Source organism: Coptis chinensis, chromosome 6, assembly GCF_015680905.1.
Source record: "Coptis chinensis isolate HL-2020 chromosome 6, ASM1568090v1, whole genome shotgun sequence".
Taxonomy (NCBI): domain Eukaryota; kingdom Viridiplantae; phylum Streptophyta; class Magnoliopsida; order Ranunculales; family Ranunculaceae; genus Coptis; species Coptis chinensis.
In genome coordinates, this window is record NC_141461.1 from 8231475 (window position 1) to 8301488 (window position 70014).

The window sequence follows — 70014 nt, forward strand, 5'->3', positions numbered from 1 at the left end:
CTATAGCCACTTCCATTTTCAACATAGCCAATAAACTTGCATTCCCAAGTTTTATGGCTCAACTTATCCCTGTGAGGCTTAGGAATAAGTACATGCGTTTTGCACCCCCAAAATTTGAAATTTGAAATATCAGGTTTCAAACTTGTCCAACATTCAAACGGTGTAAGTACTTTTGACTTTGTTTTTACTCTATTTAGGATATACACCGTAGTAGAGAGAGCCTCTCCCCAAAAATGTAATGGCAAATCTGCATATGCCATCATTGATCTAGTCATATCCAATAGAGTTCTATTTCGCCTTTCAGCAATTCCTTTTTGTTGTGGACTCTATGGCATTGTATAAACATGCCGCATACCATTATCCTTACAAAATGTGTCAAATGCTTCATACTCACCACCTCTATCACTATTAAAATTTTTATTGGTCGTCCGAGTTGGGTTTCAACTTCTTTCTTAAATTCCTTGAATTCTTGAATTTTTCAAGCGCCTCAGACTTATATTTTAATAAATATATATAACCATACCTTGGATAATCATCCATGAAGGTTACAAAATATTCCATGCCTTTATGGGTTTTGGTTCTTAGAGGGCCACAAATATCAGAGTGTACAACTTCTAACAAGTCCTTAGACTTTCAATGTTTACAGAAAGATTTACGAGTCATCTTTCCTTTAAGACGTGGTTCACATTGATTGAACTCTATTTTATGCATATCAGGTATTAAACCCGACTTGCTCATATGAAGCAACTTATCTTTGTTAATGTGACCTAGTCGTAAATGCCACATATACGAGTCAACATTAACTAAAACATGCATATAATCAGAAGAAGCAATTTTATTGATATTTGTAATGAGATACATATTGTCAATTCTCACACCCTCAAACACAAACTCTTTGTCCTTGCGGACAATTACAGAACTGCACCCAAAACATTACATTGAAACCCTTTTTGTGAAGCATAGAAATAGATATGAGATTTCTACAGATTTTTGGTGCAAATAACACATCCTTCAATATTACATCGACGCCTTCCAGTTGAATTTTGCACGTTCCTTCCCCAAGTACATCACAATATATGTTGTTGCCCATGTATATCTTATGATCTCCAAGATTTCTTGTTGTCATCACAGTGAAGCTTTCCTTGTTTTTAGCAATGTGGCGTGTTGCCCCTGCATCTATCCACCATTGTTCATTGGCGGATTCAGTAAGCAAGGCTTCTGAGATTGTCATTTAAACTTCCTTACCTTTCTTTTTCACCCAACAATCCTTCTTGTAATGCCCTTTCTTCCCGCAATTGAAGCATTTTATCTTTGGGTTCTTTCCACATCTATTTTATTTAGAACCCTTACCCTTCTTCTTCCACTTCTTGGAGTGTTTAGAAGAATCATTACCTTCTTCCTTCCTTTGGTTGTGATTTTGAACTATCAACAACCATTAAGCCTTCAGCACTCTTTGCTCTCCTATTTATTCTTTCTTCCTTTATGGCTAAGAGTGCAGACAAGGTAATCTTTGTTAATTGCTTCCCACTGCAAGAAAGGGAGGTTACTACATTATCCCATGATGGCGGAAGACTATTTAGGATTGTAGTAACTTGAATTCTATCTGTTAAGGGATGTCCAACATTGGACATTTCCTTAGCAAGTAATTCTATTCAAGAACATAGGCCACCACCTTGTCCCCTTCATTCATATGATTCCCATTATAACGGTCTAGCATTAATTGGATGTGAGTATCCAAAATGGGACCATATTTGGCTTCAAGGATTTCTTTTGCAGTTTCGTATTCCTCGTACAAAGGAATCAAACTGTCATTAATGCTAGCAAGTATGGAGGCCTTAGCAAGACTATTGCCCCATTTTTCCTTTGCCTATGCTGGATATTTAGGTTTAGGCAAGTTCATAACATAGTAAGACTTATTTATGGATTAACACGTAACACGTAAGAGATCTTACGTTTCCATATGTGGAAATTCATGCCATTCAACTTATCGATGTTAAAAGCATTAAAGCTTCCCTTATTATTAGACATATTTTAATAATAAAATAAACTTACAAACCTTAAATATTTTTATTGTTAACTGTCCATGGGTCTTGCGCTGAACTCGTTCAAATGCTTATGCGAGTACCGCTTCTTAGGATCACAATCAACTTCAGAACTTCTAGGGATAATACTGTCTTGGTATTTGTCAAAGAATTTCTTCTCCTACGACTACAACAATCAGGTAACACGAATTGGATGTCTTCCCTTGACGCTTCGCTTAGAATAAATTTCCATCAATAAGCGATCTGGGATAGTGAAACCAATGTCCCAGTATGGACGTATAGTCCAATAAGTAGGTTTCACATTTTTCTTGGCCTTTTGGATATTGGCTTCTCTTTTGGTTTTGCACAGTCGAAATAAATTTTTCGGTTGCACTTCTTTATAATTTTTTGGATTGCAATGATCAAATTTAAGAATCTTTGAGGAGGGATTCTTAAAATTGAAATTCACTGTATTCGGCAAATTTGCCAAAAAGCACCCAATAGATTTTTCTTCTTTGTTCGCTAATCTTGTAGAACCTAACTCGAAAAAATTCGACGGGTTCTTTTGATTTTCTAACTGAGTCGCCACAATGAAGAAACTAAGTAAACCTTGTCCAATAGTTCCAAACTTAATAAACAAATGGGGAAAATTGTGTTCGGTGGTTTTAAGAATCGTCACTTAACTGTTTACCCAAAAGTAAACTTTGAATTTATAACAAAGTGTGATGCTACCCATACACAATAAGTGTAAATGGGTATTTGATGCCAAACCAACAAGAATGACAACACTAGTAAAGGCCCCAATCTTTGTTTCTCAAAACTGACGAAATCTCTCCCAAAAAAATACAAAACAAACTCTAAACAAACGCCGCTCCGATACCACTGATAGAATATTAAGGATCGGTGTGAGTAATGTCGTGAGACTATCAATCACACACTGAGAGAGAGAGAGAGAGAATAGTTTCTTCAAGTTAACACCAATGGTGTGTAGAACAATTTATATAGAGATGAAGACACCTCTTCAAAGAGTTGTGTCTTTTCCAAGTGACACCTGGGTCTCTCCGAATGGACACAAGTGTCTCTTCCAACAGACCCTTATGTCTCTTCGAATGGACTTGTGTTTCTTAGAAGAGACACACCCCTTCATACAAACCTACGCATCACACTCTCTCTCTATAGTGTGGGAAATAACCAACTCACATTATTCTAATATGATCACATAGATCACTCAGTGCACCCATGGTCCAACACACGATCCCCTTACCACTTTTCAATAGAGGCTTAAATTCCCTTCCCATATGGGTGCACCTAGATTAGTACAAGCTTGATCGATTAAAATGTAATGTATCTTTTGTTGGTTCTGAATCCCTGATATCCCATATTGGGGGAAGTGGTGGTTTAAGCAATAGTAGTTCTGTATTGGGTGATTAAAATGTGCAATCTATTATAAGGGGCCCAAAAATACTATTTTCATTTTCAACTATATCAGCTTCGTTGCATCTTCTAAACTATTTTTATGAAGATTACCGTTTTATGATTTCTGTTTTGGATGCCTCCCATTCACCCGACCTCATGTATACACTAGTCCAGTTATTTTGCCATCTTTTCTTTTTGTTTCCATTATATATATTTATGCATTTTTTTTGTTTTTAACTAAATAAACGAGCTTTTTTGCTTATGGAGTCTCTCATTAAGGTTTTAAAAACTTTTGTTATTGAAGGAGAAACATGTCATAATAGGTGTCTATATTAAGTTTATTAAACAGAATCACATAATCCTGGTGCTAAAACAAGCAATTTGGGTATACCATGGGGGAGGGGGAGGGGGAGGGGAGGTTCCATTTGAATGGGAGATTCTTTGGATCTTACCAGTCGAGATATCTTCTCTTTTTTTACTATCACAACTTTCCAGCAAATCAAACTGAAGTGGGGCTTAATTGTTTAAGAGATTTTTTGTTCCATAGATTATTCAGTTCTACTGCTCTTTAATGAATTTTTTTTGTTTGGTTCTTTATCTATGTCCTTCTCACTTAATCACCTCTTATCAGGTTCAAATTATCCTGTGTTGTAGCATTTTGAAAATTGGCCAGAAGATGGAGCATAGCACTGGAGTTGGCGTTTCTCTTCTCAGTGCACTGGAGAAGGTATTCGAGCTTCAAACTCACTCAATTACTTGGATATAAACATCTTGGAAGTTTTCAAGTTCTTAATGTGGGCACAAAATATTCTTGGCACATACTTTTGTGACGGCCAAGGTGCATTTGGTTTTATGTGACCAGTAAATGTTTTTTTTTTTTTTGGTTCTTTAATGAGCCATCAGATAGTTGGGAAAATAGGTTTATCTAACTTACGAGTACAATAAGTGAAAATAAAAAGCATACACTCCAAAAGGTCCATACATAACGAACCATTTCGAAGACAATGAAGAAAATTTAACCTAATTCCTAGCATTTCGTTTTTTAATTATTGTTATTATCAACCTTTTTGTTTTGTGCCCAATAAGAAGTTTATGTGGTACCTTCTTTGCTTATTATTGTATACTGTTTTTATTCCAGTTTTTTTAACGTAGTCAGTAACTCAGTACAAAGAAATATGGATGTGAAAAGAAGCAACATCCTATGGGCATCATGTTATAATAGGATATTAAGTGTTTTTTTTTTTTGCTTGCACTTGCATAAATCGATCGTCAATACTCAATAGGCATGGAAACTTATATTGTAACGAGTCTGCTTTTCTGTTGGCTTCCATGTGAAGCAGTAGCATAATAAAAAATTGTGCAACATGGGTCGTGGGTACTTACATCAACCTGGTACACAAGTACTGTTAAAGTGTGCCCATAGCCTATACTTGTAATGACAAACTTATCTTGAAACGTGTGCCCATAAAGTGAAGTGTCCTTGTTACATGGATTTTGTTGAAGGAAAACTTAGAAAATTAAGTTCCAATATTTATTTCCTTTCCTCTTAGTTCGACATTTTTAACGTGTGTGTCATATTAATTCTTTCTTACTTAGTACTCTAGCTTGTTGAGTAAAAAAGAATCAAACTCACACCAGCGTGTCTGCAGTTCAGTAGCAATCAGTTGAGCTAGAGATTAATACTTAATCAAATATCATTTTCAATCTAGATAGATAGTGGTCGACAATATGCATAAAATAGTTATCTATACTTCCGTTCATATCCCTTTGCTTCTGTTTCTAGGGGAATTGACTTATCTGGATGGAGGGAACTACAGAAAGAGATAGGGGAAATGGCAGACTTGGAAAAATTGACTCAACATTTGCATGAAAATCAGCTTTCCTCTAATATGGTTATGGTAGATTGTACAGCAGATTCGAATGTTGCAAGCCATTATTATGATTGGTTGCATAAAGGCATTCATGTCATTACTCCTAGCAAAAAAGCTAATTCTGGGCCACTTGATAAGGTAATTGATGCTTTGATGAGTGGTTGTGGTTTGTTTTGGTTAATTCCAATGTGTGAAAAGGAAAAGCTCTCCATCCTTGGATACTAAAATAGGCTAAATCTTCTGTGCGCAAGGCGTATGGTGCGCTGTGAAATCACAGCCACTCATACCATCTTCTAAATGCAATATTTGTATAGGACGGCAGAAGTACTGAATCTATGGTCGTATGAGGCTTGCGCACCATACAGTCTGCGTACCGAAGAACTGCTCACTAAAATATCACTTGCAGAAAATCCCATAGCATTTTTTTTTTTTCTCCTTACTGTTAACCCCGTTCGTTTCATAAGTCGTATTATATTTTCATGTTCATCTTCTAAATGCAATATTTGAAGTTGAGATCTCTCCAGCGGCAATCACATACTCACTACTTTTATGAAGCAACTGTTGGAGCTGGTCTCCCTATTATCAATACTTTACGAGGACTCCAAGAAACCGGGGACAAAATTTTGCGAATTGAAGGCGTATTTAGGTAAGTTGTTCTGCTGCCTTTATATACTTAAATCTTATGAGTAGCATCTCTCATGATCTGTGTCTCAAGATCTTACTTTTGTTTGTGATTTGTTGTTTCAGTGGGACTTTGAGTTATATTTTCAACTCCTTCAAAGGAGAACGAGCTTTCAGTGAGGTGGTGGCAGAAGCAAAACAGGCTGGTTATACTGAGCCAGATCCAAGAGATGATCTCTCTGGAACAGATGTCGCTAGAAAGGTGTATGAGCATTTGTATCTCTACTGATTTAAGTGTATACTTCATGGATTGATTGTCCTTACAGTATCTCTTGTTATAGGTAATAATCCTTGCGAGGGAATCTGGTCTAAAGCTTGAGCTTGCTGATATCCCAGTGCAAAGCCTCGTACCAGAGCCATTACGAATAGCTAGCAACCAACAAATCCAACACCAAGCTCTACAACTCGTTATGGTAATGATGTTCTATGATATGTTTTGCGGACAAGTTCATCCGCCGAGGAATTCATGCAGCAACTTCCATAATTTGACCAAGACATGGCAAGGGAACGACATGATGCAGAGACTGTAGGCGAAGTAAGTATATCTCGAAGATTATAATAGACTAAACCTGCTAGTTTTCAATCAATGGTTATCTCTTCATATCATAATATTTCTTTTGGATGTTGAAGGTTCTGAGGTATGTTGGAGTGGTAGACGCGGTTAACAACAAGGGAAGTGTGGAATTGAGGAGATACAAGAAAGATCACCCATTTGCACGATTGTCAGGTTATGATAATATCATCTCCTTCACAGCGACAAGATACAAGGACCATTCGTTGATCATAATTGGGCTAGGGGCTGGGGCACAAGTTACAGCCGATGGGGTATTCAGTGATATATTGCGGCTTGCCTCTTATCTAGGTACTCCATCATAACTATGTTGATCAATCTAATCATGATCAAATCGTATCTTCAAATTTTGTACTACCCTATCGTAGACCTAAGACATTATGCAGACATGCAGTTTGGATTTGAGCAATCATGTACATCTCTTCTTCATATCATTATTATATTAATTTTTTTACTAATGAATTGTTATTTTTCAGATTTATTGTGATGCCTAGTGAAAAAAATTTCTTATTTAACAGAGCACGCGCTTAATCGCATGTACTAAGACGACCACTGATTGCTGAAGGGTGGTCTTTTCCTCCTCTAGGCTGATACAACAACAAAAAAACGAAATGGGGACGAGAGGACTTGATCGAGGTCCTCGTATTCTCGCAGTGGGGCCTAGGACACTGCAAAGTCAACTTATTAGGCTACGTCCCCGTCAGATTTTCGCAAATTAAATCATATATATCTAGACTCTAGAGACGCTTTCCAAACTGTTTTTTTAAAGGCTTGTCCATTTGCTTTATTAGTCCTTCTCAAAACCACTGGGTAATTATCACAGGCCCAATTGACTGATGGTCCCTGGGCCAGAATTATTAGAGGCCCAATGACAAATATCAAGATTCATTCAAGACAAGGCAATTACCATAATACCATGAGATAACACTAATTATTTGGGGAAAATTATGAAGCTTATTTATTTTATTTTTTTGATGCTTATTAGCAACTGATTATCAGATTATGCCCATAAAAAGTCGCACAAGCGCGTGATATTTAAGGACCAAATGAAAAATAAAATGTGGAGAAGGGATTCAACCGAAATTTCCTAAACAACTTGTTCACAAGGTACAATAACAATAGTAAATAATCCACGTAAATTCCAAGTCTACTGTAACAATTGCTCATGCTTTTTTTTGTCCGACAATGTTATACTATTTTAATTTTATTATTTTATCAAAGACCATTAATACTGAACAATCGAGAATGCTCCCATGAACCCACGTCAGCCCCCTTTTTTCTTTTAGATGGACACCTCAGCTTTTACAATGATTCTGCATGAAAAAAAAAAAAAAAAAACAAACAAACAAACAAACTCATGCCCAGTTGGAATTGTTCGCGTGATAATCCGAAATAAAAGAAAAAGATAAATAAACCTTTCATCAAAACTCAAAACTCCGTCTTGACCTTTACCAAAAAAACAATAAAAATGTTGAAATTTTAACAAAACAACCCTTTGTCAATTCATTCAATTCTCTCGCCTCTCTCAACAACAAAACAGAAATGGTTACTAGCTCAAACCATTCTCTATTCGGTTATTTAATTTCACTGCCCTATTGCCAATAAGAGGGTGGTTGAAAATGGGGTGGTGGGGAAAGTGTAGGGAGTTTTGGGAGAAAATGGATGAAAGGGGTATTGAGAAGGACTTACATTCGTATTATATATATATGGATATTGTATGTAAGTCGGGGAAACCGTGGAAGACGCTGTAAGTTGTATAAGGAGATGAAGAAGAAGGGGATTGTATTGGATGTGGTGGCTTATAATACGGTTCTTCATGTTATTGGTATATCTGAGGGTGTTGATGTTTCGATTACGCTGTATAAAGAGATGATAGAGTTGGGATGTAAACCGAATATTGTTACTTATAATATCATTGTAAAGTTTTTGTGTCAATCGGGAAGGTTTAGACTTGCTTATGTGATACTTGATCAAATGCCGGAGAAGGGTTGTTTTCCTAATGTGATTACGTATCATGGTTTCTTTGGGTGTCTGGAAAAACCAAAGGAAATGCTTAAACTATTTGATAGGATGATTGAAAGTGGTGTTCGTCCTAGGATGGATACTTATGTGATGCTGTTGAGAAGATTTGGGAGATGGGGTTTCTTCGTCCAGTGTTTATAGTTGGGAAGAAAATGGAAGAACACGGGTGTAGTCCAGATGCTTCTGCTTATAATGTCGTTATTGATGCACTGATTTAGAAGAATATGGTTGATATGGCAAGGAAATACGATGAAGAAATGTTAGTGAAAGGACTCTCAGCTAAGCCACGGAAAGAGTTGGGAACAAAGCCATTGTGTAGAATCTGGTGATGACGATAAATGATATTTGATAAGTTGCAATTTTTCCAAACCAAGTCCGACCGATGCTTCGCTCTCATCAACATCATCTCTACTTGACTCCTTAAACGTCGAAAAATTTGATGAAGGGTGACCAACTAGAAGAAAATCAAGCATTACGATCGCGAGTGAGCATATCTTTAACACCGTGCTCTCATTTAAGAAATTGCAATTTGGATTTGTAGCAGTTCATTGTTAAGTTCGGTCTATAAACTTGCTTTACCCGTAAGCATAGAGGTCTTATATAAGATTGCAAGAGTGACATGTTGGAGTTGAAATCTTGATATGAATGCTTCCCGCATCAAGATTTGAAATAAGATTGTCCAAGTGATATTATGGAGGTCATCATTCTAATATGGGAGGAGTGGAGGGATACTATGGTCGGGAGCTTTGTGCTAAGATGGGGTACTTTGCTGGATTATAATGCGGGCTTTTGAGGAGTTAAATAACATAAGGGAATAGATATAAATAAAGGAATCAAATAAATTGAACAAGATCTTATAACATCATTTACTCGAGTCACATCCTCACAGGCTCACATCACGTTTGAAAATGAAAATTCTACATCACCTCCATGTGCAGTTGTGCACCATCACATTTTCTCTTCTTCACTCATTAAAGGTATATTGTTAGTGAACTTCTAGCTACTAACTTTCATTTTGAAGCATCTACTTAGTAATTGAAGTGCTAGATTTATGTTAGTGTCAAATTGATGTAATCAAGTGACATGAGTTTTTATCCATAAGTGAATCAGATTAATATGTTGGGTTCCGCCTTCAGTATACGAATTCAGTTGAATGCTTGGCAATGCCCAATAGAAAAGTGTTAGAATGTCCAGTGCCTAAGTCTACATGATGGATTGATAGGTCGCATTGAGATCGGGTGTCCAAGCCAATCATTTCCGACAGGTTACCGTCAAGGCGTCAACAACCTACATGGAATATGATAGTGTCAATGTGGATTTGTTTGGTTACTATTCTCTCTCTTTCTATTTGTTGAATGCATTGTATAAATTTCTCCAGTAAACTTAAAATTTTAGATACCCATCTCATGATTTGATAATGTTTTTCTTAATTGTATAAATTGATATTCTTTTAATTAATTGGGCTATTTTTTTTTTATTAAAACACCAAAAACCCTAGGAGTTCTAAATCTCAAAAAATTGAAGTGTTCTCCCACTGACGAAGAAGGAAGCAATTTCATCAACAAAATTTATTTTCACAATTTGCAGTCCATTGATTCGTATGTTTTTTTAGTAATTTATTTTTAAACACACGTTTATTTTTTATTTTTTGGGGTTTTGAAATCTATTCAATTGAACACAAATTTTCCTCTTCTTCCACAGAAAAAGGAAACCCCCAATCACAACAAAGAATAAGGCACCAAGGCTGTTCTAGGCACTGTTCAATCAAGTAAGCAATTCCTTTCTTCGAATTTTATCATGATATGATAGGTCCGTCAATTTTGTTTTCAAGTATGTCCCTTTTATACAATCTTTTAGCCGTTGTTCACCCACCCCAATATTGATCACCCTAAATGAGCAATGGTCACATCCTAAATGAGCAATGGCCACTTGGGAGTTTGAGTTGAGTATATAACTATGGGTATCCCCATCCCATGTTTGGAGAGAACCTTTAAGGAGTTCCATATGATAAAAATCTAAAATCTGGAATATTTTTCTTCTTTGAATTTTGAGCTAGGGTTAGGCATACCCTTACTTGTATTAATATAAGAATCTTTGGTACACTTACCATGCACTAACATCTAGAATATGTGTTTATGCTTTTGTGTGTACACTAGGTTTCATTCCTGTATAGCATCAACATGTAAGGGGCAGTGTTTATTTTGTTTGAAATGTGGGTATGAATATAAACAGACTTATGTTTTCTTGCCTCTTTTGCCCACATGTCTTTACGTGTTCTAAAATACTGGCAAGATAATTATATAAGTTTTGAAATGTTAAGATGGTATATATTTGTGAAGAGCTATTTGAGATTTTTAAGGTTGGGTATTTTAGTTTTTGCTCTGTTCGTTCTACTTATTTGGTATAGAGCTATTTTGGGATTGTCGGGATATGGTATGTGATCAATAATATCGCTTTAGTTTTCCGCGACAATTTGCTTTTACAGGTATATCATTTGTTTTCTCATGGAGTTATTTAGGGGGAAATGGAAATTTAATGGAATGCAGCTAGCGCATAATTGAATGAGAAGAAGTAGTAGAATAGGAAAAGTCATATACTGTTTTATGTCGTCGTGTTAAGTTTTAGGAAAGTGAAGTGTTGGAAAGTATGCAAAGAACGCAAGAACAAAGTCACAAACTCCATTGGAAAAACTGGATGGGTTGTTTTCAGTGTGTGGCAGAGTCTCATAGTTCCTTCTAGTAATAATTGTCATACTTAAGCTTTGAACATTAAAAACAAAATAAATTGTTACAAACGTCATTATGCAGCAAAAGCAGCCCTCTACTGCTAAGGTCGCCATTGTCCTATAGTTTATGCTTTTTCATCTATAGTCTGACTATATTTTGTGTATTAATAGTTAGATATGAAGTTTGTGATCGACTCGTTTATCATATTCATGACACGTAACTAATTAAATACTGAGTTACTCACAATGTGTCGATTTTTTACTTTAGGCTATGCAATAAAAAAAACTAGATGAAGTTCCTCTACTCACAAACGTGCACATATTGCTTCCATGATTGAACAAAAAAAAAATTCCATTGGCAAAAAATATTGTACATTTAATTGAGAGGATAGTGTTAACCTTGAGGATAGTCTTATTATTATTGTTGTTGTTTAAAATGAGTTGAATGCATTCTATTGACCACCGTGTGATTCAAATCAGTCGAACATGGACAACCCTTCACATACAAATGACCGTGTCAACACTTGGGTACGACAATAACAGCGAAAGCAACAAAGAATTCACCCCCAGCACATGACTGAAGAATAACTCTCTTTGCGCAGAGAACATGACCGTGTTCGTCAATAAGCTAAGAGACGGCAAATGGCTGATGAACAACGAGCCCTTGAACGAGAATGAAATCGCAAACGAATATGTGCTTACTATCGGCGCCGAAGAAACATTGTTCTTTGTCGTTAGTTCAAAAACATCATAGTCGCGATTTCTCACATGTTCATAATTGTGGTTTTCAGTTCACTACCCCCAGTTAGTTGGTGGCACTCGCAATAGATTTTTCAATAAGCCCCAGCAAGCATGTATGCACGGATGCCAATTTTGGTAACTGAATTTTAATTTGTGTAAAGTTTGTGTATGGAGTTGGCAGAAAGTGGGATGTATATGGCCAATGCCCAAACAGGAGAACTTTTGTTGGTTTGAACTAGATATTAAAATAAGAGAGAATTTGTTGTAAGGTCCCAAGCGTGGAATTGCAATTTAGAATTTCATGTGTAATCTATTTTTGTTCCCTCCTAATTTTTGAGGTACGAATAGGGGATAATGTGAAGTTTGGTTTGCCTATGGTATTCACTACTACTATGCTTCCTTGGAGTGTTCTTGAGTTTGGGGGTTTGATGAAGAGTGAGTAGCATAATGCAAAAGAAGCTATTCGTTGGGCTACTGATTATCTTCTCACTGCTATTGCTTATCCTGGAACCATTTATGTTAGGGTTTTAACTTTTTTCTCATTTGAGTTTTTGACTATTTAGTACCACGAACTTTCGCTTTTTTTCCTAAATGGTACCCGAATTTTGTTTCTTGCCTATTCGTACCTCGAAGTTTCAATTTAGTACCTCAGTTAATTTTCCATCCAATTCCGTCCAATTTCACTAACGGCGTTAGCACTATTCACACAGCACTATTATGTGAACAATGTTTTTCCAAAAATCAAATTTTGAACAACAAAAAAACACTATTCATGTGAATAGTTTTTTTTTTAGAATCTTAAAAATAAACTCTTTAATGAAAAATAATAAAAAATACTATTCACATGAACAATGTTTACTATTCACGTGGATGTTTTTTTTTTTGTGTAATAATCTTTAATCAATCTTTTAAAAAAAAACTATTCACGTGAATAGTAAAAACATTGTTCACGTGAATAGTGTTTTTTAATTATTTTTCATTCAAGAATTTATTTTTAAGATTCTTACAAAAAAAATATTCACGTGAATAGTGTTTTTTTATTTTTCAAAATTTGATTTTTGAAAAAACATTATTCACGTGAAGAGTGAAAACACTGTTCATATGAATAGTGCTGTGTGAATAGTGCTAACGCCATTAGTGAAATTGGACGGAATTGGATGGAAATTTAACTGAGGTACTAAATTGAAACAAATTGAAACTTCGTGATACGAATAGGCGAGAAACAAAGTTCGGGTACCATTTAGGAAAAAGAGTGAAAGTTTGTGGTACTAAATAGTCATAAACTCTACTATTCTCATTTCCACATTGCTCTACTTTTCAAATCTTGAAGTAAATGTGGTTCTTTTGTGAACAATTTTGTCCTAAAAATGGAAAATTTCTCCCCAGTTTGAAATTTATTTTGTGCTCAATGTTTTTTATTTATTTATTAAGGAACTAAGTTTTCTGTTGGACAATTATGTTGGGTAGGTTGGTGATGTTAATAAGGACCATGCTTGCTGAGAGAGACCAGAAGATATGGATACATGAAGATCAGTATTCAAGATAGACAAAATTAGTCTTGGGTCATATGTAGCTGCTGAAACTGCTACAACACTAGCAACTGCTTCATTTGTCTTTAGGAAAACTAATCCCTCTTACTCCAGGCTTCTAAGCAGAAAAGCTATCGGTGTAAGAAAAAATGTCTTTTCTTTCTCTATGTTTTTTTTTGTTCTGTTTTTGACTTTCTTTAAAACTTTACTCATTATAAGTTGAATTTCAATGTGGGCTTCATAGGTATGTGGATCCTCTGATAAGTACATAGGAGCTTATAGTGATGGTTTAAAATCATATGTCCGCCCATTTTACTGCTCTTATTATGGTTACCAAGTAAGCAGCTATCCATCCATAGTTTATTGAATGTAGTTTCTGAAGGGTTTTGTTCTGATTAGTTTTTCAATTTATTGAAGGATACGATGAGTTGTTATGGGGTGCTGCATGGTTGCACAAAGCAACTAAAAATCAACTTATTTGAAGTATATTCAAGTTAATGGACAAACACTTGGTGTTGATGAGTCTGATAATACATTTGGCTTGGATAACAAACATGTTGGAGCAAGAATTCTCCTCTCTAAGGTCCAAATGCCGATTTTTTTTTTATATATTAATTAAATATTTCATTCAATAATTTAGTTTTAACTTTGAATTATATGTTACTAACTTACTAAAGCATTGCACTTTTCAGGTATTTTTGGTTCAAAAGGTGCAATCTCTTCATGATAACAAAGGGCATACAAACACTTTCATGTGTTCTCTCTTTCCTGGGGCCTCATTTTCCCAAGTCCAATACACTTCAGGCCCTCTTTCTTTCTATAAGAGTTAGTACCTTTACAATGAGAATTATTCATTTCTGAATTTTTTTTGCCTTTTTTTCATTTGAGTCCTTTGTTGATTTTCCGAGTCCTTTTTTTATTTGTCATATATCCAATTTCAATTCAGGGCTTGGATTATTTCTGAGTGTATTTGTACCAATGTCGTATTGTCATATAAGCTATCAATGCACCAAATCATTAGCTAATCAATGCACTAATCACCAAATCGAAGATTGTCGATGTTTTATATATTGATTTCCATGCATGCCACCATTACCATTGTTTTAATTAGGAGAGAAAAGATTCAGGTACACAATTGATTAAATCCCTATTTTCTTCACCTTTAACTTTGGTTGTTAAATTAGACCCCTCAATTGATTATGTTAATTTTTTTTCTTTGATTATTAAACAGTTAAAAGGAGAATCATTGTGTACTATAAAATCTTACATCATCTTCCATCGTCTTGGATTAATTTAGCATTAGCAACACGTTATAGATTGAGTATGATTGTTTTCTTTTGATGTTGAAGAATTGTGGACTTGGCTGGACTAATGTGCCAAATGAACTATTAGGATGACTTGGTTGGTCAAACGTATCTAAGTTTGGCCATTAGAAATTGCACAATGTGATGGTGTTCATATATTTTATTTTTGTTTTAGATTTATTTCCATTGATTGTTAGCATATCTCAAGGTATGAAATTTGTGATTTTAAATTTATAATGTGGCTGTTTATGGAAGCCTTCATATTAAGACCAGCCTAAATGTGATTGTTAAGTTGCGACTTCGGTAGACGAGTTATAACTGGAGAATAATATTAATTGGAGTATATACTAATATGCTATGTTTTTTTCAGGGTGTGATGCTCACAACCAATACTAAAAAGTGGTGGGTTGTAATTTCTAGAAAGAATAGAGCATCAAAGATTAAAATAGTATAAACAAATGCAAACACGGGGAGGGGCAAAGTTTCATTAATAATGCAACTCTTCAATTCCCTCTTTTTCTTCTTTATTTTCTTTGTCTAAAAAGAAGTGATCTTTCTTCTCCAAAAATGGAGGTTGATCCCAAAAGTAAATAAATAATTTACGAAGAATAATGGAGGTTCGCAAGTAGAACGCAACAAACATTCCAACGTAAGATTTTTTTTTCTTTCCTTTTATCTCTTTCTGATTATTCCATTAGTTGGATTTGTAATAGATTTGTTTTTTATGTGTTCGGTGATTGTTTGTAATTGAATCCGCTTTTGAATGATTTCATATTATTGTCCAAAGCAGCTGATTCTTTCATTGTTTAATACAAGTCATTATATAGACACTTTTAATTGCTATGCAGTTAGTTTGTACTTCAGACGTTGGTTTGTAAACCAACCATAGATGGAGAGTAAGTGGCATAGTGAAGGAGGTATATATGGCCGCATTTCGTTTGCGAGAGGGTTCAATGGACCCCTCCAATGGTCTTGACCACTAAGTTGCCTCCAATATTTTGCTATGCTGCATTCTGCTACGTTCCGTTCTTCAGTTAATGTTGAGAGGTAGTCATATTATTTGTACGGTAACTAAACGAGGAAATTAAATGCAATTTCGTAATTAGAGTTTTCTCCTTAAACCAACTCATACTTATATTGTGCGTATATTTCAATATTGAATTTCAAAACTTTGAAAACAGTAAGAGATATCTAACATTGTATAAACATAATGGAAACCAACTACAAAAAGTAATAATGTATAGCTCCTCCTTCGTCCGTGTTAGTTATTCCATCTTAGGAGTAGGGATCATAAGACAGACTAAAAAGTTGCACCTCTAGACAGAGCTAGACACAGAACAGGTTTTTCCTCAATGTAGAGGCCTTATGATTTCCCTGGGTACTCCCAATATTGCAAGTACTGATAGATATTGGGTCTACCAAATGGCCTTTTCTAATAGAGCGGCACTCAATCAATCCACTTCATATCGATTTTCATTGACAGGCTGGGAAGAAAGCTACAAGAGAATCCTACTTACTTATATTGTACACCTAGGGGAGAAGCTTCTTAAAGAATGCTCGCCTCACTGGGTAGCAAAGTAGGGGCTTACTTCCAGACTAATAAGCTAGGATAGCCGCTTGGCTCTCTTATGCTCCCAAGATCGCGAGTACTGATAGATATTGGGTCTACCGAATGGCCTTTTCTAATAGAACACTCAATCAATCCACTTTCATATTGATTTTCATTGATGGGCAGGGTGAAAGCTACAAGAGAATCCTACTTACTTATATTGTACACCTGAAGGAGAAGCTTCTTAAAGAAAGCTCGCCTCACTGGGCAGCAAAGTAGGGACTTACTTTCAGACTAATAAGCAACGATAGCCACTTGGTTCTCTTCTACTGGATTGATACCTATTTTTAAAGGGGGATCGAGCTGCACTACCCTTACTCAACTACCAAACTACCAGTAGTTGCATAATTGCATTAGACTGACAAGAAGGAAAAATAGCTGCCATCTAGCTGCTAGGATAGGGAAGGGTAACTACTCAGACTAGGGGAAGCAGCAACTAAGTTCTGAACCAGCTCTCTAATTTGCACACCAACTTCTAAAAGAAGAGCTAATACCATTTAGTTGCTAGGATAAGGAAGGGAAACTACTAAGACTAGAAGACACTAGGGGAAGCAGTCAACTGAGTTCTGAACCAGCTCCCTAATTTGCACACCAACTTCTAAAAGTATCATTCACTTTGATCTTAGCTTGAGTTACGTTAGACTGACAAGAAAGAAGAAGAGCTACCATCTAGCTGCTAGGATAGGGAAGGGTATAACTACTCAAAATAGTGAGTAAGTTGTAGCTTTGAGGGCATGCTCTATGAAGCACGGACACTAACATGGATACGACATGACACGGACACGCAGACACGGCATAATTCAAAAAAGTAGGACACGGATACGTCATGGACACGTTAAAAAGAATTATATATATATAGGAGGGATACACCCACATTCTTATGCGCACATTATAGCCATATGCCCATATATATATATAATTGAAATTTAACATTCTCCACCAAATTTTAATCAAAATATGAACACTAGTTTTGAACATGTCCAACTCTAAAATATTAAACAACAACATACATGTCCAATAATGCAAGTTAATGCCAAAGAAAGAAATAAGAATTACAGAAGATTTGTAACAAATATATATAAAAAGGACTTGGCAATCATCAAGCGCAGTCGTGCATTGTGCCTCATTTTTCTTATTTCAAGAGTGAAATAAAACCCCTACCCAAGTTGTGTATTCTTTTAAGTATTTTAATCACTTTTTAAAAAATAGGAATAAAATATAGGTTTGTCCCCATGTGTCCCTAGCGTGTCCATGGAGTGTCAGAAATTCTAAAAATTAATTAATAAATCCGACACTCCAAATCGAGTATCGGACACGTGTCGGGGAGTGTCGGTGTCTGATATGTGTCCGACATGGATACGTTGCCCATAGAGGAGTGTTCGTGCTTCATAGGGCATGCTATCAATTCATTAATTTAACTATGACTGCTAATTATCAATCATTAATTTAATTTGATTGTGGCTATTAGATGGTTCAAAGCAGTTTGAAATTTTTTCCCAAGTAAAAGATCATACTCGCTAGCATGGCGTTGGATGAGCTTTTCTTTGAATTATTTTTATTACATTACATGATTAACCGATACATTTTCTTTTAACTTTGCTTTGACTTTACTCTGATAATATTTTAATATGATAGATAATATTTTCTTTGACTTTTCTTTGTTGAGGGTTTATTTATGTATCCCGAGGGGTTGATAAATAATAAAGGATGTTAGTTTTTCCACCAAAGGAAAATATATATGTTAATCATGTCACCATTTTATTAATCTGATAATGATGCTTATAGAAGTCTAATGGTTAGAACCCCAATTCAAGCATGTGCACCATTTTATTAATCTGATAATGATGCTTATAGAAGTCTAATGGTTAGAACCCCAATTCAAGAGATGCTAAAATTGTTGAATACGCTTGCAAGTAAGCGTAGTTGCACTGGTGAAGGTCAAGAGAAGGCTGACAAGAAGATTATAACTCCCGAAGTATTTGTAGTTCCTATACTTACTGGACAAGTACCTAACTCACAAGAGATTATAACACTATATATGAAAATGTCAAAAGTCATAGAAAGTAAGTGTGTTCATATTATGTTAATAGCTTCAAGTCATTTCATTTTACGTGTAATCATAATACTAGACTCATGTAACTCTAACAAATTTATGTTGATTCAGTGTGATCCACAAAGATGCTCTAATTGGTATGTTCACCCAAATAGAAGTCCTTGCTACCACAAAGATGCTCTAATTGATATGTTCACCCGAATAGAAGTCTTTGCTACCATAAAGATACTTTAACTTGTATGTTCACCTCTACTTGATGCTCTTTTTCATAAAGTGAAATAAAGGATCAAATTGATTGCAAAAAAGTGAACAAACTGATAGAATACTTGGATTTGGAGAGCTGCTTTATTTGCATCATGAGAAACTACTACGAAAGTCGAAAGAAGAACATGTAAGTGTCTAATGCACAAATGCAAATCAACCTTGAAGGAAGCTTACTTTATCTTAGATAATGCAGTTATTGTTTCATATTTAGTGAAAGTTGTATCATGAATTCCCATTCCATAACTAGGAGATGCAATATGTGCTTTCTACTTTTGATTTTTCATAATTTGAAAACCTAGGCTTTCTATTGGATTGTGTGTTTGTATGGCTTCTCATGCAGAATGAATCCCTTTTGGCTCTCCAGATATATATTGTCCCATTTCATATTATTCCTTTCCATTATTGACTATTTCAATTTCAGTACATGAGTTTGTGTGTCACTTTTCAATTTCCTAATAATACTTGCTTCAAAACTATTTTGGATTCTTCACAACACGTTCTTCCTCATTTTGGCTTTATGGAAATTAATCAATTATCTATAAAATTTGTCAATACAAGCACAAGAAAAGTTGTTTGACATTGATTTTTCCTCAACTAACTGTACTTTGTATTTTTATGTGATTGTTCTACTATTTTCCCATATTCTAATAGTAAAAACAGTTTGTCAATTAATCTTATTATGTTTGCAATGATTATATGCCTCATTTCGCTACCCATAGATTAGAATTCAAAAGACCAACATAAATTATTATTGTTAATATATGATATCAAAGACTAATGTAATTAGCCATTAAAGCAAGTAATGTAATTGAGAAATAACATTAAAAGACCATCTCGTGGGTTAAACGGGTTATTTCTATTTAGTCTATAGGGTTAAACGAAGTTAAAAGACCATTCTTAATCTTTCCTTGGCAATAGTTTCTTGGAATTCCGTAGACTAACGAATTATTCAACTTTAATAAATGGTGAAAAGAATAAATTTTAGCATTGGGAATGTTTTATTAAATAGTTTTCTTTGTTTCTTTGTTAGATGTGGATGTCTTAACCGCTGAAGTAGATGTAAAAGTGCACATGAACATGAGTTCATGGGATTTACGCTAAAGCTTTGGCTTTTTGAATAATTCTTACACTGACCTTCTCTAGTATGACCAGAATCACAAGGCGTGTCAGCTTTTAGTCTTTCAACCTCTTCTAGCAAGTTTTCATGGTTTCTCTTTCCTCAATGGTGAACCACCCCTAGAATCCTTTGAAAGCAGTATATCTATTTAAGGTAATTATTTCTCATTAGTTGTTCTTTCAAAATGTAATCCCCATTGGCCATTGTTGAGGAACTTTGAAGGCAAATTGCCACCTGTTAATTCTTTATATCATGGTTGACTTGAAAGAGCAACATAATTTGCAAAATGTCGTTAAAGTGAGCTAATAAAATGGTAGTGCGTGCATTCATTTAGTTCTTTTGCATTCTTAGTATCTGGATTTATTGTGATTACTTTATTGAATTATTGCTCTTTTTTATATTAGTCTTTTGTTGGACAATGTCGGTACTTATTGGGCTTAATTTGAATTGTTTGTGAAAATCATGTACTTTTAAAAATTTAGCACTATATTTTTGGAATTTGATACCGAGATCTATTCTTGAAGCTTTGCCAAGTTTTTCTTGCCATTTGTTATCGGCCATATAGCCCGACATAACCACTTTTGCTATCATTGATGTCGGTTGAGTTCTCGATTCACTTGATGTCAAAGCAAAGAAGGTTGGAATGGAAACTAATCATGAGGTACAAAAAGGAACATCCCACAATTTCTTTATAAATGATCTATTGTCTTTTTCTTTTCTGCTTTATATAATGATGTAGCTCTAGATTGAGTTTCATTTTACAGTTTTGGGATGGGCCACTCTCCCCGATTGAAGTTCTCTTTGTTAGTGCTTCTTGGGATGACATTGGCATTCCAAAGAACTCGTGGTTAGGCTAGACATCTTTGGCAGGTACATCTCGAATCTCCATCATGATAAAACATCATTAATATCAACAAAGGCATCACCTTATCATAAATGTTTGCTTATATCTATTTATTGTTCATTGTTTCATGACCGTTCTTTATTCATAGGCTTCTAACGAGTGTGTGTTGCTTCTACAAAGAGCTTTTATAGGGGACTCAACACTCTTGAGCAGAGAAAGAGAACATAGGCTAAAACCTTGGCTTTTAGAATCCGTTTCTTACTAGCCTAGCAGCGGTTAAGGCGAAATTCAAAAGTGAGACATGGCAACCCAACTTTTCAAGTAGCTTACGGGTAACAAGCCCTGTTAACACCGCCGCCCTCCTCTAAGAAAATAGTTGGGGCGTGGGTCTTCTGATGATCCTCCAGGTTCAATGAAGCTAGCACCAACTGATGATTGGAGTTGAAACTGGAGAATGAGGGTCACGTTTTGCATAAGGCCTTGAGAATTTGGGTCAACCCAAATATTACCTCTTAGATATGTAATTTATCTCTTAGCCTAGACGTAGATTGGATTTAGTCTGTAGAATTTGGGATATCCAATCAGGTGACGTACTGCCATTCAAGTATTGGAAGCGGTTTTGATTCGTATCCAAAGCTTGGAACACTTTATTTACCTAAAACTATATGGTGGTTGTAATTAATACTCTACATCATTGGTTGTAATCATAATTGGTGAATAAAACAAATTCATGTAGCAAGTCCGTGTACTTCTCGCATGGTGCTTGGTGTCCAAGTTCTAAAAAAATGTTGGGCTCCTCTAATCTTACTTATAACGCAACCAAATTGATAAGGATGGTCATGTTTGTGACTAAATCATGGTTGAAGCAATGTTTTCATTGTACATTTTATTAGTATAGATAAAAGATGTTTGAAAATTTGGCAAGGAGAGCTCTAGATTTCTATTGGATTGCTTTGCTAAATGGTTTGCAGTTGAAGTTTGAACTTGGAACACTTTTGATACTTCAAATGCTTATAGCCTTATACATACATTACCGTGTTTCTTGGTTGTTTGCAGATTGCTTAAACATACCCAAATCCAAAATTTAGCTAGCACTATCAATATTAAGGTTGGTGCTCTTTGGATTTGGAAAAGCATTTGTACTCATTGTATGAAACTCGCATTTCTAGATTTAATCAATGTGAGTTCACAGTCATTGCAAATTTTGTCCAATATCTTAATGCTTAAGAGCATTTGATTTTCTACAATGTGGAGCCAATTAATTATGGAATTGATGATCCCTACCTTGTTATTGCTTCTGTAAAACAGTTTCAAATCATAGGTATCTCCAAAGGTTATTTTTGTTTCCTTTGATTATTTGAGCTAGATGCTTAGTGAAGTGTATGACCACCATGTCGAGATGCATTTTTGGTGAATATAGCTTCTTAGTTTTGATATGGATGCTATGGTTTCATTATCATTGGATAGCACTTGGTGTTGTAGCAGAAAATCCGAACTTTTGTTTATCAGGATTTAGGAAACCAGTGGATATATTTGACGTGCAAACATACATGTTATAATGCCCTCAGACTTATCTTCCATGCCAAATGTAGATCACGAAGAGAAAAGATAGTAAATTCTTGAAGAGAGAAGCGTTACCATAAGGAAATTCATTAATCAAATTTACTTGGACTCATCTTTGTTCATCTTGATTTGTTTGTGGAGTTGAAAAGGATTCACAGATTCACTTGCATACATGATTACATCTCTATTAGGTCAGGGTTGTATTTTGATCTGCTTGCATCCTGATTTTTAGTTATTTTTATTATATTAGCTTTTGATTTGGAGTCGCTAACGTGGAATAACTTCTCTATCATATGCAGCACATCTTTTGCCCAGAAGGTTAACAAATGGGCTTATGCATTAAAATCAAACAAAAGACTACGTTATTTGGGTTTAAAAAGCAAAAATAATTTTAAAACCAAAAATCAATTATACATGAAATTGTTTATTATTTATTTAAAAGTAAAGAGTTGTAATTCAAAAATCAAATCAATACATATATTATTTATTAACATTAACAATCAATGTACATGTATTATTTTTTCAAATGAACTTTGGGCTTTTGGATCATTAACTATCAATATAACAGGCCCGACCGTAGGTCGGGCTTAAAAGCTAGTGGTAACAATTATCAAACATCCTCAACTTTCTATTAAAAATAAAATATCGAATAACCTGTATCAAATATAAATCTTACAAAAACACACTCAACTATGGCTAGTACATAAGGGAGCAGTCCACAAGGAGAGGTTATATTTGCCAGGAAAAACATAGCCTTGATAATTTCAGAGCTCCTTCCCGTGAACAAGTCTTGTACAAAACTTCAGAGCTGTGACATGGGAAGGAGGGCCTGGAAGAACTCTTTTGTATGATAATTCTTAGTGAAAAGATTGCACTAAATTATAATGACAAGTCCCTTAACAGTATCGCTGTGATTTGAGGGATTGAAAACTGAAAAGAACATGTAAATTAATGTTTTATTGGTATTCCAGAGATTAATTTTCGCCCTAACCATATCACAATTGGAACTTGGAGTGCACTGATAGCCTGATACGTTCTGTAGACTCTGGCTTAAATACGTCCTGGAAACAGATGACACATTTTCCACGACTACGTCCGCACCTTGTATTAACTAATAAGCAAATGAGTTACCAAAAAACAAAACTATTAAGCAAATAGATTGCAGCAGGAAAATTATGCTAATAAATTATTGTAGTTGTAGATATTTAGCTGTAACAAATTATTGACAGGCATTAACAAGAAACAGGATACTCTCGATTGCAGTTACCTAAGCTTTGGGACACAAAAGGAAGGGACCAAACGAACTATTTGACGCGCATTCCTTGCACTAGAAATGCCTCAAACTTCTTTTTCACTCGTCATTTCTTCATCTCTTCATAATGATTAGAATTAACAGTTAAATGTATCAAATGGACATCCAATACAGGAAGCTATATATGTAACTGTTCAAGCACAAGTAGCACAAAAAGAAAAAATAATAATTGTAACAGGTTGTTGGCGTATACTTCGACCAGATACACCATCAGGTGCCCAAACTCACCCGCATTCTTCGCCTACCTTCGGGGTGTGACTGTTGGAATTGGAATAAACTTAAAGTAGCTAGAAGGAATCTCTTATTTGATCAAAGTAAACTGGGGCTATTTATAGCCTTTACACAAACAGAAATGAAATAACTAACCACGTACTACAAGCCTCTAGATCCTCCTGAAGACTAGGACTTATCCTGAAGACTAGGACTTATCTACTGCCTGAAGACTAGGACTTATCTACTGACTGAAAGACTAATCCAAACAATTATATCTAACATTCCCTCCCTTAAGCTAATGCATCTGCACTTAGCTTACTTCAGTCACTCCAAGCATTCCACGAAGCTTCTCAAACTGCTCCAGCTTTATTGGTTTTGTCAGAATATCTGCAATTTGATCCTGAGATTTGCGGAGCTACACCTCAACGACTCCTCGCTCACCAAATCTCTTAAGAAATGGAATTTTACATCAATATGCTTGCTTTTCCCATGAAACACTTGGATTCTTAGACAACTAGATAGTGGAGTCTGTTATCACACATAATCATAGTGCTTGATTTCTCTTTAATTCCAAGCTTCCCACCACCCTTCGAGCCAAACACACCGACATGCACACAATGTTTAACGCTGCTATATACTTACGTAGTTGAGAGAGCGACCATGGTTGTTTCTTTGAGCACCAAGAGATCGCTCAGTTAACATAAACACAAACCGAGATGTACTTCTCCGATCATCTAAGTCTCCGGCATAATCACTGTCTGTAAATGCCACAAGTCTCAAGCTGCTTTCTCCTTTCTTATAAAAATCCCAAGATCGGTTGTACCTTTTAAGTACCTCAAAATTCTTTTTGCCGAAGCCAATGTGACATAGTGGACTGACATGAACACGCTTTTATCAAACTAACACCATACATCAAGTCGTCTAGTTCTGATCAAATACATGAGGCTTCCAACCACCGCCAAATAGAGTTTCATCAACTCTAACTCCTCCCTCATCCTTGGGACCCACCTTGTACTGGTACTATTGATTCTTCAACCGCATTAGCACCTCCATATCGAACCTTGCTAATAATTCTCGTATGTATCTTCTCGACGGATGAAAATTCCTTCATACCTTTGTTTAACTTCTATTCCAAGAAAGTATTTCATCTTCCCCAAGTCGGACATATCAAATTCCAAAGATCATTGAATTTTTAAATTCATCAAACATGCTTCTATCATTCCCAAGAAAGATCAAGTCATCAACATAAAGACTTATAAGTAATATTTTACCTTCTTCGACTTTTTGAATCATTATTGTGCTCATTGGGACACCTTTCAAAACCTTCACAAGACAAAATACGCTTCAATTCTTGAAGCTTCATGCATTTGTTTAAGGCCATATAGTGCCTTCCTCGGTTTATAGACTTTCTCTTCTTCTCCTTTCTTTTGAAAATCCCTCGGGTTCTTTGCACAAACACTTCCTCCTTGAGCTCCCCGTGAAGAAAAGCGCCTTCACATTGAGTTGAAAAACCTCCCAACTTGAGCGAGCAAACACCGCAAATTATCATACTGAATGGTATCAAATCTTGCCAATGGAGCAAACACTTCAGTGTAATCTACTCCATGGCGTTGTGCATACCCTTTTGCCACTAGCCTTGCTTTGAACTTTTCCACATCTCCATCTTCGTTAAGCTTAGTTTTGAACACCCATTTAACTCCAATAGGTTTAACTCCTTTAGGTAACACAGTGAGTTCCCAAGTTTGGTTCCTCTCTATGGCTTCAATTTCTACTGACATTGCTTCCCTCCATTTCTTGCTTTTAATTGCTTCTTTAAATGAAACTGGGTCATTCTCAGTCACCATCATTGCATTTAAGTTTTCATCTTCAAATAATCCCTCCCCTGTTTCATAATCCTCCATCCAACTTGGTGCTCTTCTTCCTCGTATACCCCTCCCTTCAGCTAATTCTTCATGTACATTAGAGTTTTGCTCATTTGGAGGTGACTCTGTTTAAATGGGTTGCTACTCAAACTGTTGCTTGAACTAGCCGCTTTCGAATTGTTTGAACATGTTCCACCATTTGCTTCTTCATTCTGGTCATCCTCTCCATCACTTCCATCTTCATCTTCCCATTCTAATATATCTTGCTTGATTTCTTCTTCCGTTCTGCCCCAATCCCAACTTTCTTCTTCTTCAAACACAACATCCTTGCTGCGAAGATCTTCTTTGAGGCCCGGATCATATAATCTCCACGACTCATCACTAACTCCTAAAAACACATTTTCTGCTCTTATCATCCAACTTACTCCTCCTTTGATCCGGTACATGAACATGTGCTATGCATCCGAAGATTCGAAAATACTCCACTACTGGTTTCTCACCACTCCATGCCTCTTTCCGAGTCCGGTTTTCAATTCTTCTTTGTTGGGCATCGATTTGAATATGCACACACCATCTCACTGCCTCGGCCCAAAAAGCTTTAGGAACTTTCTTCTTAATTAACATAGATCGAGCGGCATTCATAATTGTCCCGTTTCTTTCTCGGCAACTCCGCTCTCGCGAGGAGTAAAGGCTGCCGTCGGTTGTCTCACGATGCCCCGCGGATTTACAAAACTCTCTAAACTCATTTGAGCAGAATTCACCACCCCCTCGTCCCTCAAACAAGTTATGTAAGCACCTATCTCCTTCTCAACACAAGCCTTAAAACTTTTGAATGTAGCAAAGTTTCCGACTTTTCATGTAAGAAATAAACCCAAGTTTTACGAGTGAGATCATCAATAAAGCTTAAGATGTACCTCTTGCCATTATTTGAAGTCGGCTTAATAGGACCACATATATCCGAATGCACGAAATGAAGTCGCTTTGACGCCTCCACAAACTCTTTCTCCGATGCAGGGCATTCTATGTTGCTTGCCGATTAAGCATATAGTGCATACCTTCTTTGGAAACTTCGGAGAGGGTAAACTTCTTCTTATAAAGAAAGCATTCTCAGTCCGTTGTTGTTTAAGTGCCCAAAACGACAATGCCACATATGAGCTTCTTTCTCCGGACTTGACTTGTAAACCCGCGAGAATTTCCCGATGCCATAGAAGGCATGATAAAACATTCTATTTCTACTCATATCGGTTGATAATCAACCCCTCCTAGGATGAAATACTTTTACGTGTTCCATCCCTAATTAAAATGGCTAACCCGCTTCTCTTGAAGTTGTCCTATGCTTAATAAATTGTTTTAAGCTCGGGAATATAATAAACATCGATATTACCTGGTTATGCCATTCAATTGCACCCTTACACTTCCTTTTGCTACCACTCGCCATTTTCGTGTCATTCCCAAGTTTCACTTTGTTAAAATCTTCTACCAAATCTGAGAACCATTCTTTGTTCCCTTGGTCATATGATTATCTGCAGCCCGAGTCAAGGAACCATACTTCTTTCTTTCTTTGTTTGATGAAGCTCTATATAGGACATCAACAAAAGCTCATCTTCTTCCTCCAGCTCAGCATAGTTTGCCTTTTTTTCCCAGTCGGGACACTCGTCTTGAAAGTGCCCCAACTTATGGCATTTGAAACACTCGATCATTGCTTTGTTTAGGGTTGTCTCCCTCTACCTCTACCTCTTCCACGTCCTCCTCTAAACACACCTCGACCCCTTCCTCTGCCAAACCTATCTTCCTGAGCTACTTTCAACACATGTTCCTCCTCTTGGTGTCCCTGCATTCTTTGTTCATGGACAAGCAGACTTCCATGCAATTCATCAATGCTCAAAGTACTTAGATCATTTGACTCCTCTATTGAACAAACAACATAATTGAACTTGGCCGTCAATGATCTAAGTACCTTACTAACCACTGTACTCTGCTCCATTTTCTCATCATTTGCCTTCATCTTGTTCACCACAGTTAAAGTTCGTCCCAAGAAGCTGTCTACCTTTTCTCCTTCTTTCATGGCAAGCAACTCAAACTCCCTTCTCAAAGCTTGAAGTTGCGCTCTTTTCACCTTCGTGGACCCTTGATACTTCTGTTTCATTGAGTACCAAATTGCCTTTGACGTCCCCTTGTCAAGAATTGTTTCCAAGATTTCTCTACCAATTGCATGGAACAAGTAGTTCTTGGCCTTCAGATCCTTGGGCTGGGCCTCCTCCACAGTCTTTCTCTGCGCTTCACTTTGGTGATGTCCCAATTGTGGTGCGTAGATCCCTACTTCCACTAAACTCCACATCTCCTTGCTCCTCGAAGTTCTCCATGGACATTGACCACCAATCATAATGGCCATCGGCATATGGAATGGACGGTTTCAAAACTTCTCTCGTGGTTGACATTTTGATCTCTCTGTGACACTTCTCACATACACACGCCACACTCGCTTTGGCTCACACTTCTCACAATCACTGCGCGCACACTCAACTTGCCCCTTCACGGTAAGTCCGATACCAATTGTTTGGAATTGGAATCTTGAGAGAAACTTAAAGTAGCTAGAAGGAATCTCTTATTTGATCAAAGTAAACTGGGGCTATTTATAGCCTTTACACAAACAGAAATGAAATAACTAACCACGTACTACAAGCTTCTAGATCCTCCTGAAGACTAGGTCTGACCAAAGTAGCGTGGCTTTGAATGGTTGCCTCTACCAGAAAACCCTCTTCCATTTTCAGAAACAACTTGTCTTACTGGCTGTCTGTTCACTAGAGGTGGAGATTTTGGAGGATACATAACATTTGACTCGTCAACATCATATGGAAGCGGTTAGTTGAAGCCTCTGACCAAAGTAGCGTGACTCTGAACGGTTGCCTCTACTAGAAAACTCTCTTCTATTATCATAATCCACTTGTCTTACTGGATGTCTGTTCATCAAAGGTGGAGATTTTGGAGGATTCATAACATTTGATTCGTCAACATCATATGGAAGCGGTTGAAGCCCCTGCAAATCAGGTTCGGAAACAAACCCAAGTGGACATTTTCCCGAAAGTAATAGAAATCCTGGAGCAGATAACGGTTAGGTTAGAACTTAGTAGACCTATGTAAATGTTGCCAAACCCACTAAGAATAGATAATAGTAAACTACACCCACCTTCTAGTAGGCACTGCTGGCACACAATGCTTTGCTACATCTGCTCCGTTTCCTTTTAAAACCAGCACAGACCTGAAAACAAAAGTCATGAGGAATGCCTAAGAGTCTTGAAAGATAAGCACTTCAAATTAGTCATAGTCGATCCTTGCTCTAGGACTTTCTTCTGGGATATGTTCCTTCTACCTACAGAGATCTTCTACAAGTACAAAAATAACATGGTGTATCCCACATTTTAAACGACAAATAGGCAGACATGGCAAAAGATCACAACTTACAGAATCGACTACTCCCATATATTGATAAGACAATCAAACAGGTAGAACATCAGAGACAAAAGAAAACATACAGTGTAGTTAAAGTAGATAATACTTACCCCACGGGCAGGGGTATAGCAGCAGAACAACCGAAATCACCAGGTCCCAAAGGCTTTAAAGTCGTTCCAAATACTATATTACACTCACTTAAAAAGGATACAGTGCAAAATGGTTGAACAAAATCATGGTGGTCAATATGAGGTGGTATGCAGTCTCCCTCATCATAAATGTTGACAATGCAACTATCAGGTACACAAGTTGGAGGAAGAATGTGCCATCCAACTAACCTCCTTATGATCACCTTAAAGAGAGGAGGTATAGGATCAACATGTTCATCTCGAAGAATACCTGGTTCTCTGCCATCTTTCAACTGTCACCAAAAACATATGGATGAGAATTTCTACCATATTCACTACTTTTTGCATTAACTGTACTTTAATATGTTCATTGTGGTTGTCTTAATAGATGACATGCAGTAGATAAAAACTGAACAATAATAGATGAACCAGCTACTTCAGCATTGGGTAGAGATGGGAATAATCAAATGTACCCAATTGCATGAGCTGTGGTTGAAGGTGAGAACACAAAATCTTGAGTTTGGTTTCTGGAATTGCTGCTTCAGGACATTGGGGAGGTACATGGGCTTGGGTGGACTGTGATCTCAGACCAACAGAAGGGTCTCATAGCTGCAGTGGATATGCCATTGCCTTTGGCAGAACACAAGTGTTGTGCAAGGCAAATATATGTGACCTTTAGGAAGACCTTTAGCGGTACTGCTTTGTTTTGGAAAGCTAGTAAGAGTCCTACTGAAGAAGAATTTGAAAGTGTAATGACTGAAATTAAGCCTATTTCGAAAGATGATGAAGATTACTTGCGAAATAAGCAAAACCCAAAGCAACGGTGTAGAGCATATTTCCTTAACATGTCTAGCTGTGATGCAGTAGAAAACAACATGAGTGAATGCTTTAATGGCCAAATCATTGAAGCAAGAAGGAAACCAATCATTCATATGTTGGAGGACATTAGAATTTATTTGATGACCAGGATACAAAAGAAGAACACGGAAATTCAGAGATGGATTGACAAGTTGGCACCAAGAATTAGGAAACTTTTAGAAGAGAACAAAGTGGAGAGTAGAAAGTGGACTAGTATTTACTCTAGGGGTAATATGTTTGAAATAAGAAAGCCAAACTATGATGATTCGTATGTTGTTGACACAGGAAAGGGGACTTGTTCTTGCAGAAGGTGGGACTTAAATGGCATTCCATGCGCTCGTGCAATATCAGCCATCTTTTTGTAGAAAAGAGAATCCTGACAACTATGTGGCATCATGGTATACATCTGATTCGGTGTCCAAGGCTTATGAAGAGTTTATGCTTCCTTTGTGTGGCGAAAGACAATGGACAAAAAACACAATACCCTAAGTCGTTATTACCTCCAAAAAAAATAAGAATGCCTGGAAGACCTGCAACGAATAGGAGGAACGAAGGATCCACATGAAGATTTGGACAAGTCAGGAAAACTATCAAGGAGAGGAAAGCAAATGCGATGCTCCAATTGTAAGGAGTATGGGCATAACAAAGCAAGGTATAAATAACCACCTACCGAACCACCTGTAGAACCAGTAAGTATGTCTATTTTGTTTATTTTATGTATATATAACAATAAATTATATAATTTAATTTGTGCTCATACAATTTTAGGTCACTGAAGTAGATAATGCAATACCAAGCAATGATGTACCAGTCAATGAAGTGTCGAGCAATGATGTACCAGCCAATGAAGTCTCGAGCAATGATGTACCAACTGGCCAATGTACCTGTTCAAGAAATTATATTAAAGAAAACGCACCTATTGGAGTTGGAGTGTATACATCCGAAATAACTGGGAGGACTTTTGTGAAGGTATCATATAAGTTTTGATATACAAGCGTAAAAGAGTTATTTTGTGAAATATTTAGTTGGGTTTAATTTGGAAATTATATTTTTCTTTTGTGCAGCTTGTAGGCGTAAAAAAGGGGCAAATGGTATGAGCGGTATGTATGACCCAAGTATGATGCCAAAAATAGGAAACCACCTAAGACAAGCACTGATTTGTAGACATCTACAAATGTTAGCAGTGCAGCACCGTTAGGCACACAATCATCAAGTGCTTCCAGCCTATGTAAGGATACAAGATCTCTGGTTGCCGCAGTTTCGAAAGATGGAGCAACATTAGGAACACAATCATCTAGTGTTGGCAGCCATTCCAAGAGTACAAGATCACAAACTGCTACAAGGAAGAATCGGTTGTGTGCCATGGCTAACAAGAAGGGATAAACATATCATCGTTGGATTTATTTCTTATGTTTTGGGGTTAATTTGTTTTGTTTTTTACTTGTGTTTTTGGGTATGTTTGCTGGTCTAAGACAATATATGAACCATGTTTGATTAATGCAAAGTGTGTTCTCAGATACTTTCGATCTTGAATTCAAAACTGTATATTAAAAGAATGCTCGTTTACCTATATGTATGCATTCCTAAAGAATGTAAAAGACAAATACAAAGACCGCAGGACTTAATTTTAAGTACCTTTTTTTTTGCTAAAGGTAATTGATTAATAAAGAATAAGGATTACAAAAGTGTCAGATACATGTTAAGAACTGCTTACAGAAGGCTACATCATAAATGTATCATTCCTAAAAACATCAATGCTCTAGTGGACAAAGCGGAAATAAGTGGTGTAGTGATTCTCTAGATTCTTCATGAAGAGTGGTCTACTATCCCACCATTTCCTTGCACCTTGAGCCAAGTTAGCCCCATGTTTAGAACAGCTATCGGCACCAAGGTTGGTCTCTCTCCAAGTGACTGTGACATTGATCCATTCTGCCTGTTCCTTCATAGTTTGCCACCTTTCCCGGACTCTCCAATGTAATTTATTCTCCTGAAAAGCTTGGACTACCGATTTCGAATCACTCTCCACCCATATATACTTCCATCCCATTTCCAGCGCCTTGTGTACAGCTTCCACAATAGCCACTGTTTCCACCATGTAATTAGTATTGACCCCCAGACCTCCTGCCGCTGCACCTAAGAATTCACCCTTATAGTTTCTCATAACTATTCCCCAACCTGATCTCCCAGGATTCCCTCTCGAGCACCCATCAGTATTTACTTTTATTATTCCAGGTGGAGGAAGAGTCCAGAAGCATTCAATGATTTTCGATGCTCTTCTCAGCTTGTGATGAAGATTGAAGACTCTAAGAATCTTTAAGTCATGAACCGAGTTCTCCATATGCCCTGTAGATCTGTGGTGAGCTCGAATGATTACTCGTCTAGCTAAAAAACAAATATGTGATAAGCTTGAGTATTTATTGTCGTAAAGCACTCTGTTCCGGTTCTTCCAAAGACTCACCATCATAGTGATAGAGCAAGCTTTCCACATGTCAAGAATGAGGGAGCTGTAATGCTTACCTTGCTGCTGCACATCCCGAAATGATTCCGAGTTCTTGGAAGTGCTGAAAATGTCTCGAGCATAGTTCCAAACTGTTTTGGCCAGCTTGCATTGAAAGAGTATATGCTCTAGAGTTTCTTGCTGAGTGCGGCAAATGCAACATCTAGAGGCCAGCTGCGTTTTCCGCCTTTGGAGCTGATCGTCTATTCTTGTTGCGCCATGCGCCAGCTTCCATGCAATACCTTGAGTTTTCGGTAGAACCTTTGAGCTCCATATGAATTTACACCATGCTGGTTTGGCTGATTTCTTTCGAATGGCATCATGCGCTTCCGAAACTGTGAATTTCCCATTAGAATTGCCTAACCATACCCTTGTATCCTCTCTTGCACTGTTAGGCTGCTCTAGAGTGCCCAGTTCTATGCCCATTTGCTGCAACAGTTGAGTCATGTTTACCGAAAAGTTCCAAGTATCTCCCAGAATACACTCACTGAGCTTTGACTGAAATTTGACAATCTCTTTGCTCTCTTCCTAAAAGAAATCGCAGAGCGGTTTATTCAACAACCAATTCTCTCTCCACAGATTGATAGAGTTTCCATTGCCCACCGTCCAGCCATGCAGATGCTTCATCTCACTAAGTGCCCATTTGATACCTTTCCAAATAGTGGAGGTTTTGTAGTTTGACCATCCCCCTGTTCGATTGGTATATTTACCTTTCATGTATGACGCCCAATCACTATCCTCTGTTAGAAGACTCCACGCTTGTTTCATAAGCATTGAGAGATTGATATCGTGTAATCTCCTTAACCCCAGTCCCCCTTCCTCTGTAGGCTTGCAAGCTTTCTCCCATGATACCGTGATAGCTTTCCGTTCTGTCGGGTTTCCGCTCCAAATGAAATTTCGGATAATAGCTTCACATTCCTTTATCACTGATCTCGGCCACTTGTAGATAGCCATATTATGCACTGGGACGCTGTTTAGAACGTGTCGTGCAAGAACTACCCGTCCTTGGAAAGATAGTAACTTCCCGGCCCATCTCGAAGCTTTGCTTCTGATCTTATCCACCAAAGGAGCAAGTGCTACTTTCGTTAATCTCCCCTTGACTAGAGGTACCCCAAGGTACTTTTCAGGCAAGGTACCTTCCTTGATTTTCAGAGTCTCCTATATACTCTGCTTCCGTTTGGTTGTCATTGGGCTGAGAATTTTTTGCATTTGTCTTTGTTAATGATTTGTCCCGACGAGTCTTGATATCTGTTAAGAATCTTGACAATCTGTCTGATGCATCTCATGTTAGCATTACTGAACAAGAAAATATCATCTGCAAACATTAGGTGTGATGGACTGCAGTATTTACCATTAACCACCATTTGCCGAATCTTCTTCTCGTGGACAAGCTTGCTGATGTTTCTGCTTAGACAGTCCTCTGCTAATGCGAAAAGCATTGGGGAGAGAGGATCCCCCTGTTTCAGCCCTCTCTCCGCCGAAAAATGCCCTATTGGTCCACCATTGATCATTATAGACATTGAGTTGCTAGAGAATGCTCCTTGTAGCCATTGAATCCAAATGTCACAGAATCCCACCTGCCGCGGGATTTTTACGAAATTCCCAATCCATTGTATCAAAAGCTTGAGAAATGTCAAGCTTGATTGCTAAACTTCCTCCATGCCGAGGTGTTTGCAGCTCATTGATTAACTCGGAGGCTAACCCGATGGCTTGCTGAGAGTTTCTGTTTGGTATGAAACCATATTGCTCCTTGCTAATGATCCTTTCAGCAATTGGGCTTAATCTTACGGCGAGAATCTTGGTGATGATCTTGAATACAAAATTGGAGAGACAAATAGGCCTGAATTTGCTAATCTGATTGGCGTTCTTTTCCTTAGGGATCAACACAATGAAGTTCGTGTTAACACCCATAGGCAGCCGAGATTTGATGAAGAAATATCTTATAGCTCTGACCAAATCAGCTTCCACAATGTCCCAACATTGTTGAAAGAAAAAGCACAATAAAACCATCGGGGCACGGGGAGTCATCCGGCTTTAAGATGAAAAACTGCTGCCCTCACTTCTTGTGCTGATGGGATGGAAGATATCTTTGCATTATCATCAACTGAAACAGCCTGAGGCATAGTTTGAATTAGCCTCCAGCCTGAGGCATAGTTTGAATTAGCCTGAGGCATAGTTTTAACTACCTTACGTACGTTGAACCTGTAAACAATGAGACTCGAATCGACAATCATTTTGCACCACGTTACTGAACAATACAATGCGTGAACTGAATTGAAAAAAGTTATTCACAAATTCAAGGAACATTTCATCCATTCATTACAAGTATTCGAATACAAATTCCAACAACATTTCATTAATGAAACTCCACTGCAACACCATTACAGTCACTTACAACACTCCATTACATCACTCCATTACAGTCACTTAAACAAATAAAAGCATATATATGAAACAAACAAGAATAACAATGATCATTTTCTTCATTTCATTCGCCTTCTTCAACTCAAAAACTTGGCTCGCTAGTTTTTCCTTTTCCATCTCAAGAGCTTTGATCTTTTCATTCTCCTGCTCATCCACCCAAGTGAAGAATTCACACCTTTTTAGATAGTATCTACACCCAATGAATTTTCTTCCTGGATTTTCGATGTACCTGGCCTTCTTATTTTAGTCTCAACCCCACAGAAACAAGAACCAACTGAATTCACCGATGTAGATGATATGATGTAGTTGAATTCAAAAGTGTTAAGAAAATAGAAGGAAATTGATAAGAATTTGGGGGAATTTGTGATAGGGTTTGGAGTTAGAGAAGGGATTGGAGTTGGAGAAGGGATGGATGTTCGCCTGAACCAATTGGGGTGGGCTTGGTTTTTAATTTGTGGGCATGAGAATTTTTACTTGAGACCTAGGGTTTCAATTTGGGGGATTTTGGATTTTGATTTCTGAGTTGGCGTTGACCTTCCATCTCATCCATTAGGCATGCACCAGGTAAGAAAAATTATATATGACGTCATTTAAGAAATGAAATACATCATATGTTGCTGACGGCATCAAGCAAACTAATAGTTGCGTTTGGCATTAGCAACTTCAAGGTTTTTTTCGCTTAGAAAAAAGTTTAGGGGTGTAACTGGTTATCGGGGGCAAGTTCAGGAGTGACTTTTGTCAAAAATCCTCTTAGCTATGATATTTTGTTACCGTTGGATGGGTATAACTTTAAAGTGTGCATCTGAGGTTTTGGCTGCTTAGTGTTGACTAATCATAACAGATAATACAATAGATTTCCTTGCAAGGTAAAGTGTGTGCATCTCAAGAAATTAAGTATAACATAGTTAAAATTTTTCTGTCTTCCCGCTAAATAGAACTTTCTTAGATCCTACACTTGTGGTAAAAGGAAAATACTCTCTCTCTAACGTAATCCATTCTCCAAAATGGCTTTGCTCATTCTGTAACATCACTGAGCGGTATGCTAGGAAATTATGAATACACCTCGCTGTGTGTGCCTTAGTTCGCATTATACTAAGCATAAGAGCTCGTGATTACAAATGTTATTTGGTCATAGCTGTGAGGGACTAATATACACAGCCAATGTATATTATACATGTGTCCAGCACAACTCATCACAAAACCATATCAAGACTTCAGCCAGGTCACTCTATCAAGACCTCAGCCAGGTCCCTTATATCAAGTCGCTCAGCCATGTCACTCATATCAGGTCCTCAACCAGGTCTCGTAACGCTCAGAGGAGGAAAGACAATTGTTACAGCAATTCTGTAACAGTAGACATACCCATACACGTACTCATTTATCCTCTATTTAAGCTCATTCAGGTCCCACATTAAAGGGGATAGACCAAAGGTCGGGCATGCTCTCCATCTCCAACTGAATCACTCAATTCCAATATGAACTACGTCTGACTTGATTTCAGTTCATCAGAAAACTGAATACGTAGGCAGCTCACAACACAGACCTGAGTTTAGTCAAATACCTTATACAAACCCAATTCTCCAAGATTGTAAGGTCGTGACTAAAATGCACTTTTACAATAGCCACCTAAAGTCCAAAATGATATTTTATAAAGTAAGATATATGCGCAGACTAGCAAAGTCGGTAAAATCCGTCAGCATCAAAGAGTTACTGATCTCATTTAAAACAGACTTGCCAATAATAATATAAAAAAAATGATTCAATTCGGTGTCATTCATAAAATTTTAATTTATGTTGTAGTTAGGTTGCATTTTGGTAAACTCACGTTATAAAATGTGTCCTTTAGAGTTCTCATCTTTGAACTGTAGTAGAGTAGTAGTCAACAAAAGCAAGAAAACGATTGTCAGGATCTGATAATATCATCTCCTTCACAACAACAAGATACAAGGACCATCCGATGATCATAATTGGGCCGGGGCTGGGGGGCACAAGTTCTTGCCGGTGGGGTATTCAGTGATATACTACGGCTTGCCTCTTATCAAGGTGCTCCATCATAATTATGTTGATCAATCTAATCATGATCAAATCATATCTTCAAATTTTCGTACTATATAACACCCCGTGTTTTATTTATACGTATTTTTCTATTTAATTAATTAATTTAATTGTTTATTTTAAAAATTAAAATCGGATTGGACTCGGGATACGTGGGCTTGGTTTTGGGCCCGAGTCGGTGTTGGGCTTGGGTTTCGGACCCAAGTATATAAACACATTGTTCTAGAGAATAGGGTTTTGAAGATAATAAAATATAAAAAATGGAGGCAGAGAAAGAAGCTGGTTTGCTGGAGAGGTGGAGCACGATGATTCGGGCTAGGAAAATTCGTCGAGCTGTTAGTTAAGGTGAGTAGCTATTTTGCTATTTCACCGGATTTGTAGTTTTATATATATCGATATCTTGTTTCTTTTTTTTATCTTTGTTCATCATCCGGTTGTATTGGACTTCGTGCCATTGGTTTTATTAAATTTTGTTTAATTTCGGATTTGTATTAAGAGTTTAAACTGTCAAAACTTTGGTAAAATTGGTTTTTGGAACTGTTAAAGCTTCGGAAGCTTGAAACTCCCACAGACGCTAATGGCGTCGACTGTCGTTTTGTGTGTTTTTAAATTTGTCGGCTTGAATGGGTTATTGTTGTGTTGTTTGGTTTGGAACTTCAAGGACGCGCGAATGGCGGTCGGATCCAGGGACGACCCTGCATATTGTACGGCGGTTGGGCTGTTTTTGGATTGGTGGTTGTCTTGGTTGGGTGAGAATGGATGAGTGGGGGTTTGAGTGAGTGCTGGAGGTTGGTTGTTGGTGAATGGACGAGCTGCCAAAGCTTTGAGGGAAGCTTTAATGGCTTGTTAAACGTTTCTTGTGGTTTGAATCGATGCGTTTTGTCTTGATTTTTTTTTGTTTTGAACGATTTTGGTTATTGTTGTTTGGGGTTTGATGAATGGCGGTTGAGGGGGCTGTCGATTTGAGCTTGGAACAAGCTCTAATGGAGGCCGAAATTCCAGATCTAGATTTAGGAATAGTTTTTGGTTTCTATGATTTTCGGTTTTCGTTTTTGTTAAAGTCAGTTGGTTTTTGATTTGGTATAAAACCGATTTGATGGAAGAGGAGAATGGTGGCCGGTTTTTTTGGTGGCTTTTTTTGGTGAGGTAGTAGCTAGGGAGAAGATGAACAGTGATTTCGGTGTGGGCTTGGGCCTTAGCTGTTTGGCTGGGCCATAAACTTTATATGTTATGTTAGGCCCGATTCTATTTTAAGTTTTAGGCCCGATTCTATTTTAAAGTTTTTGGGCCCGATTTTGATTGTTTTGTTTGGGCCCAATTTAATTAAGTTTTGGGACCAGTTCTAATATTAGTCTATGGGCCCGTTTCATTTGAAATTGTGGACCAGTTCAGTCTAAAGTTTTTGGGCCATTGCTAATATTGTTTGGGGCCAGTCCATAGGACTTAAAATGGATCTATTTGGGTCTTCCAACTTTTAGACTTTCGGGTTCTAAGTTTTGGGCTTGGCCAGTTGGGTCCGAACCATTACCTTCGTCATGAGCCCTTGAGCCATGCACCTTTGACTTTGACCACGATGAGTTGACTTTGACCATGATGAGTTGACTTTGACAAGAGTTGACTTTTGACTAGGGTTGACTTTGACCAGTTAACCCAATTTGACATTTTAACTCGGATTATGATTTGGGTTATTAAGATAGATCTAGGGCTATTAGCATAGTTGACTTTAGGCTAAGACCGCTATATATACGTGTGTATGTGTATTAACTACTATGTGATTTTGCAGTATTTTATGATATGCAACGTTATGACACTAAGACATCCCTGAAATTAATAGCGTGTAAAACAAAAATACATGAATCAAGATACCCTTTCGTTCTCTGAAATAATATATGAAATAAGGTTCAATAATCGTAAAACAAATTTACGCACCCTTTTAGAACTCCACGACTCAAGTTTTGGAATTGAGTTTTATGACTGTTGATGTCATATGTTAGGTGGGCATTTATTGAATGTGCCATAAATGGCCCGTTAGCGTTATATAGGGGTATTCATTGAATGTGCCATGAATGACCCGGGTATTCATTGAATGTGCCATGAATGACCAGATTGTTTGGACTGCCCTAGAGAGGAACTAAGGTATTCGCCTTGCGGGTTAGTGGTATTAATTTGATTATGTGAGGGTTTGGGTTTTCTTTTGAATACCTAATATAATATCTACATATGATATATAGAAGTTCTAACTTTCTTTTTCGGGGAGGGGTAGGACTTAATAACATTTTGTCTTGAGGACGCCGTCCCCACCCTACCACTTATATAACTTGGGATATCGGTAAGTGTAATTCAATGGTTTAGATATTAAAAGGAGTTAATAGAATGAGTTAATACAATGGAAGTTAATAAAATGGAAGTTTTGCTTGGGAAGAAACTATGCTTGGGATGAGATATGACGGAACTAACCTGTCTTCAAAGCCGAGAATGATTAGGTTATAATAGATTTAAAGTGTTAGTTGGATAAGAAAAGTTTGAAATGTTTATATGTGTTTAGTCTACTCATACCATCAAATTCAATTTGCTGACCCATGTTTGCTTTGTTTTGGCAACGTGGGTGTGTTCTTGGGAACATAGGTGGAAGGCTGATGGGATCGTGATGCGTGTGATTTGGATTCTCGCTTTGGAGGCGATCACGGGAGTTTAGTTTATTAGGTCTGATCTTTGGAATGATGTAATAACGTAGGTTACATTTTTTATATGACATGAGAATACGATGTTGGAAACTGTTATTCTTAAAGTTTGTTTATGTTTGTATTGGGATGGAAGAATTTTTTTAATAAAGTGATAGTTGAGGAATTTGGAGATTTTTGTTGTTAAGTTGATCCCGGTTGTGATGTGGGTTTTAGGTTTTGACATGTGTTGTATTCCCCGTCATAGCACTGGTTTTTAGACAATTGAACCAAGTGATGGTTGAGATATTTATATTTCAATTATTCATTTTTTTAATTGTTTAGAAATTAGTCGTGACATTTTTCGTATCGAGCTTAGGTTAGCCTAGATAGTGAAGGTCTAGGTGATCCTCGGATTGTGGTGAATGGGTAGTAGGAGTGTTTCTTTGTGGTATTTGGTTTGGCTTGTTGTTTTGTGTGTACTTTTTTATAGTGGAATGTTGGGATATGATTAGGAAAATAAAATGCTTGTTTTAACGGTTAATTTCTTATGAAATTTATAATCGAATTTTTTGCATGTTATAGTGTTGTTTTCCTAACGGAGTTTTCTATTTTAAGTAAGTATTGACTAAAGAAGAAATGGTTATTTTAAAATTTTATAGTTGAGTAAATTGGAATTATCCAAGGAATAAAGAAACCCTTTTGATAAAGGTTGGATTTGAAATATTTGATATTGTCCAAGTTATGTATATCGTTGGTGTGTGATCCAATATACATAACATCTCTCGGTATGCATCGTTGGAGTTTGATCCAGTGTATATATGTACATCGTTGGTGTGTGATCCAGTGTGCATACCACACATCGTTGGTGTTTGATCCTATGTGATGGTAGAGAGTTAGTATGCATCGTTGGTGTGTGAACCAGTGTATACTTGCATATCGTTGGTGTATGAGCCAGTATGCATGCCTCACATTGTAGGTGTATGATCCTATGTGATGGTGGACATAGTATAGGTCGTTGATGATATGAATCAGCCTATACGTTTATATTTTTATTTTCGAACATGTGGTGTTTGTTAGACACTGAGAGAAATGTTTATATATGTGTAAACACTAAGGTGGTGGATAAAACATATGAGTTTTTAAACAAATAGTTTTGACAGGGAAGATCGTTAAAAAGGAAATTATAATATGTATATTTTTTTTTAAAACGTTTTGGATTAGTTGGGAAATACTAAGAGTGGAACTAACTGCCTCGGTGGGAGAGGAACTACATTGCCTTCTTAGTATGATTTAACTTGAAGAATATGGGTTTTGCTAAATTGTGAAATAATGGGTTTATAAGTGTTAGCAATTGAAGAAATTAATTACGTTTTTTCGTTTGAGTTGTGTATGCTAGCGTATATACGTATTTCTTGGGTTCAATACGTATATAGACACACTTTCAAAGTATGTGTTTTGCATATTAGTATGTCTATCTATATGATATTGTATATGTGTATTCCTTTTAAGGTGTGTATAGTTACGTATACACGTATGTCTCATTTTTATTGTTTGACGTACTGTTGTTTGGTTAATCTACACTCTACCTTGAATCTCGGGGCGAGATCCTTTTTAAGGTGTGTATATTATAACACCCGTGTTTTTTTTTATAATATTTTTCTATTTAATTAATTAATTTAATTGTTTATTTTAAAATTAAATCGGATTGGACTCGGGATCGTGGGCTTGGTTTTGGGCCCGAAGTCGGTGTTGGGCTTGGTTTTGGACCCAAGTATATAAACACATTGTTCTAGAGAATAGGGTTTTGAAGATAATAAAATATATATATAAAAAATGGAGGCAGAAAAGAAGCTCGGTTTGTTTGGAGAGGTGGAGCCAACCCGATTCGGGCTAGGAAAATTCGTCGAGTTGTTAGTTAAGGTGAGTAGCTATTTTGCTATTTCACGGTTGTAGTTTACATATATCATTATCTTGTTTTACGTTTTTATCTTCGCTCATCATCCGGTTGTATTGGACTTAGTGCCATTGGTTTTATTAAATTTTGTTTAATTTGGATTTGTATTAAGAGTTTAAACCTTCAAAACTTTGGTAAAATTGGTTTTTTGGAACTGTTAAAGCTTGAGGAAGCTTGAAACTCCCACGACAGCTAATGGCGTCGGTTTGTCGCTTTTTTTGTGTGTTTTAAATTTGTCGGCTTGAATGGGTTATTGTTGTGTTGTTTGGTTTGGAACTTCAAGGACGCGAATGGCGGTCGGATCGAGGGCGACCACGCATCTTGTCTGTGGTTGGGCTGTTTTGGATTGGTGGTTGTCTTGGTTGGGTGAGAAATGGATGAGTGGGGGTTTGAGTGAGTCTTTGGAGGTTGGTTGTTGGTGAATGGACGAGTGGCCAAAGCTTTGAGGAAGCTTTAATGGCTTAATAACGTTTTCTTGTGTTCTTGAATCGATGCGTTTTTGTCTTGATTTTTTTGTTTTGAACGATTTTGGTTATTGTTGTTTAGGGTTTGATGAATGGCGGTTGGGGTTGTCGATTTGAGCTTGGAACAAGCTCTAATGGAGGCCGAAATTCGAATCTAGATTTAGGAATAGTTTTTTTGTTTCTATGATTTTTTAGGTTTTCGTTTTGTTAAAAGTCGGTTGGTTTTGATTTGGTATAAAACCCGATTTGATGGAAGAGGAGAATGGTGGCCCGGGTTTTGGTGGCTGGTCACCGGTGGTAGTAGTAGGGAGAAGATGAAACGATGATTTTGGTGTGGGCTTGGGCCTTAGCTGTTTGGCTGGGCCATAAACTTTATATGTTATGTTAGGCCCGATTCTATTTTAAGTTTTAGGCCCGATTCTATTTTAAAGTTTTTGGGCCCGATTTTGATTGTTTTGTTTGGGCCCAATTTAATTAAGTTTTGGGACCAGTTCTAATATTAGTCTATGGGCCCGTTTCATTTGAAATTGTGGACCAGATTTATCCTAAAGTTTTTGGGCCATTCTTTAATATTTGGGGGCGGTCCATTGGACTTAAAATGGATCTATTTAGGTCTTCCAACTTTTAGACTTTTCGGGTTCTAAGTTTTGGGCTTGGCGATTAGGTCCAACCATTACCTTCGTCATGAGCCCTTGAGCCATGCACCTTTGACTTTGATCCATGGCGATGAGTTGACTTTGACCATGATGAGTTGACTTTGACAAGAGTTGACTTTTGACTAGGGTTGACTTTGACCGATTAACCCAATTTGACATTTTAACTTCGGATTATGATTTGGGTTATTAAGATAGATCTAGGGCTATTAGCATAGTTGACTTTAGGCTAAGACCTTATATATATCGTGTGTATGTGTATTAACTACTATGTGATTTTGCAAGATTTTATGATATGCAACGTTATGACACTAAGACATCCACTGAAATTAATAAGCGTGTAAAACAAAAATACATGAATCAAGATACCCTTTCGTTCTCTTAAATAATATATGAAATAAAGGTTCAATAATGCGTAAAACAAATTTACCGCACTCTTTTTAGAACTCCACGACTCAAGTTTTGGAATTGAGTTTTATGACCCGCCGATGTCATATGTTAGGTGGGCATTTATTGAATGTGCCATAAATGGCCCGTTAAATTATATAGGGGGTATTCATTGAATGTGCCATGAATGACCCGGGTATTCATTGAATGTGCCATGAATGACCAGTTGTTTGAACCCTAGAGAGGAACTAAGGTATTAAGCCTTGGGTTAGTGGTATTAATTTGATTATGTGAGGGTTTGGGTTTTCTTTTGAATACCTAATATAATATCTACATATGATATATAGAAGTTCTAACTTTCTTTTACTAGGAGGGTAGGACTTAATAACATTTTGTCTTGCAGGGGCGGTCCTACCCTTATATAACGGATATATCGGTAAGTGTAATTCAATGGTTTAGATATTAAAAGGAGTTAATAGAATGAGTTAATACAATGGAAGTTAATAAAATGGAAGTTTTGCTTGGGAAGAAACTATCTTGGGATGAGATGATCGAACTAACTGCCTTCCAAGTTGAGAATGATTAGGTTATAATAGATTTAAAGTGTTAGTTGGATAAGAAAAGTTTGAAATGTTTATATGTGTTTTAGTCTACTCATACCAGCAAATTCAATTTGCTGACCCATGTTTGCTTTGTTTTGTAGCGTGGGTGTGTTCTTAGGAACATAGGTGGAAAGCGATGGGATCGTGGCGTGTGATTTGGATTCTGCTTTGGCGGCGATCAGGAGTTTAGTTTATTAGGTCTGATCTTTGGAATGATGTAATAACGTAGGTTACATTTTTTATATGACATGAGAATACGATGTTGGAAACTGTTATTCTTAAAATTTGTTTATGTTTGTATTGGGATGGAAGAATTTTTTTAATAAAGTGATAGTTGAGGAATTTGGAGATTTTTTGTTGTTAAGTTGATCCTGTTGTGATGTGGGTTTTAGGTTTTGACATGTGTTGTATTCCCCCCGTCATAGCCTGGGTTTTTAGACAATTGAACCAAGTGATGGTTGAGATATTTATATTTCAATTATTCATTTTTTTTAATTGTTTAGAAATTCGGGCTGTGACATTTTGGTATCAGAGCTTAGGTTAGCCTATATAGTGAAGGTCTAGGTGATCCTCGGATTGTGGTGAATGGGTAGTAGGAGTGTTTCTTTGTGGTATTTGGTTTGGCTTGTTGTTTTGTGTGTACTTTTATAGTGGAATGTTGGGATATGATTAGGAAAATAAAATGCTTGTTTTAACGGTTAATTTCTTATGAAATTTATAATCAAAATTTTTGCATGTTATAGTGTTGTTTTTCCTAACGGAGTTTTCTATTTTAAGTAAGTATTGACTAAAGAAGAAATGGTTATTTTAAAATTTTATAGTTGAGTAAATTGGAATTATCCAAGGAATAAAGAAACCCTTTTGATAAAGGTTGGATTTGAAATATTTGATATTGTCCAAGTTATGTATATCGTTGGTGTGTGATCCAATATACATAACATCTCTCGGTATGCATCGTTGGAGTTTGATCCAGTGTATATATGTACATCGTTGGTGTGTGATCCAGTGTGCATACCACACATCGTTGGTGTTTGATCCTATGTGATGGTAGAGAGTTAGTATGCATCGTTGGTGTGTGAACCAGTGTATACTTGCATATCGTTGGTGTATGAGCCAGTATGCATGCCTCACATTGTAGGTGTATGATCCTATGTGATGGTGGACATAGTATAGGTCGTTGATGATATGAATCAGCCTATACGTTTATATTTTTATTTTCGAACATGTGGTGTTTGTTAGACACTGAGAGAAATGTTTATATATGTGTAAACACTAAGGTGGTGGATAAAACATATGAGTTTTTAAACAAATAGTTTTGACAGGGAAGATCGTTAAAAAGGAAATTATAATATGTATATTTTTTTTTAAAACGTTTTGGATTAGTTGGGAAATACTAAGAGTGGAACTAACTGCCTCGGTGGGAGAGGAACTACATTGCCTTCTTAGTATGATTTAACTTGAAGAATATGGGTTTTGCTAAATTGTGAAATAATGGGTTTATAAGTGTTAGCAATTGAAGAAATTAATTACGTTTTTCTTTTGAGTTGTGTATGCTAGCGTATATACGTATTTCTTGGGTTCAATACGTATATAGACACACTTTCAAAGTATGTGTTTTGCATATTAGTATGTCTATCTATATGATATTGTATATGTGTATTCCTTTTAAGGTGTGTATAGTTACGTATACACGTATGTCTCATTTTTATTGTTTGACGTACTGTTGTTTGGTTAATCTACACTCTACCTTGAATCTCGGGACGAGATCCTTTTAAGGTGTGTATATTATAACACCCCGTGTTTTATTTATACGTATTTTTCTATTTAATTAATTAATTTAATTGTTTATTTTAAAAATTCGTCGGATTGGACTCGGGATACGTGGGCTTGGTTTTGGGCCGAAGTGTTGTCACTTGGGTTTAGGACCCAAGTATATAAACACATTGTTCTAGAGAATAGGGTTTTGAAGATAATAAAATATAAAAAAAATGGAGGCAAAAAAAGAAGCCGGTTTCTTTGGAGAGGTGGAGCCACGACGATCGGGCTAGGAAAATTCGTCGAGATGTTAGTTAAGGTGAGTAGCTATTTTGCTATTTCACCGTTTGTAGTTTACATATATCGGTTATCTTGTTTACGTTTTTATCGCTTCATCATCCGGTTGTATTGGACTTACGTGCCATTGGTTTTATTAAATTTTGTTTAATTTGGTTTGTATTAAGAGTTTAAACCGTCCAAAACTTTGGTAAAATTGGTTTTTGAACTTTGAAAGCTTGGAAGCTTGAAACTCCCACGACAGCTTAATGGCGTCGTATCGCCGTTTTGTGTTTTTAAATTTGTCGGGATTGAATGGGTTATTGTTGTGTTGTTTGGTTTGGAACTTCAAGGGCGCTGAATGGCGGCCGGATCCAGGGGCGACCGCATATTGTACCTGGCCGGTTGGGCTGTTTTGGATTGGTGGTTGTCTTGGTTGGGTGAGAAATGGATGAGTGGGGGTGTTTGAGTGAGTCTTTGGAGGTTGGTTGTTGGTGAATGGACGAGCCGCCAAAGCTTTGAGGAAGCTTTAATGGCGTACGCGTTTTCTTGTGGTTCTTGAACGATTATTTTGTCTTGATTTTTTTTTTTTTGAAACGATTTTGGTTATTGTTGTTTGGGGGTTTGATGAATGGCGGTTGAGGGCTGTCGATTTGAGCTTGGAACAAGCTCTAATGGAGGCGAAATTCCGAATCTAGATTTAGGAATAGTTTTTGGTTTCTATGATTTTCGGTTTTCGTTTTTGTTAAAAGTCGGTTGGTTTTGATTTGGTATAAAACCGATTTGATGGAAGAGAGAATGGTGGCCCTTGCGGTTTTGGTGGGCTTTGGTGGTAGTAGGTAGGGAAGAAGATGAACGATGATTTTGGTGTGGGCTTGGGCCTTAGTTGTTTGGGCTTGGGCCATAAACTTTATATGTTATGTTAGGCCGATTCTATTTTAAGTTTTAGGCCCGATTCTATTTTAAAGTTTTGGGCCCGATTTTTTGATTGTTTTGTTTGGGGCCCGATTTAATTAAGTTTTGGGACCGGTTCTATATTAGTCTATGGGCCCGTTTCATTTGAAATTGTGGACCGGGTTAATTCCCAAAGTTTTGGGCCCATTCTTAATATTGTTTAGGGGCCAGTCCATGGGACTTAAAATGGATCTATTTGGGTCTTCCAACTTTTAGACTTTCGGTTTAAGTTTTGGCTTGAAGGACCCGTCCGAACCATGGCTTTAATTACCCATCCCATCATGAGCCCTTGAGCCATGGCTTTGACTTTGACCACGATGAGTTGACTTTGACCATGATGAGTTGACTTTGACAAGAGTTGACTTTTGACTAGGGTTGACTTTGACCAGTTAACCCAATTTGACATTTTAACTCGGATTATGATTTGGGTTATTAAGATAGATCTAGGGCTATTAGCATAGTTGACTTTAGGCTAAGACCGCTATATATACGTGTGTATGTGTATTAACTACTATGTGATTTTGCAGTATTTTATGATATGCAACGTTATGACACTAAGACATCCCTGAAATTAATAGCGTGTAAAACAAAAATACATGAATCAAGATACCCTTTCGTTCTCTGAAATAATATATGAAATAAGGTTCAATAATGCGTAAACAAATTTACCGCACCCTTTTAGAACTCCACGACTCAAGTTTTGGAATTGAGTTTTATGACTGTTGATGTCATATGTTAGGTGGGCATTTATTGAATGTGCCATAAATGGCCCGTTAGCGTTATATAGGGGTATTCATTGAATGTGCCATGAATGAATAGTATTCATTGAATGTGCCATGAATGACCAGGATTGTTTGAATTTGCCCTAGAGGAACTAAGGTATTAAGCCTTGCGGGTTAGTGGTATTAATTTGATTATGTGAGGGTTTGGGTTTTCTTTTGAATACCTAATATAATATCTACATATGATATATAGAAGTTCTAACTTTCTTTTTGGGAGGGTAGGACTTAATAACATTTTGTCTTGAGGGGACGCCGGTCCTACCCTTATATAACGGCACGGATATCGGTAAGTGTAATTCAATGGTTTAGATATTAAAAGGAGTTAATAGAATGAGTTAATACAATGGAAGTTAATAAAATGGAAGTTTTGCTTGGGAAGAAACTATCTTGGATGAGATGACGGAACTAAGCTGCCTTCCAAGTTGAGAATGATTAGGTTATAATAGATTTAAAGTGTTAGTTGGATAAGAAAAGTTTGAAATGTTTATATGTGTTTAGTCTAGTCTCTCATACCAAAGAAATTCAATTTGTTGACCCATGTTTGCTTTGTTTTGGCAAGCGTGGGTGTGTTCTTAGGAACATAGGTGGAAGCGATGGGATCGTGGCGTGTGATTTGGATTCTCGCTTTGGAAGCGGTCTGGGAGTTTAGTTTATTAGGTCTGATCTTTGGAATGATGTAATAACGTAGGTTACATTTTTTATATGACATGAGAATACGATGTTGGAAACTGTTATTCTTAAAGTTTGTTTATGTTTGTATTGGGATGGAATAATTTTTTTAATAAAGTGATAGTTGAGGAATTTGGAGATTTTTGTTGTTAAGTTGATCTGTTGTGATGTGGGTTTTAGGTTTTTGACATGTGTTGTATTCCCCGGCAGCACGGGTTTTAGACAATTGAACCAAAGTGATGGTTGAGATATTTATATTTCAATTATTCATTTTTTTTAATTGTTTAGAAATTCGGGCTGTGACATACTACCCTATCGTAGACCTAAGACATTATGCAAACATGCAGTTTGGATTTGAGCAACCATGTACATCTCTTCTTCATATCATTATTATATTAATTTTTTACTAATGAATTGTTATTTTTCAGATTTATTGTGATGCCTATTAGTGAAAAAAATTTCTTATTTAACAAAGCACTCGCATACTGCATGTACAAAGACGACCACTGATTGGACTTGATCGGGGTCCTCATATTCTTGCAATGGGGCCTAGGACACTGCGATGTATCAGAAACTGATAAGCCAATTTATGAGCATCCCCGTCAGATTTTCGCAAATTAAATCATATATATCTAGACTCGAGAGACGTTTTCCAAACTGTTTTTTTTAAGGCCCAACTACACAAATCCATTGTTTATTAGTCCTTCTCAGAACCACTGGGTAATTATCACAGGCCCAATTGACTGACGGGTACCCAAAAGAAGAAGAAAGACCATGAAGTAGAAGTAGTAGGAGCAAAGCATGGAGCAAAAGTGCAAAACGGTGTTGAGAAAAAAAGAGGAAAATCATCTAAACGCTTTGTTTTCCATCGTCGCTACGGTTGGGTGTAAGTAACTCTCTCTATTCCATTCATTGTTAATTATTACTTTTGTTTTCGTAGTTAATGATAAGATTGATATTGATGTAGGATTGATGAATGTAAAGACCCTTCTGAAGAAGCTTTATCTGGTGCTAGAGGACTGCAATGTTCCTCTCTTTTTTTCGTGTTCTGAGGCAGTCATTTCTAGTTTAGAATGGGAATCAAGCTACTACTAACTACAATTACTGGTTTTAAGCAATCAGTTTCTGGCTAGGCAATTGAGTTCAAAACTTCAAACATGATGCACTCGTTCTTAACAGCTACTGAACATGGAACATTCCTTGGTATGCTTCTTCATTCTGTCTTTCCTCTTTCATTCTATTCTTGTGATCCTGTTTCTCTCGCCGCAGTCAAAATTGATAATCATAAAGAACTCTAGGATGAAATTCTCAACAATTAAAAAGACACCAAAAACCAATTAATCTCATGAGTTCAGTGGTTCGCTGCAAAAGTGCTTTAGACTTTAGAGTTGCTTCATTGGCATTCTTCAAATTAACACCTGTAGAATCTCCAAGGTAAACCCTTTCACTTTCTCTTGGTAATAGTAATACATACATGCGCCCAGCGGCTAAGTTCAAATAAATAAATTTCCGAAATAAATAACCCATACTCGTAACCAACTAATACCCCCTCCATTCTCCCCTGTAGTTCACTCTGGCTTTCTGATCCCAAGTTATTTCTCCGTACCTAGAAGTAATATCTCCATCCCCACATTTGATAAGCATGGAGGTAAAATGTTGCACCATGTTCTACTGTACAATGATGGCCTACAGCTCTTAGAGCCATGTATCCACGTCATCATCTTTGGATGACAAATGCTGTAGTGTAACTAATTTCAATTATGGGATCTGTCGCGATTTCGAAAGAGTTTTGTGCAGCGACTGTGGCTTTGAGAAGAAAGGGCAATGATCACTGCCTTTAATCTTGAAGACACCAAGAGGTGGGTTATCTCTGACAAGCTTTTCTTGGACATCTGGAGAAAGAGCGTGATCATCAAGAGTCTGAACAAAGAACCGCCTGCTTGTGCCATAATTAATTAACTGGCGTGAGTGAAAGCTTCTCCATGATTGGTCCCAAAGGGATGGGTCTCATGGAAACTGTGGCCAGTGCAACATCCTGAAATGTAGTGGATCTTCAGTTAAATTCATTATACAAGATCATAAGTATATTCACTAGTATAGAACAAGAAAAGTATCAGATCTAGAGTTAGCTTATCCAAGCCAACATCTCATTATTCCACTAGGTACTAAGTACTAACTAGAATCATTTATGCTTCTGATAAATTTCAGATATGTAATATTTAATAAAATTTACTCAAGCATGGAAATCAATAACCAAAGAATTACAACGATAAACTAGGGACTGACTAAAACAACATAAAGAGGTTTTATATCTAACAACTTATTCAACAACAGTGCGGAGAAACAAGATCCTCAATCATCCAAGTTCAACTATACCTTAGAAGGAGTCTGGTTGAAGTATAGGCCCTTCGTCTGCTGCTTATCAAACCTCAGACTAGTAGGGGGCTTGTCTTTACCATTGCCATATACTACCAACTGGGATTCCTGCACAAACATCTCAGCAGATCCTATCTGCACCAATCAATTAGTGTGTTACTAACAGACAAGTCAAAGAGGATGTGCGTCAAAGTAAATTTAATCCCACTAGAAGATAAAATTTAAAGTAGAATCCCAGCTGCAAATTTTTTAAAAGTATTAAATATCGTATGATATTTAAAACTTGAGGCTGCCTTCTGATCCAATACCTTCTTATGAGTGAGCTGTTTCTAATTTCAGCTCTCTATGCAGTAAGCACTAAGGAGTTTGGTTTTATGTGTATGATCCGACCCCTAACAATATGACGAGTTTAAGTATTTCAATCCCTTGATCTCATCCGCGGGTAAACTTGTTATGGCTTGGAATTACATTTAACTCCTAGAGCAACATGTTATTACCAGCGTGCGTCATCCAAGTTGACTGAAAGTTCTGGAAGACAATAGATACTACACATACAGACATACTAGCCGATACATCGTTAGGCTGGGCCACCCAGTTACTTGTATCATTGTATGAGTCCCACAGGCCTGTCCTACTTGACTGATCAAAAGCCAGTAGGGGTTTGTAAATTTTATTTCTTAGTTTAAAGATATATGATTGACATTTGACTGTACTAAGTTACTAACTTAAAGCACAAGTAGGAGTCGCCAGTTGGTGAAACGCAAGCTAAGAGAAAGATGTGTGTATCATCTTCACGACCATATTTTGGTTTTAATTATGATCACATAAGAAATTAAAGGTAACATACCTCTTCAGCAAACACATCAAAAGGCTTCTGCCCATCCGAAACCATTGTAGCACAGACAAAAACTGCTTTTGAAATCTTTTTTGGGCAACACTCCAAAGCATATGAGATGCTTGCACCTCCACAACTGTGACCAACCAAAATAACCTGAGGAAGAACTGCAGATATCACAATACTGTCCAAAAGGATTACAGACAAAATATATGAAAGAATAATCTGGATCACACCATCACTAGCACACTCACACCTTTTCTTCTTCAGGTAAGTTCTGTAAATAATCAATCAGGGGCTTAGCGTAATCAGCCAAGGTTGATATACTGTCTGTATCCGTTCGATCGATCCCAGATCCCAAGAGATTTATGGCAGTGGGAATCAGACCTGCTTCCTCCAGTAGAGCAACAGTCTTATACCAACACCATGCTCCAAACCCTTCTCCATGAACAATAACAAATTTCTTTGTCTGCAAGTTCTCAAGAAATTCTGGATCCTGCAAGAGGTACCTAAACTTATTCCTTCATCATCCGAAGACGGGAAAATTATGAAGAACAAAGCAAATAAAAAATAGTTGAGGAATATTGTTAACAACGAAATTTTTAGTTGATTGCATTCAAAACCATTTTGGAAGGAGCTCTAAAAATAAACACAGGCAGTGTACGTACTACGTAGGCTCTAAGTATGTAAACATTAATTGGTTATACATCAAGGAGAGAATCTGTTAACTTGAGGGAATAAACATTATACTTTCTCCAGTTTTACAAACTATTGAAACTACAAATCAAATTACAACTCTTCCTATGCAGGCAATATATGGTATGCCAGAAATCTCCTCAATATAACGAGGCTTCTCCCCATTTCCTAGTTTATAATCTTAGTGATGCAGCAAGGTAACAACATTGACTCTGTGGCAGGTACTGTAATTGTTTTAGAAACCTGAAGTATGAAATGCACCTCAAGTTCTTAAACCAGATAAGGTTGACTACATCTATAGCTTGGAAACACTAACAGACAAAATGTAGTTTAATCTCCTACTTAACAGATTATTACAAACAAGACTGTACTTGATACTTGGATCTCATAGCTACAATTATTACCTAGTACATATTATTATGTAACCAGTTAGGTTAGCAAGTTTCATAGATGATGCACAAACCTGTTTAACCCCATTGTTGTTAGTAGTAACAGAATCAGGAAGACTTCTTCTTCTAGAACTAGTGGACCCTACACGACGAGACATTGAACCATCAAATCTCTGAGAGAGTTGGTGTTGATGTATAGCCATAGAAAGAGCTTGACGATGTAAATACTCTTCTTCAGTTGACATTTTCCTCTGTGAATTTCTTCCAACTGAACCATGTCTCTTACTTTTTGATCCGACAATAATATCTCTTCCATCTTTCTTCGACATGCAAAAAAAACGATTGCCCATTTTTATTTTTATTTTGGTTTGGCGAAATTCTTCAGCTGAAAATGAGTGGAGTCAGAAGGTTTTGGTGGAGAGGGATATAGGTGGTATTATGCATTTTGTATAGGCGAAGAGAAGTAAATTTGGTCAAGAATGAAGATTTTTCTTTGAGGAGACAGCTAGTGAAAAGATGGCTCAACTACTAAACTCCAACCGAACTTAATGCAAAGCCTTTCATTTTCAACGCTTTGTGTTTAGACTTTTTAATTTTCTGTTTTTCTGTTAATTATTTGTTTAAGTCTAATGAATCAATCATGAATCATTAATTATTACTACACTCCTTTCTCGTGATATGTTTCCAAATCTCAATACTTTATTATTTGTGTTTCTTTTATAAGATGACGTGCTTGCCTAAGAACATGCACCTTGATTATAATTAATTAACATGTTTTTTTAACATATGATAGGGAATGGCGCAACATGCGTTGGGGACTGGCTGGTGGCAATTAAACCACGCACAAGTAACAGAGGGAAATAGCTAGAAGAACAGGTGTTTTATTAGTGGCTAGTAAAAATACTCTTCCTAATTAATGATTTGATATATGCGTGCGTTGTTTCGTAATCGTGAGTGTGTCTTGCATGCAGTTGGTCGTATACATCAGAATATATTAATTATGTCACTAGTCTGTGAATCTGTGATACATGTTTTTGATCTAATTCTATGACCAAATGAAAGTTTCTTGCACAGCCAACATTTCGTCTTTTTTGTCCCTGAAATATGTCACTGATGATTTTGGAGGAAGAAGAATAAAGTAAAAAAAAAAAAAAAACCACTTTAGGTCTTAGTCTTTAATTTCTTCTTTTTTGATACTGACTTTAGGTCTTAGTCATGTTTCATGTTGGCTAGCTATTCGAGTTTCAATCTCTCTCACCTTATTTTTCTTGCAATTATTGAAGTGCTCCTGGTTATCTTGTTGTAGTACTCTGAACACTTTCACCACTTGCGCAATCATTGGTTGATAATGGATTGAGATCTTGAGATAAATGAACTTCCGTCCCACATCTTCCAGTCGTAAGTGTCAACTGTCAATATATATCATGCTCCTAAATAGTTTAGTTGTTAACATCAAGGCCGAAAATATCGGTCGATTTATCGAAAAATCGCCGATATATATCGTTTTTTCAGCAATCCGACTTCGAAAAATCCGAAATATCGGCTCCGAAAATTTAATAGTTTTTAAACCGATATATATCGGTAAAACCGATATAAAGATATATATCAGCGATATATTCTGATATATTCGATATATATCGTTTGACTTGGTTGGACAGTTTGACTTTTGACCGATTTTGTTGACTGTTGACCGATATATAACGATATATCCCGATATATATCGATATATATCGGTGATATTCCCGATATATTCCGATTTTTTGATTTTTTTGAATATTATCACCAAAATAGGCAAAAACGATTTATCTCTCCGACATATCGATATATCCGATATATATCTTTTTTTGGCCTCTCCGATATATCCTAATATCCCGAAAAATTGGGCCTTGGTTAACATTGTAACATGATCTTTCCGGCGAATATGACCTTGTGTCATTTTTCATTCTACCTAGAAGGTTGTCCTGCCTTAAATTATCTATATTAATGAGAGGGGGACATATGTTATAAAAACATGTAAACAAATTCAAAATTGTTAGGGTTATAAGTTTTAGATTAGGTTCTCCTAACACTGTGACAATTCAAATAATTAAAATTTTATAAACTTACCAAATATAATCTAAAAAATCGAGAAAATAAACTGTCCACAATTAGTTAAATTTCTTAATTTATTGATTATATTTGATGAGGTTATACGTTTCGGATTTAAATATATATTTTTTAAAAGTGGTTGGAATATTATCTGTACAAAAAATTAGTCAAATTTAAAACTTAGAAATATCGTAACAATTATAAATTTGTTTATGTGTTTTTTTAATATTTGTCTCTAAAACCCCTCTCAGGCCATTAATGAAATGGCATATTGCTATTGTAGAATTTGGATTCTAATTTCTAAATCCAATACACCAATGTGAATACGGAAATTTATGGAATTTTTTTTTTGGAACAGAGGCACAAGATTAAGATTGATATTTGTTTAGGAACAATTTGAACAGATTTTTATGTTTTATAATTCGGATTATTCGACCTTCAAATTCAAAATGACAATTTTATACGAATGGAAGATCTTCGCTAACAAAACAAAATTGAGGACAGAGATATGTAAGATATTTTAACAATTCATCAAGTTTTTAATTAAATTAATCTCATGATTCAGTTATAATAGAATATTTCAATCAAATAACCAACTTATTCTGAATTTAAGCAAAGCCGAAAAATACATTTTTTTGAATTAGCCAATAAATCAACATAAGTTGATAATTATAAGAGTATGCAAATCGGTTTTGTGGGAGGTGAAAGTTTGATTAGTTTGACTAATTCAGCATTAGTACTAGTGTACAAGACCAAGGAAGAAAATATTGCCGATATTTTTTATATATTGCCAATATATATCGGTTTTTAAGGTACTCTATATGAATATATTGCGATATATTGGATGGATATATCGACATATTTTGTATTGATATATATATCGGATTTTCTTATATATCGACCGATATATATGATATAGATTGTTGACTTTGATTAATTTTTGTCCGATTTTTATTGATATATCGGTATATATCGACAATATTTATGATATTTTTGTATATATCGACATATAAAACAAAATTTTGACCAGTCAACAAATATATATATATCCACTAATATATCAGTTTTTTAGGATCCGATATATCGCCGACATCGAAATATTTGGCCCTTATACAAGACTACAAGTTGAGGTTTCAGTTCAAAGTTCAAGCACAAGCACAAGCAAAAAAAAAAACGAGATTCAATTTTGAGACATTAAGGCTAAGTCCAATGGTGGGACAAAACACTAAATATGGCGGGAATTGTGATCCAATGGTGCGACAAAACGCTCACCCGCCAACGCTATTGATATAACTTTACCTATCTATACCGTCAGTTTTAACGATATAGCGTATGGTCCACACGACAATATATGAGTGGCGGCGGAAAAATCGAAAAAATATAATCTACATGTCATACTGTGTGGCGGCTGGAATTTTGGTTCGGTGGCAAAAGAAGGAGATAGAGTTAGGAGAAAGAGTAAAATGGAGAGTGGGTTTGAAACATAAAAATCTACATACCATTACCAATGGCGGATACAAAACAATTTTTTTCCCACCCGCCATTACCAATGGCGGCTAGATGGGCTGACTTTTTTGGACTCTCCTCTACACGCCTATGCCACTAGCTTAAGAACAGCTGCTTGATATGTTGGTTACAAACGTATAATAATAATAATAATAATAATAATAATAATATTAATATTAATATTAATATTAATATTAATATTAATATTAATAATGTTGGGGAATAACGATACCAATCGATCCCCACTACACAGATAACTTTTAATATGAACACACTACTACTCCAGACAAATTATAAATATCCACTACAACCAACTTAGCGTGCCCATCTCTCTAAACAACTGTTAACAACAAATAATAATACAAAAAAGTAAAACATATCACAATACAAAAATATACTGTGGTTCGGCCAATGGTGCCTACTTCCACAATAGCTAATCTTTTTATAACGTGGAAAAGAAGATTACAATCACTTCTCTCAGTCTCTCCACCTTACTAGATCACTCCTCTCTCTCTTTACAGGATTTTTTTCTCTGCAAAGGTTATCTCTCTCAATCTTGATCTCTCTCAAAATTGGGTTTCTTTTTCATGACTTTTGTGTTAGGTTTTCCCAAAAACCATGTTCTCTATTTATACAAAAAACGATGTCTCGCGGTTACTGAAAAATAGAAATTCTGACCAATTTGGACTGAGCGCGTGCATACTCAGACGACAGGTCATTTCAAGCGGCGTCGTGCCCTCTTCGAATTCTACAAGAAAAAAGTCCAAGAATGTTGTTTGAAAGGCGAAAAAAATTATCTTCTTATTCTCCAAGGCACCCTTGGGCAAGACCATTTCCGAGCTTTCGCTAGCTCAAACTTCGTCATGCAAACACCACCGGATTCTCTCCGTCCCTCTTCCTCATGTGAGGGATAACTCCAGCAATCTCCCCCTCCCGAACAGTGAGGGGGGATACCTCCATGCAATTTCCAAATCAATAGGAGGAGTGTGCTACCATTCCGGTGGTAGCACAACAAACATCAAACTTACCTTTCGGTAAGACTTTGGTCATCATATCCGACCCACTCTTGTCAGTATGGATCTTCTCAATGCATAAATGCTTGTCTTCAAGTACTTCTTTAATCCAATGATAACGCACATGTATGTGCTTAGACCTAAAATGAAAACTTGGATTCTTGCTCAAATGGATGGCGCTCTGACTGTCACATAAAACTACAAACTGTTTCTGCTTTAGCCCTAGTTCATCGAAGAACCTCTTCATCTATAGCATCTCTTTGCAACACTCAGTATCTACAATATACTCGGCTTCTGTAGTGAAGAGCGCAACACACTTTTGCAACTTATATTGCTAAGAAACTGCTCCCCCTGTAAAAGTAACCAAATAACTGGAGGTGGACTTTATCGAGTCAACATCATCTGCCATGTCTGCATCAGTGTAGCCTTCAAGTAAGGGCTTACTTCTACCAAAACACAAACACGATTTAGAAGTGCCCTTGAGATATCTCAATATCCACATAACACCTTCCCAATGCTCCTTACCCGGATTTGACAGAAATTGGCTTACAACACCAACGGCGAAAGCAATATCCGGTATTGTACACACCATTGCACACATCAAGGCGCCTTTATCAAGGGATGCATAAGGAATCTTTTCCATCTAACTCGCTCATGCTCACCACCGCTTTGGACACATCTCTTTGGCCATCGAACTGCCACCCAAGCGACAACCCGACCGCTTTGCTTGATCCATGTTGAATCTCTTTAACACCTTTCTTAATGTAGCTTTCTTGAGAAAGCCATAACTTCCCACTTTTTCTCTCTCACATGAGCGACTGCATCCCAAGTATCCGCTTTGCTTGACCCAAATCCTTCATCTCAAAGGACTTACTCAAGTCTTTCTTCAACTTGGATATCTTGTTGATATTTAGGTTAACTATCAACATATCATCCACATACAAAAGAGCACTATGAAATCCCCATCCGGAAATTTCGAACAAACACACAATGATCGAAGCGGACTTCTTTGTATCCTTGCTACGCCATAAAGGAATCAAACTTTTTATGTACCAATCGTCTCGGTGTCTACTTCAACCCATACAAGCTCTTTTATCGGCTTGCATACTAGGTGCTCCTTGCCTTTGACCTCAAACACCTCTGGCTGGTCCATATAAATATCTTCTTCAAGGTCTCCATGAAGAAAAGTTATCTTGACATATAGTTGCTCAACCCCTAGGTTCATACTTGTGGTCAGACCCAATACCACTCTGATAGGAGTCATCTTGACTACAGGAGAGAAAATTTTATCAAAGTTAATACCTTTTCTTTGACCGAATCCCTTCACAACAAGGCGAGCTTTGTGCCTTAGGTGTTAGGCGTGGATTATTCTCCTCATACTTGACTTTATAGATCCACTTATTCTTGAGAATTTTTCTTCCTTTCGGTTTCTCAACTAACTCATAAGTGTGATTCTTATGCAAAGAATCCATCTCATCATGCATGGCCTTCAATCACTTCTCTTTGTCTGTTCCTTCAAGAGCCTCTTGATAGTACATAGGTTCTCCACTATCAGATAGTAAAATATATGTATGTGGTGGATACCCACAGTTAAAGCTAGTCTCTCGATCGGATAGTAAAACATACGTATGTTTTATCAGATAGTAAAGCATACGTATGCACTTCTGCTTGCTTAGGTGGTGGTTCATGCACTTTATCTACATCTTCTATATCAATAGGTTCTATCCCATCATGAGCAATAGGATCATCATCATGAGCTTCAAATCCATGGTTCTCTGCATTCTCAATGCCTTCTGCACATTCCACAGTAGGAACTTCTGGTTCTGAATCAACAAGATCATTAGTGATAGCTTGTAACTTCTCACCCTCCTCGAAATCTACTATGGTTTGGTATTCCAAGAACACAACATCTCGACTTCGGATTACCTTCTTGTTAATCGGATCATAGAGTTTGTAGCCAAACTTCTCATCCCTATAACCCAGAAAAATGCACTGCTTGGCTTTGTCATCAAGTTTGGATCTCTCATTATTGGGAATATGAACAAATGTCCTGCACCCAAATACCCTCAAGTATCCATAATCAACATCTCTCGGCCGACCATACTCTCTAGATAATCACTATTCAGAGGCTTTTACGGCGATAGGTTAATCACATGCACGGCGGTACGCATTGCTTCTACCCAGTAACTTCTAGGTAACTTAGAGTGAGACAGTATGCATCTCATCCTCTCTACAATGGTACAATTCATCCTCTCGGCTATACCATTTTGTTGCGGTGTCTTGGGAACGGTCTGCTCATGACGAATCTCATGACTCTTGCAATACTATTTAAACGGCCCAATATACTCACCCCTATTATCTGAGCGAGTACACTTCAAAGGCTTCCCTATCTCTATTTCCACCATGTTATGGAAAATCTTGAACACACCAAGTACTTCATCCTTGGTCTTCAGACTATATGCCCATATCTTTCTTGACGCATCATCAATGAAAGTCAAGAAGTACAAAGCTCCCCCGTGGGACTTTATTTTCATAGGACCACATAAGTTAGTGTGAACTAGCTCAAGGACATTGTCCTTTCTGTGAGACAAAAATCTTTGGAAAGACACCCTGTGTTGCTTTCCTACCAAACAATGAGTACATCTATTTAAATGCGTACCTTTAATGCCTGGCAAGGGCTTTTGCTTGGCAAAAACTTCCATGCTTTTTTCGCCTATATGACACAGTCTCTTGTGCCATAGTTTGGAGGAAACTTCTTCTTCTGCCGCATTTACTTCTGCTTTACACAAACTAGCATGTGTCTTGTAAAGAAAGCAAGTTTTTTTCCCTTTGGCTGCTACAATGGAACCTCTGCTCAATTTCCATATCTCGTTACCAAACGAGTTTAGAAAGCCATCATCATCAAACTTCCCAGTAGAAATTAAGCTTAGCCGAATGTCAGGGACATGTCCTACATCCTTGAGTGTCAAGGTGTAGCCGACATTGGTTTCTGTATGAACATCCCTAATGCCTACAATCTTTGAGACTCCACTGTTACCCATATTTACCTCACCAAACTCACCACAGCTGTAGGTAGTGAAGAATCCCCTGTGCGGTGTGACGTGATAGGATGCTCCTGTATCTATCACCCACTATGTATCCTAGTATGAGGTACTAAGATAGCACATACCACATTCTGACACAATTTCCACTAGACCATCGTCGACTAGTGCGGTAGTATCTCTGCATGTGTTTCCGTTCCTCTGTACTATGTCTTCATGTACACAGTTATTCTTCTCATCCATCTTCAATGTTCTGCACTCATACCTGAAATGACCCTTGGTGGCACAATAGTAATATTGTCTCTCTGCCTTAAGAGTTCTAGCTTCACCCCTAGATTTGCTTCTGTTATCACCTCTAGAATGAGATGGTTTCCTGCTCTTACCTCTCCCCCACTTCTCTGTGACAAGGATCTCTGAGTGAGAGGAGCTGCTTCTTGAACCACTTCTTGTCTCCCCATTCAACAATGCCCTGGTAGCCATCTCCATGGAAATAACTCCATCCTTAGCGGCTCCGTTAAGAGAAACTGCTAACGTCTCTCAATTGTCGGGTAGAGAGGTTAAGTTAATAGGAACAAAGCCTTAACTTCGTCACCCATATTAATCTTCATCAAATGCAACTGATTGATGGTATTATGTACTTCATTAAGATGCTCAGACATTGAAGAACCTTCTTTGTACTTCGTGTTGGCAAACTTCTTAATGAGTAACACTTTGTTTCCAGCCGACTTCCTCTCATTGAGGTCTTCGAGTTTCTTCTACAAGCCAAAAGTTGTAGTCTCTTGGGATACATGGTGAAAGACACTGTCGTCAATCCACTGTCGAATATACCCAATTGCTTTTCTATCAAGCTTGCTCCACTCAACCGTAGCGACCGATTTCGGTCTTTCTCCTCCATTCTCAATGGGTTGTGCCAAGTCCTTGCAATAAAGCAAGTCTTCCATCTTGACTTTCCAAATAGTGTAGTTTGCCCTATTCAGACTAATCATGCGAGTGTTCATAGAATGGTCCATCTCTACAAGTTATTTAAACTCAAATCTTCTCTCAGGGATTTTGTCAAACACCTTCCGAGCAAAATTCGGATAACAACCTAGGTTAATCCAACCTGGCTCTGATACCACATGTTGGGGAATAATGATACCAATCGATCCCCACTACACAAATAACTTTTAATATGAACACACTACTACTCCAGACAAATTCTAAATATCTACTACAACCAACCTAGCATGCCCAACTCTCTAAACAACTATTAACAACAAATAATAATGCAAAGAAGTAAAACATACCACAACACAAAGATATACCGTAGTTCAGCCAATGATGCCTACTTCCACAAGAGCTAATCTTTTTATAATGTGGGAAAGAAGATTATAATCACTTCTCTCAGTCTCTCCACCTTACTAAATCACTCATCTATCTCTCTTTATAGGCTTTTTGTCTCTGCAAAAGTTATCTCTCTCAATCTTGATCTCTCTCAAAATTGGATTTCTTTTTTGTGACTTTTGTGTTAGGTTTTCCCAAAAACCATGTTCTCTATTTATATAAAAAATGATGTCTTGCGGCTACTGAAAAATAGAAATTCTGACCAATTTGGACCAGAGCGCGTGTGCGCCCTCAGATAGGCTATTTCAAGTGCGCGCGCACCGTTTTCGAATTCTACAAGAAAAAGTCCAGTAACATTGTTTCGGAAAAGCTGAGAAATTCCGTCCAATTTCACTAACGGCGTTAGTACTATTAACACAACACTATTCACACAGCACTGTTCATGTGAATAGTGTTTTCACTATTCATATAAATAGTGTTTTTCCAAAAAATAAGTGAATAGTGCTAACGCGGTTAGTGAAATTGGACGGAATTGGATGGAAAATTAATTGAGGTACTAAATTGAAACAAATTGAAACTTCGTGGTACGGATAGGCGAGAAACAAAGTTCGGGTACCATTTAGAGTTCGGGTACCATTTAGGAAAAAAAGCGAAAGTTCATGGTACTAAATAGTCATAAACTCTTTCTGGAATTTCTGCATAGCGCTGTAGGCAGAAACAAAAGAGATCTTCTTTGTGGACCTATAACAATAATCAATATCATGAATTCATGATAGTCTAAGGGCGCTACAGCTTGATGCGATATAAGGGTCTGGCAAATATAAAACCAGTTTGCCGGTGAAACCCTCACGTGACCCTATTTTTCCACTCTTGAAAAAAAAATCCAAGTCGGGGCTGTTGGGGTTAATACCAATACCAATCGATTCCCCACTACACAGATAACTTATATTTGAACACAATTCAACTCCAATCAATAATCTAAATATTCCCTACAACCAAACTAACATGCCCAACTCGTTAAACAACTATTAACAACAAATAATGTAAAGCAGTAAAAGCAGACTACAACACAAAGATATACCGTGGTTCGGCCAATGGTGCCTACTTCCACAAGAGCTAGTCCTTTATAAAGTGGAAATGAAGATTATAATCACTCCTTGTAGTCTCTCACCTTACTAGATCACTCCTCTCTCTTTACAGGGTGGGTTGTATCTCTGTAAATGTTATCTCTCAATCTTGATAGCTTTCAAGATTGGGTTTCTCTCTTTGTTCTTGTGTATTTTCGTGTCTTTTCTGAGTGTTAGGTTTTTCTAAAAACCCTAACCCTTATTGCAAACTCGCGGTCCACAAAAATAGAATTCTCCGAAAAATAGGCATGGGTGCGGGGCGCACCTCGGGCAAGACCAAGTTGAGTGCGGGTCGCGCTGAAGGTACTAGAGGTCGACCAAGGCATGAGCACGGGTCGCGCCCTGGGCAAGCCTATTCTGAGCGCGCGTCGTGCTCTGGCTTATGCACGCAAGCATAACACCCTTTCTCCTCATGTGAAGGATAACGCCAACAATCTCCCCTTCCCGAACAGTAAAGGGGGATACCTCCATGCAATTTCCAAATCAACAGGAGGAGTCTGCTACCATTCCGGCGATAGCACAGCAAACATCAAACTTACCTTTCGGTAAGACTTTGGTCATCATATCCGACCCGTTCTTGTCAGTATGGATCTTCTCGATACACAAATGCTTGTCTTCGAGTACTTCCCTAATCCAATGATAACGCATTATGTACGCGTGCTTGGATCTAGAATGAAAACTCGGATTCTTGCTCAAATGGATGGCGCTCTAAATGTCACATAGAACTACAAACTATTTCTGCTTTAGCCTTAGTTCGTCGAAGAGCCTCTTCATCCATAGCATCTCTTTGCACTACTTAGTGGCTACAATATACTCGGCTTCTGTAGTGAAGAGGGCAACACACTTTTGCAACTTTGATTACCAAGAAACCGCTCCCCCTACAAAAGTAACTAGATAACCGGAGGTGGACTTCATCGAGTCAACATCACCTGCCATGTCTGCATCAGTGTAGCCTTCAAGTAAGGGCTTACTTCCACTAAATCACAAACACAATTTGGAAGTGCCCTTGAGATATCTCAATATCCACTTAACACCTTCTCATTGCTCCCTCCCCAGATTTGATAGAAATCGACTTATAACACCAACAGCGAAAGTAATATCCGGTCTTGTACACACCATTGCGTACATCAAGCTGCCCACTGTGGATGCATAACGAATCTTTTCCATCTGACTCTACTCATGCTCACCATTTGGACACATCTCTTTGGTCATGCGGAACTGGCCACCAAGCAGACAACTGACTGGCTTCACTTGATCCATGTTGAATCTCTTCAACACCTTCTTAATGTAGCTTTCTTGAGAAAGCCACAACTCCTCACTCTTTCTGTCATGAGTGATCCGTATCCCAAGTATCTGCTTTGCCTGACCCAAATCCTTTATCTCAAAGGACTTACTCAAGTTTTTCTTCAGTTTGGATATCTTGTTGATGTTTGGGTCAACTATCAACATGTCATCCACATACAGCAATAGCACTATGAAATCCCCATCTGGAAATTTTTGAACAAACACATAATGATCGAAGGATGCATCGCCATCCTTACTTCACCATAAAGGAATCAAACTTTATGTACCAATCGCCTCGATTACTGCTTCAACCCATACAAGCTCTTTATCAACTTGCATACTAGGTGCTCTTTGCCTTTGACCTCAAACCCCTCTAGGCGGTCCATGTAGACATCTTCTTCAAGGTCTCCATGAAGAAAAATTGTCTTAACATCTAGCCGCTTTCAACCCCTAGGTTCATACTTCATGTCATACCCAATACCAACCCGGATAGAAGTCATCTTCACTACAGAGAAAAATCTCATCAAAGTCAATCCCTTTTCTTTGATCAATCCCTTCACAACAAAGCGAGCTTTATGCCTTAGGTGAGGATTGTTCTTCTCATTCTTGACTTTGTATATCCACTTGTTCTTGAGAATTTTTCGTCCTTGCGGTTTCTCAACTAACTCATAAGTGTGATTCTTATGCAAATAATCCATCTCGTCATGCATGACCTTCAACCACTTTTCTTTGTTTGTACCTTCAAGTACCTCTTGATAGTACATAGGTTCTCCACCATCCGATATTAGTACATACGTGCATGGATACCAGTTGAAGCTAGTCTCTCTCTCTGTTTGACCTCCTTGCCCCATCTGCTGGTGCTTCAGGAGGATGTACTTCTTCTTGCTCTGGTGGTGGTTCATGCATCTCATCTGCATCTTCTATACCAATATGTTCTATCCCATCATGAGCAATATGATTCTCATCATGAGCTTCAAGCCCATGGTTCTCTGTATTCTCAATGCCTTCTACACGTTCCACAGTAGGAACTTCTGGTTCTGAATCAACAAGATCATTGGTGAAAGCCTGTAGCTTCTCACCCTCCTCAAAATCTGCTATGGTTTGGTCTTCCAGGAACACAACATCTCGACTTCGGATTACCTTCTTGTTAATCGGATCATAAAGTTTGTAACCAAACTTTTCATCTCCATAACCCAGAAAAATGCACTGCTTGGCTTTGTCTTCAAGCTTGGATCTCTCATCCTTCGGAATATGCACAAATGCCCTGCACCCAAATACCCTCAAGTATCCATAATCAACATCTCTGCCTGACCATACTCTCTCTGGATAATCACTATTTAGAGGCTTTGACGGTGATAGGTTGATCACATGCACGGCTGTACGCATTGCTTCTACCTAGTAGGTTCTCGGTAGCTTAGAGTGAGATAGCATGCATCTCATCCTCTCTACAATGGTACGATTCATTCTCTCTGCTATTCCATTCTGTTGTGGTGTCTTGGGAACGATCTGCTCATGACGAATCCCATGACTCTCGTAATACTCTTCAAACGGCCCAATGTACTCACCTCCATTATCTGAGCGAATACACTTCAACAACTTCCCAGTCTCTCTTTCCACCATGCTGTTGAATTTCTCAAACACGCCAAGTACTTCATCCTTGGTCTTCATACTATATGCATATATCTTTCTTGACGCATCATCAATGAAGGTCATGAAGTATGAAGCTCCCCCGTGGGACTTCACTTTTATAGGACCACATAAGTCTGTGTGCACTTGTTCAAGGATATTGTCCTTTTTGTGAGACGGGAATATTTGGAAAGACACCTTGTGTTACTTTCCTACTAAATAGTGAGTACATATATTTAAATGTGTACCTTTGATGTATGGCAAGACCTTTTGCTTAGCAAGAACTTCCATCCCTTATATGCATATATGACACAGTCTCTTGTGCCACAGTTCGGAGGAAGCTTCTTCTTCTACACAAACTAGCTTTACACTTCTGCTTTACACAAACTAGCCTGTGTTTTGTAAAGAGAGCAAGTTTTCTTCCCTCTGGCTACTACAATGGAACCTCTGCTCAGTTTCCATACCCCGTTACCAAACGAGTTTACAAAGCCATCGTCATCTAACTTCCCAGCCAAAATTAGGCTTAGCCGAATGTCAGAGACATGTCTTACATCCTTAAGTGTCAAGGTGTAGCCGACATTGGTTTCTACATGAACATCTCCAATGCTTATAATCTTTGAGACGCCACTGTTACCCATCTTCACTTCACCATATTCACCACCACTGTAGGTAGTGAAGAATTCCTTGCGCAGTGTGACGTGATAGGATGCTCCTGTATCTATCACCCACTATGTATCCTGACATGAGGTACTAAGACAGCACATACCACAATCTGACACAATTCCCACTAGGTCATCGACTAGTGCGGTAGTATCTTTGCCTGTGTTTCCGTTCCTCTGCACCATGTCATCATGTACATAGTTATTCTTCTCATCCATCTTCAGTGTTCTGCACTCATATCTGAAGTGGCCCTTGGTGGCACAATAATATCATTGCCTCTCTGCCTTAGGTGTTCTAGTTTCACCCCTAGATTTACTTCTGTCATCACCTCTAGAACGAGATGGTTTTCTATATCTACCTCTCCGTCGTTTCTCTGTGACAAGGATCTCTGAGCGAGAGGAGCTGCCTTTTGAACTCCTTCTAGTCTCCTCATTCAACAAAGACGCAGTAAACATCTTCATAGTAACAATTCCATCCTTGGCTGCTCCGTGTAGAGAGACTGCTAATGTCTCCCAACTTTAGAGTAGAGAGCCTAATATAAACAAAGCATCAACTTCGTCTCCTAAATTAATCTTCATCAAATGCATCTAATTGATGGTATTCTGTAATTCGTTAAGATTCTCAGACATTGAAGAACCTTCTTGGTACTTGCAGATTGCAAACTTCTTAACGACAAAGACTTTGTTTCCTTGACTTCCTCTCATAGGTCTTCGAAGTTTCTTCCACAAGCCAAAAGTTGTAGTCTCTTGGGATATATGGTGAAAGACACTATCGTCAATCCACTATCGAATGTACCAATTGCTTTTCTATCAAGCTTGCTCCACTCAGCCGCAGCGACCGATTTCGGTCTTTCTCTTCCATTCTCAATAGGTTGTGCCAAGTCCTTGCAATAAAGCAAGTCTTCCATTTTGGCTTTCCAAATGGTGTAGTTCTTCCTATTCAGACTCATCATGTGAGTGTTCATGGAATGGTCCATTTCTACAAGTTATTTAAACTCAAATCTTCTCTCAAGAGTTTTGTCAAACACCTTCCGACCAAGATTTGGATAACACCTAGGCTAATCTAACCAAGGCTCTGATACCACTTGTTGGGGTTAATACCAATACCAATCGATTCCCCACTACACAGATAACTTGTATTTGAACACAATTCAACTCCAATCAATAATCTAAATATTCCCTACAACCAAACTAACATGCCCAACTCGCTAAACAACTATTAACAACTGATAATAATGTAAAGCAGTAAAAGCAAACCACAACACAAAAATATACTGTGGTTCGGCCAATGGTGCCTACTTCCACAAGAGCTAATCCTTTATAAAGTGGGAAGGAAGATTGTAATCACTCCTTGCAGTCTCTCACCTTACTAGATCACTCCTCTCTCTTTACAGGGTTGTATCTCTATAAGGTTATCTCTCAATCTCGATAGCTTTCAAGATTGGGTTTCTCTCTTTGTTCTTGTGTATTTTCGTGTCTCTTCTGAGTGTTAGGTTTTTCCAAAAACCCCAACTCTTATTGCAAACTCGCGGTCCACAAAAATAGAATTCTCCGAAAAATAGGCATGGTCGCGGGGCACGCCTCGGGCAAGACCAAATCGAGCGCGGGTCGCGCTGAAGGTACTGGAGGTCGACCAAGGCATAAGCACGGGTCGTGCTTTGGGCAAGCCTATTCTGAGCGCGGGTCGCGCTCTGGCTTATCCATGTAAGCATAACACCTTTTCTCCTCATGGCTAGATATATTTTGCCAGAGGAAATCGACCAAAATTTTCTCGCTCAACCCTACTTCCTGGCAAATCACAATCGCTATCTCTCACACCCACTCTCTCTCTCTCAAGCGCTGACGGTGAGTTCTCACTCTCTCTCTCTCTTGAATTTTGTGTTCATTTTAATCTGACATTCTATGGTTTTAATCGACATCATGTTTTAGCCTCTTTTTTTCCTTTTGGGTGTAAAACAGTTGGTTTTATTCTCGAGACAAGTATAAAGAGGCTTTCCAAGAGTATATTCACGCATCGCATCGGTGAGATTTGAAGTCTATTATGTTAATTTGTTTGTTTGGTTTACTATAATGGTATGTAGAATATGTTTTAGGAGCAGATTAAGTGGTGGTTTAGTTTCTCGAATGGTTTTTATTTGGTTTCGAGATGGCAAAAAATGGTAGCTTACTTGTTCTTTGTTGAGGTGAAATGGTTTCTCATGTATAATAATATGTTTCAGTATAAGAATTCTGGGACTCTCACCGTCAAGTTACGCACAAACAAAGCACATGAATATATATAACTTTGGACTCACCACTGTTATTACTTATTACCTTATCTATGTGAATGCATGTTATGTGTTATTTGCCTATTTGGGCAATTGGGAGAACGTGACAAAAAAGTGTTCAAATTTGCTGGTAAAAAACGAAGCCTTATCCTAAAGGTGCGTTGTTTTTTTTTGATAGGAAATTTTCATTCATACTTACTTTAAACAGAGGAATTACAGAATCATGCAACCAACTAGGTGGAGGGCTCTATCTGATTTGCTTCCCTATTACAATCTCTATTTAACCAGAAAAATGTAAATACTAAAGAGGAATTTTCATATAACCATCCTCTTTATTAAATCAATATATACATACTCAAAACTCAAAACGGGTTGGTAAGGCTGTTTCACTTTTCTTCGTTCTTTTTCTTTGTAAACTCCACAAATTGAAAAGGAATTAAAACAGATTAATCCTGGATCAAATTTGACCATCTTAATTTAGTTTTCCTTAATGGAGATGGAAGTTGTCTTTCAAGGGTAACTCCTTGGTAGGTAAACTATAAATCGAACAAGGTGATAGCCTCTAGCACTGGGCTTCTTGGTGTGTTTTGCCATGCGAACAAAACAATGCTTCACATGACTAGCTCATTATAGTGTACCAAAAATAGGGTATCAATTTCGACCCAAATAATTATAGTGTATGTGTATCACTCCCAAGTAATAAACTTAACTCCATTAGGTTTTACCCCAATAAGGTGCAATCTAGACTACTGGTAGCCTGTCCTTCGATTTCAAAATGATCTCTTTGTGGACATCAGCTTTATTGAATTTAAGTATATTCTTCTCGAAGATGGGTAACGAAATTCTGAAAAAATTAAAAATATGTTATGCACATGGTCAATTGTGTTGTGCAACTTACTAAAGCGTAAGAGTACTTGCGATAAAAAGACTAAGCACCTCAAAACTTATAAATGATAGTACCGCATAACCGACTCTCTTTAATGGAATCTACAATTCGGTATTATACTGATACTGATACAAGTACAATCAATCAAAAAAAATAACAAAAAAGGCATTTTATCAACTGTGGAATGATACATTTCAAATATTTTATACAAATTGGAAATCATTAAAAATCCTAGCGCTAAAATATCATCACAGTAATTGCATAGCAGAATGAGGAAGCTCTGACCGGATCAAATATCAGTCTCTGTAAACATCCCAGAAGATCCCAATCCTAATCACAAAAGACCAAAGAGCAATAATGTCAAGGAAATACATAGAAACATACCTTTTCTAGATGTTAAAAAAGTTACATGATACCGAGGAAGAAGAAAAGCAACATATGCTTGAAAAAACAACAAACATGGTATCCACACAGATGAATGTTCCATTCCAAAGTACATGTAAAATCTACAGTTGAGACACATACCTCAAGAAAAAAAGAACACTGCAGATATGAGTAAAATATTTTTTCAATCCCGAAGGCCAAGCTCAAGCTCAAGCTCATCATCCT

General features: G+C 37.3%; 2 protein-coding genes, 4 long non-coding RNA genes and 2 pseudogenes across 16 annotated transcripts in view; 5 read left to right on the forward strand and 3 right to left on the reverse strand.

The window, feature by feature from the left end:
- The first annotated feature begins 3325 nt into the window (after positions 1-3325).
- Positions 3326-12316, forward strand: LOC147491242 (bifunctional aspartokinase/homoserine dehydrogenase 1, chloroplastic-like). Of its 9 annotated transcripts, XR_015198159.1 has the most exons (9): positions 4024-4164; positions 5221-5446; positions 5818-5954; positions 6056-6191; positions 6271-6524; positions 6620-6851; positions 10081-10180; positions 10284-10350; positions 11068-11394. XR_015198159.1 is itself a non-coding variant. In XM_086565155.1 (7 exons), the coding sequence occupies exons 3-6, from the start codon at positions 5270-5272 to the stop codon at positions 6517-6519; spliced, it is 699 nt and encodes a 232-aa protein (XP_086421281.1). In that variant the 5' UTR covers positions 3326-3360; positions 4069-4164; positions 5221-5269; the 3' UTR covers positions 6520-6524; positions 6620-7018. The 9 variants fall into 9 exon arrangements, 4 of the variants coding, with proteins under 4 accessions (XP_086421281.1, XP_086421279.1, XP_086421280.1 ...); XR_015198157.1 differs by lacking the exons at positions 10081-10180; positions 11068-11394 and adding an exon at positions 11788-12316; XR_015198162.1 differs by lacking the exons at positions 10081-10180; positions 11068-11394 and adding an exon at positions 11788-12316 and having other exon boundaries at positions 6056-6190; positions 6431-6524.
- Positions 8044-8956, forward strand: LOC147491243 (pentatricopeptide repeat-containing protein At1g80550, mitochondrial pseudogene; annotated as a pseudogene).
- A 1678-nt stretch (positions 12317-13994) lies between the features above and the next one.
- On the forward strand, positions 13995-14602 carry LOC147491244 (uncharacterized). Its single transcript, XR_015198163.1, has 2 exons — positions 13995-14160; positions 14270-14602. It is a non-coding gene; the product is annotated as an uncharacterized LOC147491244 (long non-coding RNA).
- A 13820-nt stretch (positions 14603-28422) lies between these two features.
- On the reverse strand, positions 28423-29668 carry LOC147491245 (uncharacterized). The gene is made up of 3 exons (XR_015198566.1): positions 29279-29668; positions 28906-28977; positions 28423-28814 (listed from the first exon to the last, which is right to left on the reverse strand). It is a non-coding gene; the product is annotated as an uncharacterized LOC147491245 (long non-coding RNA).
- A 51-nt stretch (positions 29669-29719) lies between these two features.
- LOC147491246 (uncharacterized) lies at positions 29720-30519 on the forward strand. Its single transcript, XM_086567210.1, has 2 exons — positions 29720-29794; positions 29842-30519. The coding sequence occupies exons 1-2, from the start codon at positions 29720-29722 to the stop codon at positions 30517-30519; spliced, it is 753 nt and encodes a 250-aa protein (XP_086423336.1).
- An 18290-nt stretch (positions 30520-48809) lies between these two features.
- Positions 48810-53741, forward strand: LOC147491247 (uncharacterized). 2 transcript variants are annotated; one of them, XR_015198665.1, is made up of 3 exons: positions 48813-49175; positions 49257-49492; positions 53379-53741. It is a non-coding gene; the product is annotated as an uncharacterized LOC147491247 (long non-coding RNA). The 2 variants fall into 2 exon arrangements; XR_015198664.1 differs by lacking the exon at positions 53379-53741 and having other exon boundaries at positions 48810-49175; positions 49257-50038.
- On the reverse strand, positions 49648-53383 carry LOC147491248 (putative methylesterase 12, chloroplastic; annotated as a pseudogene). Its single transcript, XR_015198663.1, has 5 exons — positions 52660-53383; positions 51757-51996; positions 51513-51656; positions 50666-50800; positions 49648-50324 (listed from the first exon to the last, which is right to left on the reverse strand). The product of XR_015198663.1 is annotated as a putative methylesterase 12, chloroplastic (transcript).
- A 15707-nt stretch (positions 53742-69448) lies between the features above and the next one.
- The window catches only part of LOC147491249 (uncharacterized), a 3179-nt gene continuing 2613 nt past the window's right edge, over positions 69449-70014 (reverse strand). The window contains exons 2-3 of the long non-coding RNA XR_015200233.1: positions 69931-70014; positions 69449-69735 (exon numbers count right to left, since the gene is read on the reverse strand). The exon at positions 69931-70014 is cut by the window's right edge and continues 200 nt beyond it. This is a non-coding gene — a long non-coding RNA (uncharacterized LOC147491249). The remainder of the gene's footprint in view (positions 69736-69930) is intronic.

Bases quoted from the DNA above. Each gene is read 5' to 3' on its own strand.
- LOC147491242 (XM_086565155.1), top strand. From the start codon at position 5,270: ATGGCAGACTTGGAAAAATTGACTCAACATTTGCATGAAAATCAGCTT. The intron at 5,447-5,817 runs GTAATTGATGCT...CAATATTTGAAG, and splicing joins ATTCTGGGCCACTTGATAAG to TTGAGATCTCTCCAGCGGCA. The intron at 6,192-6,270 runs GTGTATGAGCAT...CTCTTGTTATAG, and splicing joins GAACAGATGTCGCTAGAAAG to GTAATAATCCTTGCGAGGGA.
- LOC147491246 (XM_086567210.1), top strand. From the start codon at position 29,720: ATGAACCAGCTACTTCAGCATTGGGTAGAGATGGGAATAATCAAATGT. The intron at 29,795-29,841 runs GTGAGAACACAA...TTGCTGCTTCAG, and splicing joins TGCATGAGCTGTGGTTGAAG to GACATTGGGGAGGTACATGG.